Here is a 71680-nt window from a genome sequence, read left to right as displayed (position 1 = left end):
GTTCCGTCACGTTAGCTTTGCAGGCGAGAGCTCTTGAAACTAGGCCCTTCTTGGCTCGGGAAGTGAGGACCTGTTTGCAGGCCTCTTGTACTGGCGTCTGCATAGCCCCACACTTGCTGTGCGAGGGAGGCCGAAAAACCCAATCTCTGAGGCTGCCTTTCTTCCCTCCAAGGAAGACAGCCTGCTCGGCCGCCTTCAACCTCAAAGTCACCTTGGGCTGGGAAGTGCTGCCTGGGAAGTCAGTTTCCAGGGTCCATGGCAGCTGGCTGCACGTTGACAGCTAGGCCTCCCACACTGCCCGGGAACATCAAGGCTCCCTCCACACAGCCCTTCCGTCACGTTAGCTCTGCAGGCGAGAGCTCTTGAAACTAGGCCCTTCTTGGCTCGGTAAGTGAGGACCTGTTTGCAGGCCTCTTGTACTGGCGTCTGCAGAGCCCCACACTTGCTGGGCAAGGGAGGCCTAAAAACCCAATCTCTGGGGCTGCCTTTGCCCGGGAACATTAAGGCTCCCTCCACACAGCTTTTATGTCATGTTTACTCTGCAGGAGAGAGCTCCCATGACTAGGCCTTTCCTGGCTCGGGAGGTGAGGACCTGTCTGCAGGCCTCTGGTACTGCCGTCTGCAGAGCCCCACACTTGCTGTGCGAGGGAGGCCTAAAAACGCAATCTCTGGGGCTGCCTTTCCTCCCTCCAAGGAAGTCAGCCTGCTCGGCTGCCTTCAAGCTGAAAGTCACATTGGGCTGGGAAGCGCTACCTGGGAAGTCAGTTTTCAGGGGCCATGGCCGCTGGCTGCACGTTGACAGCTAGGCCTCCCACACTGCCCGGGAACAGCAAGGCATCCACCACCCAGCCCTTCCGTCACGTTTGCTTTGCAGGAGAGAGCTCGCGAGACTAGGCCTTTCTTGACTCGGGAAGTGAGTCCCTGCTCGCAGCACTATGGGTCGGGAGTCTCAAGAGCCCCACGTTGCCTGCGCGCGGGAGGCACGAAAACGAAATCTCTGGGGCTGCCTTTCCTCCCTCCAAGGAAGACAGCCTGCTCGGCCAACTTCAACCTGAAAGTCACATTGGGCTGGGAAGCGCTACCTGGGAAGTGAGTTTTCAGGGGCCATGGCCGCTGGCTGCACGTTGACAGCTAGGCCTCCCACACTGCCCGGGAACAGCAAGGCATCCTCCACCCAGCCCTTCCGTCACGTTTGCTTTGCAGGAGAGAGCTCGCGAGACTAGGCCTTTCTTGACTCGGGAAGTGAGTCCCTGCTCGCAGCACTATGGGTCGGGAGTCTCAAGAGCCCCACGTTGCCTGCGCGCGGGAGGCACGAAAACGAAATCTCTGGGGCTGCCTTTCCTCCCTCCAAGAAAGACAGCTTGCTCGGCCGCCTTCTGGCTGAAAGTCTCATCGGGCTGGGAAGTACTAGTTGGGAAGTCCGTTTTCAGGGGCAATGGCCGCTGGGTGCACGTGTATGCCTAGGGCTCCCACACTGCCTAGAACATCAAGGTTCCCTCCACACAGCTGTTCCGTCACGTTAGCTCTGCAGGCGTGAGCTCTTGAAACTAGGCCCTTCTTGGCTCGGGAAATGAGGACCTGTTTGCAGGCCTCTTGTACTGGCGTCTGCATAGCCCCACACTTGCTGTGCGAGGGAGGCCGAAAAACCAAATCTCTGGGGCTGCCTTTCTTCCCTCCAAGGAAGACAGCCTGCTCGGCCGCCTTCAACCTCAAAGTCACATTGGGCTGGGAAGTGCTGCCTGGGAAGTCAGTTTCCAGGGTCCATGGCAGCTGGCTGCACGTTGACAGCTAGGCCTCCCACACTGCCCGGGAATATCAAGGCTCCCTCCACACAGCCCTTCCGTCACGTTAGCTCTGCAGGCGAGAGCTCTTGAAACTAGGCCCTTCTTGCCTCGGGATGTGAGGACCTGTTTGCAGGCCTCTTGTACTTGCGTCTGCATAGCCCCACACTTGCTGTGCGAGGGAGGCCGAAAAACCCAATCTCTGGGGCTGCCTTTGCCCGGGAATATTAAGGCTCCCTCCACACAGCTCTTCCGTCACGTTTACTCTGCAGGAGAGAGCTCTCATGACTAGGCCTTTCCTGGCTCGGGAGGTGATGACCTGTCTGCAGGCCTCTGGTACTGGCGTCTGCAGAGCCCCACACTTGCTGTGCGAGGGAGGCCTAAAAACACAATCTCTGGGGCTGCCTTTCCTCCCTCCAAGGAAGACAGCCTGCTCGACCGCCTTCAACCTCAAAGTCGCATCGGGCTGGGAAGTGCTAGTTGAGACGTCAGTTTTCATCGGCAAAGGACGTTGGGTGCCCGTGTATGCCTAGGCCTCCCACACTGCCCAGAACATCAAGGTTCCCTCTGCACAGCTCTTACGTCCTGTTAGCTCTACAGCAGAGAGCTCGCAAAGCTAGGCCTCTCTTGGCTCGGGAAGTGAGGACCTGTTTGCAGGCCTCTTGTACTGGCGTCTGCCTAGCCCCACACTTGCTGTGCGAGGGAGGCCGAAAAACCCAATCTCTGGGGCTACCTTTGCCTGGGAACATTAAGGCTCCCTCCACACAGCTCTTCCGTCAGGTTTGCTCTGCAGGAGAGAGCTCACGAGAATAGGCCTTTCTTGACTCGGGAAGTGAGGCCCTGCTCGCAGCACTATCGTGGGGCGTCTCAAGAGCCCCACGTTGCCTGCGCACGGGAGGCCTGAAAACCCATTCTCTGGGGCTGCCTTTCCTCCCTCCAAGAAAGACAGCCTGCTCGGCCGCCTTCTGGCTGAAATCTCATCGGGCTGGGAAGTGCTAGTTGGGAAGTCCGTTTTCAGGGGCAATGGCCGCTGGGTGTACGTGTATGCCTAGGGCTCACACACTGCCTAGAACATCAAGGTTCCCTACACACAGCTCTTCCATTACGTTAGCTCTGCAGGCGAGAGCTCTTGAAACTAGGCCCTTCATGGCTCGGGAAGTGAGGACCTTTTTGCAAGCCTCTTGTACTGGCGTCTTCATAGCCCCACACTTGCTGTGCGAGGGAGGCCGAAAAACCCAATCTCTGGAGCTGCCTTTCTTCCCTCCAAGGAAGACAGCCTGCTCGGCCGCCTTCAACCTCAAAGTCACATTGGGCTGGGAAGTGCTGCCTGGGAAGTCAGTTTCCAGGGTCCATGGCAGCTGGCTGCATGTTGACAGCTAGGCCTCCCACACTGCCCGGGAACATCAAGGCTCCCTCCACACAGCCCTTCCGTCACGTTAGCTCTGCAGGCGAGAGCTCTTGAAACTAGGCCCTTCTTGGCTCGGGAAGTGAGGACCTGTTTGCAGGCCTCTTGAACTGGCGTCTGCAGAGCCCCACACTTGCTGTGCGAGGGAGGCCGAAAAACCCAATCTCTGGGGCTGCCTTTGCATGGGAACATTAAGGCTCCCTCCACAGAGCTCTTCCGTCAGGTTTGCTCTGCAGGATAGAGCTCAGGAGAATAGGCCTTTCTTGACTCGGGAAGTGAGGCCCTGCTCGCAGCACTATGGTCGGGCGTCTCAAGAGCCCCACGTTGCCTGCGCACGGGAGGCCTGAAAACCCATTCTCTGGGGCTGCCTTTCCTCCCTACAAGAAAGACAGCCTGCTCGGCCGCCTTCTGGCTGAAAGTCTCATCGGGCTGGGAAGTGCTAGTTGGGAAGTCCGTTTTCAGGGGCAATGGCCGCTGGGTGCACGTGTATGCCTAGGGCTCCCACACTCCCTAGAACATCAAGGTTCCCTCCACACAGCTCTTCCATTACGTTAGCTCTGCAGGCGAGAGATCTTGAAACTTGGCCCTTCATGGCTCGGGAAGTGAGGACCTTTTTGCAGGCCTCTTGTACTGGCGTCTGCATAGCCCCACACTTGCTGTGCGAGGGAGGCCGAAAAACCCAATCTCTGGGGCTGCCTTTGCCCGGGAACATTAAGGCTCCCTCCACACAGCTCTTCCGTCACGTTTACTCTGCAGGAGAGAGCTCTCATGACTAGGCCTTTCCTGGCTCGGGAGGTGAGGACCTGTCTGCAGGCCTCTGGTACTGGCGTCTGCAGAGCCCCACACTTGCTGTGCGAGGGAGGCCGAAAAACGCAATCTCTGGGGCTGCCTTTCCTCCCTCCAAGGAAGACAGCCTGCTCGGCTGCCTTCAAGCTGAAAGTCACATTGGGCTGGGAAGCGCTACCTGGGAAGTCAGTTTTCAGGGGCCATGGCCGCTGGCTGCACGTTGACAGCTAGGCCTCCCACACTGCCCGGGAACAGCAAGGCATCCTCAACCCAGCCCTTCCGTCACTTTTGCGCTGCAGGAGAGAGCTCGCGAGACTAGGCCTTTCTTGACTCGGGAAGTGAGTCCCTGCTCGCAGCACTATGGGTCGGGAGTCTCAAGAGCTCCCCGTTGCCTGCGCGCGGGAGGCGCGAAAACGCAATCTCTGGGGCTGCCTTTCCTCCCTCCAAGGAAGACAGCCTGCTCGGCTGCCTTCTGGCTGAAAGTCTCATCGGGCTGGGAAGTGCTAGTTGGGAAGTCCGTTTTCAGGGGCAATGGCCGCTGGGTGCACGTGTATGCCTAGGGCTCCCACACTGCCTAGAACATCAAGGTTCCCTCCACACAGCTGTTCCGTCACGTTAGCTCTGCAGGCGTGAGCTCTTGAAACTAGGCCCTTCTTGGCTCGGGAAGTGAGGACCTGTTTGCAGGCCTCTTGTACTGGCGTCTGCATAGCCCCACACTTGCTGTGCGAGGGAGGCTGAAAAACCCAATCTCTGGGGCTGCCTTTCTTCCCTCCAAGGAAGACAGCCTGCTCGGCCGCCTTCAACCTCAAAGTCACATTGGGCTGGGAAGTGCTGCCTGGGAAGTCAGTTTCCAGAGTCCATGGCAGCTGGCTGCTCGTTGACAGCTAGGCCTCCCACACTGCCCGGGAACATCAAGGCTCCCTCCACACAGCCCTTCCGTCACGTTAGCACTGCAGGCGAGAGCTCTTGAAACTAGGCCCTTCTTGGCTCGGGAAGTGAGGACCTGTTTGCAGGCCTCTTGTACTGGCGTCTGCAGAGCCCCACACTTGCTGGGCAAGGGAGGCCTAAAAACCCAATCTCTGGGGCTGCCTTTGCCCGGGAACATTAAGGCTCCCTCCACACAGCTTTTCTGTCACGTTTACTCTGCAGGAGAGAGCTCTCATGACTATGCCTTTCCTGGCTCGGGAGGTGAGGACCTGTCTGCAGGCCTCTGGTACTGCCGTCTGCAGAGCCCCACACTTGCTGTGCGAGGGAGGCCTAAAAAACGCAATCTCTGGGGCTGCCTTTCCTCCCTCCAAGGAAGTCAGCCTGCTCGGCTGCCTTCAAGCTGAAAGTCACATTGGGCTGGGAAGCGCTACCTGGGAAGTCAGTTTTCAGGGGCCATGGCCGCTGGCTGCACGTTGACAGCTAGGCCTCCCACACTGCCCGGGAACAGCAAGGCTCCCTCCACCCAGCCCTTCCATCACGTTTGCTCTGCAGCAGAGAGCTCGCCAGACTAGGCCTTTGTTGTCTCGGGAAATGAGGCCTTGCTCGCAGCACTATGCGTCGGGCGTCTCAAGAGCCACTCGTTGCCTGCACGCGGGAGGCATGAAAACCCATTCTCTGGGGCTTCCTTTCCTCCCTCCAAGGAAGAGAGCCTGCGGGGCCCCCTTCTGGCTGAAAGTCACATCGGGCTGGGAAGTGATAGTTGGGAAGTACGTTTTCAGGGGCAATGGCGGCTGGGTGCATGTGTATGCCTAGGGCTCCCACACTGCCTAGAACATCAAGGTTCCCTCCACACAGCTGTTCCGTCACGTTAGCTCTGCAGGCGAGAGCTCGCGAAACTAGGCCTTTCTTGTCTCGGGAAGTGAGGACCTGTTTGCAGGCCTCTTGTACTGGCGTCTGCAGAGCCCCACACTTGCTGGGCAAGGGAGGCCTGAAAACCCAACCTCTGGGGCTGCCTTTCCTCCCTCCAAGGAAGACAGCCTGCTCGGCCAACTTCAACCTGAAAGTCACATTGGGCTGGGAAATGCTACCTGGGAAGTCAGTTTTCAGGGGCCACAGCCGCTGGCTTCACGTTTACAGCTGGGCTTCCCACATTGCCCAGAAACAGCAAGGCTCCCTCCACACAGCTCTTCCGTCACCTTTGCTCTGCAGGAGAGAGCTCTCAAGACCAGGCGTTTCTTGGCTCGGGAGGTGAGGACCTGTCTGCAGGCCTCTTGTACTGGCGTCTGCAGAGCCACACACTTGCTGTGCGAGGGAGGCCTAAAAACGCAATCTCTGGGGCTGCCTTTCCTCCCTCCAAGGAAGACAGCCTGCTCGGCTGCCTTCAAGCTGAAAGTCACATTGGGCTGGGAAGCGCTACCTGGGAAGTCAGTTTTCAGGGGCCATGGCCGCTGGCTGCACGTTGACAGCTAGGCCTCCCACACTGCCCGGGAACAGCAAGGCATCCTCCACCCAGCCCTTCCGTCACGTTTGCTCTGCAGGAGAGAGCTCGCGAGACTAGGCCTTTCTTGACTCGGGAAGTGAGTCCCTGCTCGAAGCACTATGGGTCGGGAGTCTCAAGAGCCCCACGTTGCCTGCGCGCGGGAGGCGCGAAAGCGCTATCTCTGGGGCTGCCTTTCCTCCCTCCAAGGAAGACAGCCTGCTCGGCTGCCTTCTGGCTGAAAGTCTCATCGGGCTGGGAAGTGCTAGTTGGGAAGTCCGTTTTCAGGGGCAATGGCCGCTGGGTGCACGTGTATGCCTAGGGCTCCCACACTGCCTAGAACATCAAGGTTCCCTCCACACAGCTCTTCCGTCACGTTAGCTTTGCAGGCGAGAGCTCTTGAAACTAGGCCCTTCTTGGCTCGGGAAGTGAGGACCTGTTTGCAGGCCTCTTGTACTGGCGTCTGCATAGCCCCACACTTGCTGTGCGAGGGAGGCCGAAAAACCCAATCACTGGGGCTGCCTTTGCCCGGGAACATTAAGGCTCCCTCCACACAGCTCTTCCGTCACGTTTACTCTGCAGGAGAGACGTCTCATGACTAGGCCTTTCCTGGCTCGGGAGGTGAGGACCTGTCTGTAGGCCTCTGGTACTGGCGTCTGCAGAGCCCCACACTTGCTGTGCGAGGGAGGCCGAAAAACGCAATCTCTGGGGCTGCCTTTCCTCCCTCCAAGGAAGACAGCCTGCTCGGCTGCCTTCAAGCTGAAAGTCACATTGGGCTGGGAAGCGCTACCTGGGAAGTCAGTTTTCAGGGGCCATGGCCGCTGGCTGCACGTTGACAGCTAGGCCTCCCACACTGCCCGGGAATAGCAAGGCTCCCTCCACCCAGCCCTTCCGTCACGTTTGCTCTGCAGCAGAGAGCTCGCCAGACTAGGCCTTTGTTGTCTCGGGAAATGAGACCTTGCTCGTAGCACTATGCGTCGGGCGTTGCAAGAGCCACACGTTGCCTGCACGCGGGAGGCATGAAAACCAATTCTCTGGGGCTGCCTTTCCTCCCTCCAAGGAAGAGAGCCTGCCCGTCCCCCTTCTGCCTGAAAGTCACATCGGGCTGGGAAGTGCTAGTTGGGAAGTCAGTTTTCAGGGGCCATGGCCACTGGCTGCATGTTTACAGCTAGGCCTCCCACACTGCCCGGGAACATCAAGGCTCCCTCCACACAGCTCTTCCTTCACGTTAGCTTTGCAGGAGAGAGTTCGTAAAACTAGGCCTTTCTTGGCTCGGGAAGTGAGGACCTGTTTGCAGGCCTCTTGTACTGGCGTCTGCCTAGCCCCAGACTTGCTCTGCGAGGGAGGCCGAAAAACCCAATCTCTGGGGCTGCCTTTCCTTCCTCCAAGGAAGAGAGCCTGCCCGGCCACCTTCTGGGTGAAAATCACATCGGGCTGGGAAGTGGTAGTTGGGAAGTCAGTTTTCAGGGGCAATGGCCGCTGGGTGCACGTGCATGCCTAGGGCTCCCACACTGCCCAGAACAACAAGGCTCCCTCCACACAGCGCTTCCGTCACGTTTGCTCTGCAGGAGAGAACTCGGGTGACTAGGCCTTTTTTGACTCGGGAAGTGCGGACCTGTTTGCAGGCCTCTGGAACTGGCGTCTACAGAGCCTCACACTTGCTGTCCGAGGGAGGCCTAAAAACCCACTCTCTGGGGCTGCCTTTCCTGCCGCCATGGAAGATAGCCTCCTCAGCCACCTTCGGGCTAAGAGTCACCCTGGGCTGGGAAGGGCTGGCTGGGAGGTCATGTTTCTAGGACCGTGGACCCTGGGGCCCCGTGCCCTGGGAGGGCTCCCACACTGTCCGGGAACGACAAGGCTCCCTCTCCCCAGCGGTTCTATCACGTTTGCTCTGCAGGAGAGAGCTCACGAGACTAGGCCTGTCTGCACCGTGCTAGGCTCATGGGGGAGAAAGATCCCAGTCTCCCACTGGCATTCCGGGCCTAGGGGCCCCAACCCGCATTTTTTTCCCCGGAAGGCCTGAGGTGAGGCGGCCCAGCAACTGCCTGAGGAGGCATCCCGTGTCTGTCTCCTTCCTTCTGACGGAGCTAGCTTCGCTCCCCTTCGCGACGTTGGGCCAGGCCGGTGTAAGCCCCCCAATCCTCTTCGGAGGCCCCTGGGAGGTGCTGGCTGCCCTCTGCCAGGGGATCCCAGCACGAACCCCGATCCCCTCCACCGCACTCGCCTGGCCTCCTGCCCCATGGGCATGACGGTGCTGCTCTAGCAAGGTCTTTGCAAGGCTCCCAGAGTGCAGGCAGACACCCGGGCATGACTCGGGAATTTAGTCCCTGGGAGCAGGCCCGGAGGTCTGGCGTCTGAGGAGCCCCACACTTGCTTCTTGAGGGAGGACTGAAAACCCACTCTCTGGGGCTGCCTTTCCTGCTGCCACGGAAGATAGCCTCCCCAGCCACCTTCGGGCTGAGAGTCACCCCGGGCTGGGAAGCGCTGGCTGGGAGGTCATTTTTCTAGGACTGTGGACCCTGGGGCCCCGTGCCCAGGGAGGGCTCCCACACTGCCCGGGAACGTTAAGGCACCCTCCACACGGTTGTTCCGTCACGTTTGCTCTGCAGGAGAGAGCTGGCAAAACTAGACTGGTCTGCACCGTGCTCGGCTCACGGGGGAAGAACACCCTGGGCGCTCACCGGGATCCCGTGCCTAGGGGAACAACCAGCATTTTTCTCGCGGGAAGACCTCATGCGTTGCGGCCCAGCAACTGCCTGTGGAGGCATCCCACATCTGTTTACTTCCTTCTGACGGAGCTAGATTTGCTCTTCTTAGCGGCGTTGGGCAGGGCATTTGTAGGCCCCCCAATCCTCCTCGGGGGTCCCTGGGATGTCCGGCTGCCCTCGGCCAGGCTACCCCAGCATGGCACCCGGCCCCCTCCGCCGCACTCACCTGGCCTCCTGTCCATGGGCAGAACCACGCTGCCCTAGGAATGTCTTTGCAAGATAGAATAGGAAAATAACGATCAACTCTATAGTGTTAATATTATGTATTAATATATTATTAGTTTTATTGTTTGCAGTCATCCAATTCTAACTTTCTTAAGTTAACATTCAGGAAAATCACATCCTTTTGAATGCCAATTGACTGTATAGGTGCACGGCAATGTTATTACATAAAATTGTTTACAGTTTCCATTACGTTTCTCCTGTCTCATTTAGATACCGGCCTTTGGTGCTGTCACTAGCATTGCAAGTAAAAAATAATTAATTAGAGCTCCTATGGTAATTTTACTATTAGCAATAAGCACAGCATAAAGTGAACACAGAAGAGGTTCAGTCAGTTCAGTTCAGTCGCTCAGTCATGTCCGACTCTTTGCGACCCCATGAATTGCAGCACGCCAGGCCTCTCTGTCCATCACCAACTCCTGGAGTCTACCCAAACCCATGTCCATCGAGTTGGTGATGCCATCCAACCATCTTATCCTCTGTCGTCCCCTTCTCCTCCCACCCCCAATCCTACCCAGCATTAGGGTCTTTTCCAATGAGTCAACCCTTCGCATGAGGTGGCCAAAGTATTGGAGTTTCAGCTTCAACATCAGACCTTTCAATGAACACCCAGGATTGATCTCTTTTAGGATGGATTGATTGGATCTCCTTGCAGTCCAAGGGACACTCAAGAGTCTTTTCTCCAACACCACAGTTCAAAAGCATCAATTCTTCGGCACTCAGCTTTCTTCACCGTCCAACTCTCACATCCATACATGACCACTGGAAAAACCATAGCCTTGACTAGACAGACTTTTGTTGGCAAAGTAATGTCTCTGCTTTTAAATATGGTATCTAGGTTGGCCATAACCTTCCTTCCAAGGAGTAAGCGTCTTTTAATTTCATGGCTGCAGTCACCATCAGCAGTGATTCTGGAGCCCCAAAAAATAAAGTCTGACACTGTTTCCACTGTTTCCCCATCTATTTCCCATGAAGTGATGGGACCAGATGCCATGATCTTAGTTTTCTGAACGTTGAGCTTTAAGCCAACTTTTTCACTCTCCTCTTTCACCTTCATCAAGAGGCTCTTTAGTTCTTCTTCACTTTCTGCCATAAGGGTGGTGTCATCCGCATATCTGAGGTTATTGATATTTCTCCCGGCAATCTTGATTCCAGCTTGTGTTTCTTCCAGCCCAGCCTTTCTCACGATGTACTCTGCATATAAGTTAAATAAGCAGGGTGACAATATACAGCCTTGACGTACTCCTTTTCCTATTTGGAACCAGTCTGTTGTTCCATGTCCAGTTCTAACTGTTGCTTCTTGACCTGCATACAGGTTTCTCAAGAGACAGGTCAGATGGTCTGATATTCCCATCTCTTTCAGAATTTTCCACAGTTTATTGTGATCCACACAGTCCAAGGCTTTGGCATAGTCAATAAAGCACAAATAGATGTTTTTCTGGAACTCTCTTGCTTTTTCGATGATCCAGCGGATGGTGGCAATTTGATCTCTGGTTCCTCTGCCTTTTCTAAAACCAGCTTGAACATCTGGAAGTTCACAGTTCATGTATTGCTGAAGCCTGGCTTGGAGAATTTTGAGCATTACTTTACTAGCGTGGGAGATGAGTGCAATTGTGCGGTAGTTTGAGCATTCTTTGGCATTGCCTTTCTTTGGGATTGGAACGAAAACTGACCTTTTCCAGTCCTGTGGCCACTGCTGAGTTTTCCAAATTTGCTGGCATATCGAGTGCAGCACTTTCACAGCATTACCTTTGAGGAATTGAAATAGCTCAACTGGAATTCCATCACCTCCACTAGCTTTGTTCGTAGTGATGCTTTCTAAGGCCCACTTGACTTCACATTCCAGGATGTCTGGCTCTAGGTTAGAGTAGACCAAATATGAAAGTTAGTTTAAAAGAAAATATACAATGTTGAATGATTACAGTGGGATTAAATTTATAGTTATGAAGTTCCTTTAGTATAGACAAGTATTATTCTATCCTTTCAGTTTCCTTTGCAGGGGTTTTAATGTACAGATTCCAGTACTATGGCTAGAGTGAATAATACTATCATTATTCATGAGAGCTACTCTACTAAGTCTTAATGCACATGTCACTTCAGGTATTTTAATACCTATTATGTTAGTAGTGTCTGTAGTTTGTGAAGATATGATTTTGAGTATTTTTAATATGCTTATTTACCATCTGTATCTTTTCTTTGGCCAGGTGTTCAGATTTATAAATTTTTAATGAGGTTGTTTGTTCCAGATTTTTTGGTATAGTTGGAGTACAATCGTTTATCAGATATGTATTTTGTAAATATATTTTTCTATGGCTTGTGTTTAAGTTTTGTAAATAAGGTTTTTCACAGCTTAATTTTCTAATTTTTTAAAGTTCATGTTATATATGTTTTATATCCTTTTTTGGATAGACTTTAGTGGGGTTTTTTTGTTGTTGTTAAATATCATAAGCAAAACTGAGGTACTGTAGATACAGTTTTAAGCAAGGCTGAGGTACCATAGATACAGTTTTGCCTTTTGTCTGTTGAGAAGTTTGAGTGAGGTTGGTGTACATAGTAAAATTATGTCTACATTCATTTGATTGGATATGGCTTCCGATTATTTGTATAATTCCTTTTGGCGATGTCATGGGAAGTCAGTTTCCCCAAGGGAAACTGGGTGGGATCAATGAAACATGAACTGTCTTTGATCCCTGGGAATCACTTTCTACTTTTTCTGGCTTTGGATTTGACTTGTTTGGCTATCTCATACTAGTGTAATCACAGAACATTTGTCCTTTTTTGGTCTGGTTTATTTCACTTAATATAATGACCATAAGGTTCGTCCACATTGTAGCATTGTCAGAATTACCGACTTTGAAGGGCTGAATCATATTCCATTGTGTGTATACTACAGTTTGTTTATGGTATTGGCTGCCATGGACACTTAGATTGCTTCTGTTTGTTGGCCAGTGTGAATCATGCTGTTCATTCAAGCGATAGTATCAAACAGCTATGGCATCAATTATAGATGTGAATAGATATAGAATGTGAATCTGTTTCACTGTGACAAGTTATTATTTAAGGTATTCTATTAATGCCAGTAACAAAGCTGTCCAGAAATAATACAATGTTTATTAAGAAAACAAGATTTACTAATTTGTTTTATTATTCTATTTCTTTTAAACCGATTTAATGACAACAGGCTTAACTTTTCATTAACTTGTGTGACTATCAGCAGTTTGACCAAGTTGAAGAACATGACTCATTTGTAGTCTTCCTCATCAGTTCATTCCATCTACTAGCTTTAAAATCATTTAGTACAGAGCTCAAACACTGTCTAGGTGTTAATCCAGTGTTTTGTTTGATTATCATGCAGGATCATTTTAAAAGTAAAAGTATGCCTGTAGAGTTAGAGCTCTGATCCCAACAGTCCATGTAGAAGCTTCCACTGAGAAATGTATAGTTTTTGCACCAATGCTACTGAAATTTGTGATTGTGGAATAGTGCAAATCACAATAAGTGTAAACAGCTTCCCATGCTACTTATTTGAAACGACCACTACTAATGACATTCTCATTCATTTGAGGACTAAATATAGCCAACTTAGGCAGTGTGCCAAATAGACTTTGAAGTATTCTTCACATAGTCCTTCACTGGTCCATGGCACTTGTCAGGTTGAAGAAACCCTTGCTACATCAAGGTTGTGAACACGTATACTCATGTTTTGTTTGAGATTTTAAAGTCATTCTTCAGTTTTCTATGAGGAATGGTTCTTCCTGGTATATGTCCTGTGGATCCCCAAATCCACTGATGTTCATGTGTCTTGGGGCTTCCCAGGTGGTGCTAGTGGTAAAGAACCCACCTGCCAATGCAGGAGAGATAAGAGATATGGGTTCGATCCCTGGGGCAGGAAGATCTCCTGAAAGAGAGCATGGCAACCCACTCCAGTATCCTTGCCTGGATAGGGCAAGGAGCCTGGTGGGCCCTAGCCCATACGATACCAAAGAGTTGGACACAATGTAAGTGACTTAGCACAGCACATGATTCATTGTCATAGCTAATATAATGGAGATGACATGTAAAGAAGTGCCAGCAGGTGAAAGTCAATATTCACCACTTTTAAACTTTGGAATTTATTGCGATATTTTACATGCATATTTGTATGACTTCCTAGTTAGAGAATCTATGCATATGAAGGGCTGATTGTGTTATATTTATGTTGAGGGAAGATTTATTTTTATGTGGTTTGAGATATGGGTCCCATTTCATTCATATGCATGTGTATACTCATCACCTATCATCATTTTTTGAGAAGACCATTGTTTTTAAAGGTGCCGCAATTCTTGGCCTCCTTAGGAGAAGAATTCAATCCAGGGTCAGTGACGAGGCTTGATCACTCAGAGCTTTTGTGTCAGAAAGTTTTATTAAAGTATAAAAGAGAGAAAGCTTCTGACATAGACATCAGAAGGGGGCAGAAAGAGTGCCCCCTTGCTCGTCTTTAGCCGGATGTTATATAGCTACTAGCAGTCTACTAATTAGAGAAAGGAATGGCAGCAGGCCCCTCACCCACAAGATACATGAAGATAGCCATGGCACCAGGTGAGTCATTCTGGGCCATAAAACATTGACATGAGCAAATATATAGCTTCACTCACATAGATTAGGAGAACAATGTATGAGTAAAGCATATTGGTTTGTCAAGTCAGTTCTGAGCCTTTAGGCAGAACCTACTTGAAGACAGAGTCTAGGGTAAATGCACAGTACATTCACATAGCTTAAGGCAAACATTTCCAAAAGAAAAATGTATTGGTTAGCTCAAGGTTTGAGAAAAGTTAAGTTCAGGTGGAACCAAGTGTCATTATAGGAACACAAAATTTTAAGAGAAAACCTCTTTTTAAATTTGTATAGAGAAGGGGAAAAAAGATAACACTAGCTTGTTTCCTCCTGCCTCTTAAGAGAGAGATAAAAAATGTCTGACACTTGCAGCCTATTTCCTCCCTTTGGAGACCCCTGGTCTTCCTGCCTGTTACCCTCTCAGTTTCATTAATTGAATGTTATCTGCCTTGTGAAACATGGAGTCTAGAAGTATGTGTTTATTTGGGAGTATTTCATCCAATTTCATTTAAATGCATATGTTAATGGTAGTATTACAAAGTTTGATATGCTGTTGCTTTGTATACTGACATATGACATAGGGAAATTTGAGTCTCCAAGTTCGATTTTGCTTTTTAAGATTGTTTTGCTTTTTAGGGGTACAAAGAAAAATAATATGACTGTTAAAATCAGCATTTGTATTTTTTGCCAAATATGAATTCTGATCACATCGAATCTGGAGATGTGTCTATGCATTAAAGTCCTAATAACTATGTGAATTGATTTCACTACCATGGGATTGTTTTCATATCTATTGAGGATTTACTTCATTTATTTCAGTCATACTTGTTTAATTTTCTGTCTTACAGTCTTGTTCATAGATCAAAGCTATTAAAAATTGAAAATGACATTTGAAATGGTCATCAGTCTTAAAATTCTTTGTGAGGTTATTCATTGGCAGTTTATAAAACTGAATGGATTGTGTGTAGCCATACTTCCTTGTTGTCATTCTGTGAATTTGAAGAATCTTTGAAGTTGTTTATGCCTTAAACATTAATACAGATGATGTCCAATATCTATCTGAATAGACTTGCTTTCAATTTGTAGTTTCCTATGCGTATGTCTCTCTGTATGGATTTGGGTAAAACTTGTATTGGAACACTGAAAAATCTGTTAGAGCAACCATGCTGACTTTTTTTCTGAGGGTCATAATCAAGATTTTCATTGTCAATGATGAGCATGACATTTGTACTGTCATTTTGCGCAATGCCTCGGATCCTATGGAAAAACGTGCTGTTAATCCTACTTTTGTGAGGGTTGAAATGATCGTAGAAACTGGAATTTGTTGAAATATTTATGGTTTAAATATATCTTGTGTATATAATTACCCAGATTACTGTTGGGTATTAGATTGCAATGTTACAATATGTATGATATACATGTGTTCCACTGTTATTCGTTGGAAATGTGGTGGAGAGATATTTTGGTGGTGCAAGTGATTTAAATGATATGTTCACATTGTTTATATTCCTGTTATGCGGGTAATGGGTCTAGGATCCATGTTTAAAATATTACTTCCTTGTCTTTTGTTATGCATGTGAAGTGCCAAAACTGAAGATGATGCAGGTACGTACTGCAAAAGGTGAGTCTAGGGTTGAGGGTGTGAGTAAGGTGTGGGATAGGGTGTGGGTTAGGTTTAGGGTGTCGGATAGGGTGTCGGATCAGGGTTAGGGTTAGAATTTTGGGTTAGGGTTAGGGTTAGGGTTTAGGGTTAGTGTTAGGTGTTAGGGTTAGGGTTAGGGTTTAGTGTTTAGTGTTTAGGGTTAGGGTTAGGGTAGGGTTAGGGGTTAGGGTTGGGGTTGGGGTTAGAGTGTTGGGTTAGGGTTACGGTGTCGGGTTAGGGTTAGGGTGTTAGGGTTAGGGTGTTGGGTTAGGGTTAGGGTGTTGGGGTTAGATGGTTAGGTTTAGAGGGTTAGGGTTAGGGTGTCAGGTTAGGGTTAGGGTGTTGGGTTTGGGTTAGGTTGTAGGGTGTAGGGTTAGGGTTAGGGTTAGGGTGTCAGGTTAGGGATAGGGGTTAGGGTTAGTGTTAAGGTTTAGGGTTAGGGTTAGGTTTAGGGTTAGGGTTAGGGTTAGGGCTAGGGCTAGGGTTAGGGCCAGGGGTTAGGGTTAGGGGCTAGGGCTAGGGCTATGGCTAAGGACTAGGGTTAGGGTTTAGGGTTGGGGTTGGGGTTGGGGTTAGGGTTATGGTTGGGGTTAGGGTTTAGGATTGGGGTTGGGATTAGGGTTTAGGGTTAGGGTTAGGATTAGATGGGTTAGGGTTACGGTTAGGGTTAGGGTTAGATAGGGTTAGGGTAGGGGCCCATGGGAGGTGCCAGGTTCCCTCGGCCATTTGACTCCCGCATGGAACCAGGCCCCCTCTGATGCACTTTGCAGCCTCCTTCCCTGTGTGCAGGACAGTGCTGACCTAGGAATGTGTTAGGGTTAGGGTTAGGGTTAGAGTTAGGGTTAGGTTAGTTTTAGGGTTAGTGTTAGGGTTAAAGTAAGGTTTGGGTTAGCGTTAGGGTTAGGGTTTAGGGTAAGGGTTAGGGTTAGGGTTAGGGTTCGGCTTAGAGTTAGGGTTTAGGGTGAGGGTTAGGGTTAGGTTTAGGGGTTAAGGTTACGGTTAGGGTTAGGGTTAGGGTTAGGGTTAGGGTTAATGTTAGGGCTAGGGTTAGGGTTAGGGCTAGTTCTAGATCTAGGGTTAGGGTTGGGTATAGGGTTAGGGTTAGGGTTTGGGTTAGGTTTAGTGTTTAGGGTTAGGGTTCGGCTTAGAGTTAGGGTTTAGGGTGAGGGTTAGGGTTAGGTTTAGGGGTTAAGGTTACGGTTAGGTTTAGGGTTACGGTTGGATTTTGGGTTAAGGTTAGGGCTAGGGTTAGGGTTAGGGCTAGTGCTAGAGCTAGGGTTAGGGTTAGGATTTTAGGATTAGGGTTCGGGGTAGGGGTAGGGGTAGGTTTAGGGTTAGGGTTAATTAAGAGTTAGGCTTAGGGTTAGGGTTAGAGGTTAGGGTTAGGGTTAGTGTTTAGGGCTTAGATTTAGGGTTAGGGCTAGAGTGAGGGCTAGAGATAGGGTTAGTTTAGGGTTAGGATTTATGGTTAGGGTTAGGTTTAGGGCTAGGGTTAGGGTTAGGTTTGGTTTTAGTGTTAGGGTTAGGGTTAGGGTTAGGGCTAGGGCTACAGCTAGGGTGAGGCCTAGGGCTAGGTTTAAATTAGGGTTAGGGTTAGGGTTTTAGAGTTATGGTCAGGGTTAGGGTTTTAAGGTTAGGGTTTGGATGAGGGTTGGGTTTAGGTGTAGGGATAGGGTTAGGGTTAGTATTAGTGTTAGGGTTAGAGTTAGGGATTAGAGTTAGGTTTAGGGTTATTGGTTAGGGTTAGGGTTAGGGTTTAGGGTTTGGGATGAGAGTTAGGGTTAGGTTTAGGTTTAGGGCTAGAGCTGGGGCTAGGGATAGGGTTAGCTTAGGGTTAGGTTTATGGTTAGGGTTAAGGATAAGGTTTGGGTTATGTCTAGGGTTTAGGATTAGGGTTAGGGTTAGTGTTTAGGGCTTAGAGTTAGGTTTAGGGTTAGGGCTAGAGCTAGGGCTAGAGATAGGGTTAGGTTAGGGTTAGGGCTTAGGATTAGGCTTAGGGCTAGGGTTAGGGTTAGGTTTGGTTTTAGTGTTAGGGTTATGGTTAGGGTTAGGGCTAGGGCTACAGCTAGGGCAAACGCTAGGGATAGATTTAGGTTAGGGTTAGGGATTAGGGTTAGGGTTTTAGAGTTATAGCTAGGATTAGGGTTTTAAGGTTAGGGTTCGGGTGAGAGTTAGGGTTAGGTGTAGGGTTAGGGTTAGAGTTAGGGGTTAGGGTTAGGTTTAGGGTTATTGGTTAGGGTTAGGGTCAGTGTCAAGGGTTAGGGTTAGAAGTTAGGGGTTAGGGTTAGGCTTAGGAGTCAGGGTTAGGGTTTGGCGGTTAGGATTTAGGGGTTATGGTTAGGGTTAGGCTTAGGCCCTGGTAGCAGGATCAGACATCGGCGTTTGAGGAGCCACACACTGGCTGCGTGCTAGAAGCCTGAAAACCCACTCTCGGGACTTCATTTCCTGCCTCCAAGGACGATAACGTCCCCAGCCGCCTGCGGGCTGAGAGTCACCCCTGGCTGGGAAACGCTGGCTGGGAGGTCATTTGGCAGTGGAAATGGCCCCTGGGGCCCCTTGCCCAGGGAGGGCTCCCACAGTGACGGAGCGATGAGCCAACCTCCACATGGATCTTTTGTCACGTTTGTTCTACAGGATAGAGCTCGCGAGACTAGGCCTGTCTGCACCATGCTCGGCTCCTGTGGTCAGAACACCGTGGGCGCCCACCTGGACCCCGGGCCTAGGGGCCCCACCTGGCACTTTCCACTCGGGGAGCCCTAACATGGGGCGGCCCAGCAAGTGCTTGCAAAGGCCTCCCATAGCTGTTTGCATCCTTCTGCTAGAGCTAGCTATGTTCCCCACTCTGGCATTGGGTACGCAAGGGGCCAGCCAGCCACCCCTCACCGGGGGCCCATGGGAGGTGCCAGGTGCCCTCGCCCAGGTGACCCCAGCATGGCACCTGACCCCGTCTGACGCCCTCCCGCAGCCCCCTTTCCCATGGGCAGGACCGGGCTGACCTAGGAATGTGTTTGAAAGGTTCGAGGATTGCAGGCAGACACCAGGCCCTGACTCAGGAATTCAGGCCCTGGGCGCAGGCCCGGATGTCTGGCGTCTGAGGAGCCACACACTCTGCACGCTAGAGGCCTGAAAACCCATTCTCTGGGGCTGCCTTTCCTGCCTCCAAGGACGATAGCGTCCCCAGCCGCCTGCGGGCTGAGAGTCACCCCCGGCTGGGAAGCGATGGCTGGAAGGTCATTGGGCAGTGGAAATGGCCCCTGGGGCCCCTTGCCCAGGGAGGGCTCCCACACTCCCAGGGATCAACGAGCCAACCTCCACACGGCTCTTCCGGCACGTTTGCTCTGCAAGAGACAACTCCTGAGGCTAGGCCTGTCTGCACCGTGCTCGGCTCCTATGGGCAAAACACCCTGTGCACCCACCTGGAGCCTGGGCCTAGGGTCCCAAACTGGCATTTTTCGCCCGGGGAGCCCTAACATGCAGCAGCCCAGTAACTGCTTGCAAAGCCCTCCCGTGGCTATTTGCTTTCTTCTGCCAGAGCTAGCTTTACTCCCAGCTCCAGCATTTGGCAGGCAAGGGGTGAGCCGTCAGCCCCGCCCCTTCATCCTGCCGAGGCCCCCCTTGCCCCCACGCCTCCTGCCAAGCACAGGATCTTCCTGAGAGAGCGGACGGGCGACAGGCAGGCACACGGACAGACACACAGACACTCGCACGCACTGACGCTGAGTGAGACAGCCGGCCGGTGCAAGCTCATCAGCCAGAGCCAAAGCCATAGCACCTGTGAGAGGCCGGGGCCAGAGGATGGGACAGGAGGCCGGGGGTCAGAAGAGACAGAGACAGAAAGAGAGGGACAGAAAGAGACAGAGACAGAAAGACAGTGAGCCGGAGATACAGATACACAGACAGGCGCGAGTGCACACACAAACATGCACAGGCACACACAGGGAGGGAGAGACAGAGAGAGGGAGACGCAGAGTGACTGACAGAGAGACGGAAACTGGGAGACACACAGGGGAGAGAGGATGGCATCCGATTGAGACAGACACCCTGGCACAGACCGGGACACACGTCAGAGAGAGGCCGTGCGGAAGAAGCAGCTTCCCCAAGGGAGGGGGCGTCAGCCGTGGGCCGGGCGGGCCCCGGCTGAACGCGGTGCCCTAGGGCTGGCAGTCACCCGTGGGGATCCCAAGATTTCCTCGCAGCGAGGTCTCAAAAGACCTCTTCGGCTTGGCTACCTAAGGCGAGACCCAGACCCAGCCCCAGCCCCCGGGCCAGAGGATGAGTGTGTGAGTGTGTGTGTGTGTGTGTGTGAGTGTGTCCGTGCGCGAGGGTGGGGTCGGGTCGACTGGGGGTCGGGTGGATACCCAGAATGGAGCAGGGAAGGTGTGGAGGCCGGGGGTTGGGAAGCCTGTGTGGTCCTCTTGCTGTCTCTCTCTCCCTCTTTCTCCGTCTCCTTTACCTGTGGTTTCCGGTGTGTGTGTGTGTGTGTGTGTGTGTGTGTGTGTGTGTGTGTGTGTGTGTGTGTGTGTGTGTGTGTGTGTGTGTGTGTGTGTGTGTACACGTGCGGTGTGTGTGTGTGTACGCGTGCGCAAGATCCTGCGGTCACCTGCAAGGATAGGGGTTGGGGGTGGGGCTGGGGCTGGGGCCGCGCCAGGGATTGCCTGAGGCCTGCCAAGGGAGCCCCAGACGGAGACCCCCGACAGTCGTCTAGTTTCTTGGAAGCCGAATGCGGAGGGGCTGGCAGGCCGCACGGAGGCAACCCAGGTCTGCAGCAGGAGTCGGGCCCCGGCCATCCACCCCGGGAGGAGCTGGGGCGGCGGGGACTCAAGATTTGGGACGACGCTGCCTGCGAGGGCCGCCGGGTGGAAGGCAGGCGGCGGCTCTGAGCGCGGTGGGGTGCGAGGGGCCAGGGGCAGGTGGGGCTTGCGGCGCCAGCCTCGCAGGTGGGGGCCGTGGGCTAAAGGAGAGGGGAGGCAAAAAGCCTACAGCACCCGGTATTCCCAGGCGGTCTCCCATCCAAGTACTAACCAGGTCCGACCCTGCTTAGCTTCCGAGATCAGAGGAGATTGGGCGCCGTTCAGGGTGGTACGGCCATAGAGGAAGGCAGCTGCCGCCAGGAGCTCTAAGAGCCCTGTGCTGCGCCTCCCATTCACTCTGACCTGCCGGTCGGGCCAGCCGGCCGCCGCTCTCCACAGAGCGCGCGCTGCACTTGAGCCGCACAACCCGCGACCGGACTCCGGCCAGCCAGGGCCGGCAGCCCGGCGGTCGGCTGATGCTGCCCCACCCCCGCACACCGCCACCCCTGGCCAGCTCCCGCCTGGCCCTGCCCGGGGTCCCAGAGGGCTTCCGGGACCCCGAGCAGCCGGGCGTGCGTGCGGGGGGTGGGGGTGGGGTGAGGGGCGCGGTGGTCTCAGCGCCCTCCCACCCTGGGCCTCTCCAGGGCTGCCCCCGCTCGGCGGCCCCACTCCCCCACCCCCATCCCCCGTCGCTTTCGCTGCTCAGGGCCACCTGGCTACGGAGGTGTCTGGCTTCCGGGCCCGCCGCTGCCCGCGGCCCTCGGTCCTCTGAGCCTCCTGGGGGCCTAAGCGCAGCCCATCCGGGGCCCTGAGCACCCATCCTGCACGGCATCTTCCAGGTGCCCAAACCCACCGGAGCCCGTCAGCCCCGCCCCTCGCCCTACCGAGGCCCCCCCTTGCCCAGTCTGTGGGGCTGCCTTTCCTGCCTCCAAGGCAGATAGCCTCCCCAGCCGCCTGCGGTCTCAGGATCACCCCTAGCTGGGAAGCGCTGGCTGGGAGTCATTTTGCAGCACAGGAAGGGCTCCCACACTCCCAGGGAACTTCAAAGCACCCTCCACACGGCTTTTCTGTCAGGTTTGCTCTGCAGGAGAGAAATCCCAAGCCTAGGCCTGTCTGCACCGTGCTCGGCTCCTACGGGCAAAACACCCTGGGCACCCACCTGGAGCCCAGGCCTAGAGGCCCAAACTGGCATTTTTCGCCCCGGGAGCCCTCTCGCGGGGCGGCTCAGCAACTGCTTGCAAAGGCTTGCCGTGGCTGTTTGCTTCCTTCTGCCAGAGCTAGCTTTACTCTCGGCTCCGGCATTGGGCACGCCAGGGGTGAGCCGTCAGCCCCGCCCCTTCACCCTACCGAGGCCTCCCTTGCCCACTCTGTGGGGCTGCCTTTCCTGCTTCCAAGGAAGATGGCGTCCCCAGCCGCCTGTGGCTGAGTCGCCCCTGGCTGGGAAGCGCTGGCTGGGAGGTCATTTTGCAGTGGCAGTGGCCCCTGAGGCCCCACGCCCAGGGAGGTCTCCCACACACCCAGGGAATGTCGAGGCAACCTCCACATGGCTGTTGCATTCCATTTGCTCTACAGGAGAGAGCTCCCGAGCCAAGGCTTGTCTGCACTGTGCTCAGATCCTGCGGGCAGAACACCCTGGGCGCCCACCTGGAGCCCGGACCTAGGGGCCCAAACTGGCATTTTTCGCCCGGGGAGCCCTAATGCAGGGCGGCCCAGTAACTGCTTGCAAAGGCCTCCCGTGGCTGTTTGCTTCCTTCTGCCAGAGCTAGCTTTACTCCTCACTCAGGCATTTGGCAAGCAACGGGAAAGCTGGCCACCTCTTGCCAGGGGCCCATGGGAGGTGCCAAGTGCCCTCAGCCAGGTGAACCCAGCATGGCACCTGGCCCCTTCAGACGCACGCGCGCAGCCTCCATGGGCAGGACCGGGCTGACCTACGAATGTGTTTGCAAGGGTCCCAGAGTGGGGGCAGACACAGAGACCTGACTCAGGAATTGAGGCTTTGGGATCAGGCCTGGAGGTCTCAGTCTGAGGACCCCCACACTTGCTGTCAGAGAGAGGCCTGAGAACCCACTCTCTGGGGCTGCCTTTCCTGCTTCCAATGAAGACAGCATTCCCACCCGCCTGTGGGCTGAGAGTCATCTCCGGCTGGGAAGCGCTGGCTGGGAGATCATTTTTCAGTGGCAATGGACCCTGGGGCCCTGCGCCCTAGGGAGGACTCTCATACTCCCAGGGAACATCAAGGCAACCTCCACTCGGCTGTTACGACACATTTGCTCTGCAGGAGAGAGCTCATGAGACAAGCCCTGTCTGCACCGTGCTCGGATCCTGCGGGGAGTACCCCCTGGGCGTCCACCTGGATCCCGGGCCTAGGGGCCCAAACTGGCATTTTTCTCCCGGGGAGGCCCAACGCGGGGCGGCAAAGCAACTGCTTGCAAAGGCATCCGGTTGCTCTTTGCTTTCTTCTGCCAGAGCTAGCTTTGCTCCCTGCTTCGGCATTTGGCAAACCAGGGGCAGTCCCTCCACCTCTCGCCAGGGGCCCATGGGGGTGCCAGATGCCCTTGGCCAGGTGACCCCAGCATGGCACCCGGCCCCTTCAGATGCACTCGCGCAGCCTCCTTTCCCATGGGCAGGACCGGGCTGACCTAGGAATGTGTTTGCAAGGCTCCAGAGTCGGGGCAGACACAGGGACCTGACTCGGGAATTGAGGCTTTGGGAGCAGTCCCTGAGCACTAGCGTCTCAGGGGACCCACACTTGTTCTTCGAGAGATCCCTGAAAAGCCACTCTCTGGGGCTGCCTTTCCTGCCTCCAAGGAAGAGACAGTCCCCAGCCACCTGCGGGCTGAGAGTCACCCCCTGCTGGGAAGTGCTGGCTGGGAGGTCATTTTGCAGTGGCAATGGCCCCTGGGGCCCCACGGCCAGGGAGGGCTTTTACACTCCCAGTGAACGTCAAGGCAACCTCCACACGGATGGTCCATCACGTTTGCTCTGCAGGAGAGAGTTCATGAGACTAGGCCTGTCCGCCTCGTGCTCGGCGCCTGCGGGGAGAACACCGGGGTGCCCACCTGGATCCCGGCCTAGGGGCCCAAACCAGCATTTTTCTCCCGGGAAGGCCTAAGGTGCGGCGGCCCAGTAACTGCTTGCAAAGGCATCCCATTTCTGTTTGCTTCCTTCTGCCAGAGCTAGCTTTGCTCCCCGCTTCGGCATTTGGCAAGCCAGGGGCAGGTCCGCCACACCTCCCCGGGGGCCCATAGGAGGTGCCAGGTGCCCTCGGCCAGGTGACCCCAGCAGGGCACCCGGCCCCCTGAGACGCACCCCTGCAGCCTCCTTCCCCATGGGCAGGACCGCGCTGACCCTGGAATACGTTTGGAAGGGTCGCAGTGTGTGGGCAGTCACACAGTACTGACTTGGGAATTGAGGCCCTGGGAGCAGGCTTGGAGGTCTGGCGTCTGAGGTGCCACACTTTCTTTCCGATAAAGGCCTGCAAACCCACTCTCTGGGGCTGCTTTTCCTGCCTCCAAGGAAGATAGTGTCCCTAGCTGCCTGGGGGCTGAGAGTCACCCCTGGCTGGGAAGCGCTGGCTTGGGAGTCATTTTTCAGTGACAAGGGCCCCTGGGGCCCCAAGCCCAGGGAGGGCTCCCATACTCCCAGGGTATGTCAAGGCATGGTCAAGAAAATAATGAATTCTATCTTAAGATAATTCATGGAAGCTGATAACCAAAATGGTCGGCAAAGATCAATAAACGTTACCTGCCTCTTTTGACTTCAGAGATCATAGAATCATAGTTTTAAATGCCTGAAGAGAAAGTCTTTTCCTCAAAGTGGAGATGTCCACAACGGGAAGACTTTCTCCAAGTCTGCAAATACCTTCAACAACAATCGCATGTGATGCCTCTTCTTAAACTGATGACATCTAACAACCTTAAGATGGACTGATTTAACTATGGACATAATGTGACTTTTCATTTTGATTTTAACTTGGTTTAATGACTATTTTGCCTTACGTCTGTAACTGTATAATGGGGTTTTCTAATCATCTAAAAGCTTTTAAGTTACAAATGGTTGTCTGAACTCCTACGAGTGTCACAGCCTCCTCCAACTATTACTTGGGGCCCCTGGATCAGAGTCCCTCAATATGAGGGTTAGGAGAATATGTTGCTTCAACAATTTAGGGACCATGCCCCTAAACAGCAGGAAGTAGTTATGGAACGAAAACGATGCCCCTTTCCCTTGGCAACATAATTCTCCTAAAAGAAAAGGGGGAATGAGAGAGTCACTTCCTAGGCAGATTGATAAGAAGTCTAGGGGTCCCCAAGGAGAGAGGGGTCTGGAATTCTCAAGGAGGAAGAAAGGACAAACTGTTTTTTTCTTTTCTGTCTACATTCCTTAGGATTATATAACAATAATGTATCCTGCCTGAGGACAGTCTCTGGATTAAGTTCAGTTCAGTTCAGTCGCTCAGTCATGTCCGACTCTTTGCGAACCCATGAATCGCAGCACGCCAGGCCTCTCTGTCCATCACCAACTCCCGGAGTCTACACAAACTCATGTCCATCGAGTCGGTGATGCCATCCAGCCATCTCATCCTCTGTCATCCCCTTCTCCTCCTGCCCCCACAGTGGCACCCCACTCCAGTATTCTTGCCTGGAGAATCCCAGGGATGGCGGAGCCTGGTGGGCTGCTGTCTATGGGGTCGCACAGAGTTGGACATGACTGAAGCGACTTAGCAGCACTATATGCCTGAAACTGTTCTGAGTGCTTTGGATAAAATGACATTCAAGAAAGATAAGGTATCTCTTTTCATGGAGGTTATACTCTAGTGGAAGAGATAGATTTTTTAAAAAGCAAACATATTTCTAAATGTGAAAATTAAAGCTCTAAGTGCTATAAAGTAAATAAACAGAGGGATATGAGAAAAAGTTGGGAGAGGGCTGTTTAACTTTATATAAGAAGTAGGGTGCTAGAGAAGGTTTTTAGAGTCTCTTGGATGGCAAGGAGATCAAACCAGTCAATCCTAAAGGGAATCAACCCTGAATATTCATTGGAAGGACTGATGCTGAAGCTGAAGCTCCAACACTTTGGCCACCTGATGCAAAGACCCGACTCATTGCAAAAAGACCCTGGTGCTGGGAAAGACTGAAGGCCAAAGAATAAAGGAGGAGACAGAGGATAAGATGGTTGGATGGCATCACTGACTCATTGGACATTAAGTTTGAGTAAACTCCAGGAGATAGTGAAGGACAGGGAAGCCTGGTGTGCTGCAGTCCATGGGGTCGCAAAGAGTCGGACACGACTAAACTGACTTAACACACACACATGTACTAGGTTCCAGGGATGCCTGGTTCCAAGATCATCATCCGTTTATCCCCATCATCTTCTCTGACCCTCCCCACCCCAACTCCCTTCAGCTGTCTCACCTCCAAGCTGGCTCTCCTTCCTGGGCTCCTCTGAAGCTGCCCTACCACTGAAAAAAAACATGCTGCCACATTTACTCCCAAGTGGCTGCTTTCTGAAGCAAGGGGGACTGTCCTAAGCCTCTGTGATCAGAGTATTTGTCTGCTGTGCTTCTTCTGTGCTATTAACAACTACAAACATTTCTTAAGTCCCAATGAGCCTTTTGTTTGTTTTGCTGCTGAAATTCGATTGGGTAAAATAACATGTGTTTGCCTTACATTTTGTTCACTGTATTCCTATTCCAGGCTTCTGCCTCTCCCCAAAGGCATCTCAGTGCAGCATTGTGGAGGCAGTTCCAGAAGGCTGAGGGCTGTGTCTCCATCATGTCTGTGTTCCCCATGCAGATGTCTGGTGTGATTCAGTGAGAGTCTAAGACTGATGGCCACACTACCTGAGCCATGCAGGAGGGGGTGAAATTTCTCGCCAAACCTATTCTGTGGGAATTAAAGGCTACCAGTTCCTGGACTAAGGCTTCCCTGATGGCTCAGACAGTAAAGAATCTGCCTGCAATGAGGAAGACCTGCGTTTGATCCCTGGGTCGGGAAGATCCCCTGGAGAAGGGAATGGCTACCCACTCCAGTATTCTTGCCTGGAGAATCCTATGGACAGAGGAGCCTGGTGGGCTAGAGTCCATGAGGTCTCAAAGAGCCAGATAACTAATATTTTCACTTTTTCTTTTCAGTCCCTGAGCTAGACCAGATTCTCCCTAGGCTCACATCACACCCCATGTCACTGATAAACTGATTTTACATTCACCTCTCTTGATCAAAATCCTTCCTCCCGAGTCAATTTTCAATCCTGTGGGAGTTGATGCTGCAGCCTGGTGCAGTTCAAGTCCTCTCCAACTGTGGTGGTCAGCATGGACCGCTTCAGATGCTTGTGTGAAATCTGAAGTGCTGACCTGTAGCATCCAAGGATAATGAAAGCTCAGTGCTGGGAGGGACATTCTCAGTCATCCGATCCAGCCTGTCCCCCTCAGCAATCCTGCCCGATGCCCTGCAGCCTCTAAGTGAATACATTTACAACAAGGAGCTCACTCCCTCAGAAGGCAACAGGGGTATGTCAGAATCTAGCAAACTAGGGTTGGGAGAAATTGTGAGACTGGGATTGATACAGCTTCCCTGGTGGCTCAGCAGTAAAGAATCTGCCTACGATGTAAAAGATGCAGGTTCGACCCCTGGGTCAGGAAGGTCCTCTGGAGGAGGAAATGGCAACCCACTACTCCAGTATTCTTGCCTGGAGAATGCCATTGGCAGAGGAGCCTGGTCGGCTACAGTCCATGGGGTCACACGGAGTCAGACACAACTGAAGCAACTGAGCCTGCAAAATGCACATCTAACAGATGACTGACGAGAACCTACAGTGCAGCTCAGGAGACTCCGCTCAGCGCTCTGTGGGGACCTGAGTGGGAAGGAAACCCATGGGAGAGGAGACATATGTTACAACAAAAGATAAAAGGAATCCAGCAAACTATGCTCCCCAAGGGTGGAATGAGGCACCTTTCCACTTTCTGTCATCCTCCCCTACAGACTTCCCCTGTCTTCCCCTCCCCTCTAGCAAACACACATATACTAAGTTGAATTCTAAAGTGTAAACCCAGCAGAGTCTAGGCAGGGACTAACATTTGAGTCACAGAGCTATATAATTGGAAGAAACTTTTGCTGTTGTTGTTGTGCAGCCACTAAGTTATGTCCAACTCCCTCCGACCCCATGGACTGTAGCCCAGCTGCCAAGTGAAAGTTCACCCTCATCCCATCCCCCCAGCTCCCTCCATGGGGACAGTCTTAGGAAAACCAGACTTTTCTTTTTTTTTTTCTCCAAATATTTCTATTCATTTCATGTACATGTGATGTTTTTAAGAGAAACATCTGGTCAGCTTATAACAACGGCATCAGATCAACTTGATAACAGCTCCAAGTAAAACTTAATTCATAACGTTAATTCAGGGTCAGTATTTTCAAACAAGTTATGAAAGTTTAAAATTCACAAGACATTTGAATTTATATATCTTATTTTTTTTTAACTCAGTCCGAATTTACTGTCGGCATTGTCCCCATATCTATATACTATCTTATACTCTGGATCCATTATTTTTTTTTTTTGACAGAACCTTTTTTTTTTTCCACCCCAAAGCACTGGAACAAAGGGACAGTAAAATTCCTGGACTATTAGAGTTATTACAAACCTCTCTGATTCCTAATGTATGCAGGCCCACTCCACCAGCAGCTCACTTCTATCAGACAGATAAAGCATAGCTTACCGGATTGCTTTTTTATGAAACATTTCTTTCCAGAGTTTGCGTGTGTTTGTGCTCAGTCAATCATATCCAACTCTTTGCAGCCCCACAGACTATAGTCTGCCAGGCTCCTCTGCCCATGGAATTTTCCAAGCAAGAATACTGGAGTGGGTTGCCATTTCCTCCTCCAGGGGTTCTTCCCAACTCAGGGATCAAACCCACATCTCCAGCTTCTCCTTCGTTGGCAGGCAGATTCTTTACCACTGAGCTACCTGGGAAGCCATGATGTGGTATATGTACACAATACACTACTACTCAGGCATAAAAGGAGTGGAATTTTGCCATTTGCAATAATATGGATGGACCTGGAGGGTATTATGCTTGCTGAAATGTCAGCCAGAGAAAGATAAATTCTGTATATTTTCACTTACTTGTGGAATATAAAAAATAAAACAAACAAATATAACAAAATTAAAAAGAGAAAATACATGTTAGTCATCCATTCAAAAACGAAGTTAAATTATATTCTTCATAACCTGTCATTCATTTCTTAAAATTATTTATCTGAAAAAAATTATACTGAATCCAGCTTAGAGAAATTTACTAAAAAGATTAATTTTAAATGATGATTTTGTGATTTGCTTATCTTACTCCTATTGTGGTAAAATTATCTCGTTTCCTTTATATGATGGCAAAGTTTTAGTTTCTTCATCAAAATACAGAAAATCTATCTTGTACCTACATTTGCCAAAGATATAAAATACCTAACGGTAATTATTTCACCAAAATGAAAATAAATAGACAAAATCCTAAAACTCAAAAAACTGAGCAGGAGTTGTTGAAAAGGCTTTAAAAGGTAAGAGCAGACCTTTTTCTGGGGTTACTGGACAACATGTTATAATGCTTTTTGATGAAAACAAAAATCACATATTGCAGCCATATAGGAAGCTGTAACACTGGTCTTTAGCCATGGCTTAGTCAGGTCTTATAGTCTTGGAACCAAATTAAATTGATGCAATGCCTTGAAGTTTGAGGGAAAAAAGATATTTGTTACATCTCTTTATATATATAACACATTTACAGAGCAATAAACATGATGTAATTTCAAAAATTATAGTTGTCACCTTGTGAAAGTCATTCTCTATGAGCACTGTTTTAAGCACTGTGTTTATCGAAAAACTCTTTGAGGTAGATGTTATTACTTCACTTTTAACAGATGATGATATTTTAAAACTAGAAAAATCAACTCGTTTTTGTAGGTGGCATAGGTAGTGACTAGCAGAATGGAACTCTGCACGTTTCTATCATTAGTAACCTAACAGTCTTCTACTCTGGCTGCATTTTAGAATTTCACTTAAGAAACGTTAAAAGTTAAAAAGAAATAATGGATGAATGAAGGGATAGTAAGAGAGAAAGAGGAGAGGGAGAGAGGAAGAAGGAGGGAAGGGGGAAAAGAAAGAAGAGAGGGAGAGAAAGAGTTAGAAAGATGGGCCCCACTGTTTTCTGAGATTCTGATTTAAGTGATTTAGAAAAGATTCTAGACATTGATATTAATTTTACAGATAGTTAGGACATCCTAATGGATAGCCACTGTTGAGGACCACTGTCCTAAACACAGCACGTGGGGGAATGCATGCGTGCTCAGTTGCTTCAATTGTGTACCCCACCAGGCTCCTTCCTAAATGTTGGGAAGATTGGTGGCAGGTGGCGCCTCACAGGACAGGGTGACTGAGGAGGTCAGGCCACTTGGGCAGCAACAATTGAAGGGAGGACGGGGAGGTGGGGTGGGGGAAGGGAGGCTGGACCAGGATATGTGCAAGCTTCCCATGACACAGATCTAGAACTAAGGAGAGAAGCTGCCAAAATGCATCATCCCACCAGCCACTGTCCACAGCTGCTGAGTCACCCAGGCTGGGAGTCGGGAGGAATCCAGATGGCCCCTTCAGGGACCCGAGGATGCAGCTTACCCACCTCCCCCTCCAGCCAAAGGCTCTGACTTTGGCAGGAGAGAGTAAGTATGAGATGGTGATTCAAGGACAAGATTTGCGTGTCCTTGACTCCATCCATATAATCAGAGCTATGGTTTTTCCAGTAGTCGTGTATAGATGTGAGGGTTGGACCATAAAGAAGGCTGAGAGCCGAATAATTGATGCTTTCAGATTATGGTGTTGGATAAGACCCTTGAGAGTCCCTTGAACAGCAAGGAGATCAAGCCAGTCAAGCCTAAAGGAAATCAATCCTGAATATCCCTTGGAAGGACTGATGCTGAAGCTGAAGCTCCGATAACTTTGGCCACCTGATGCAAAGGGCCAGCTCATTGTAAAAGATCCCGATGTTGGGAAAGATGGAGGGCAGGAGGAGAAGGGGCGGACAGAGGACAAGATGGCTAGATGGCATCAACTCAATGGACATCAGTTTGAGCAAACTCTGGGAGATGGCCAAGGACAGGGAAGCCTGGAGTGCTACAGTCCATGCAGTTGCAAAGAGTCGGACATAATTGAGCTACTGAACAAAAACAACAAGCCTCCATCAACACCCTGGGTAGGATAGAGAATGTCTCTCAAGACTTGGCAAAAGGTTTGGCTGACATGATGGAAGGAAAGACAAGTGGAGGAGAAGTGGGTGTTTCTATACAGAAGAATGGGAACCCAATATGCCTCAAAAGTCAAGTGGTCACCGTTGACATTATACAGTGGGATTCCCACTGGCGTTCAACAAGTCAGTTTAAACCCTTCTCCCAAACTTGGTCTGAACACTATAGGTGGTTGTCCATCTCTCTCCAGAGCATGAACACAGCCAAACACCACACCACTGACCTCTACAGAACTGTGGTTAATAAAGGTCACTAAGGTTCTTTCCTGGGCTTCCATGGTGGCTCAGACAGTACAGAATCTGCCTGCAATGCAGGAGACCCAGGTTTGACCCTTGGGTCGGGAAGATCCCCTGGAGGAGGGAATGCCTACCCACTCCAATATTCTTGCCTGGAGAATCCCATGGACAGAAAAGTCTGGCAGACTACAGTCCATGGGGTTGCAAAGAGTCGGACACGACTGAGTGACTAACACTGACTTTTCACTTTCACCTTTCAGGGCTCTTTCCCACCTGTCACTGTGAAGTCATGTCTGTTCTGGAGAGCTGGACTGCACTATCCCTGATCATCCAGGCTCTCTGTGGATCTGACCCATCACCCCAGCCTGCCAAGGCGCTTTTTGGATCCTGACTCCATTTGCCAAGGTTTGCATCGCTCTCTCCCCGCTTCGTGTCAGCCCGAATTTGAGCAGGCGCTCTGGGACAGGACTGAGAATGAGGCTCTTCTCCAGGCTGACAGGGACTTTACCAGCTTTGAGTCTCCTCATTTCAGAATCCCCAACTTGGTCACTAGAGATTCAACAAACACCTTGTCAGATTTTGTAGTGACACAGACAACACATGGAAGTAAGATGCTAGTTCCAAGAACTTTGACTCCAGCTGGGCTTTATAGATCAGAACAGAAGCCAAAGGATACAAAGGCATAACCCTGAGTCACTATTTTTTAGATTTTTTTTTATGTTAACCATTTTTAAAGTCTTCATTGAATTTGTTACAATATTGTTTCTGTTTTATCAGGGTTTTTTGTTTTTGTTTTCTGTCATGAGGCATGTGGGAGCTTAGCTCCCCAACCACACATTGAACTCGTACCCCCTCTGCATTAGAAGATGAAGACTTAGCCACTGGACTGCCAGGGAAGTCCCCTAAGCCACTACGGCACTACAATTCCCTGTGACACCAGGGTTTAATAGAGGCCAATTAAAGTCACCATCAGGAATATGAATGCATAAGAAGTCAGTCTCAATTAATGGCAGCTAAGGTCTACAGGGAGAGTTCAGCACCAGGATGGAAGGTGCAGACCACTCCTACAGGTGAAAGGTCCCTTTATATTTTTTCCTTTTTTTGGCTGCACTGTGTGGCATGTTGGATCTTAGTAACCTGACCATGGATCGAACTTCTACCCTCTGAATCCGGAGCACAGAGTCTTAACCACCGGACCGCCAGGTAAGGCAGTTCAGTTCAGTCATGTCCCATTCTTTGCAACTCCATGGACTGCAGCACGCCAGGCTTCCCTGTCCATCACCAACTCCTGGAGCTTGTCATGTCCATGTCCATCGAGTAAGTGATGCCATCCAACCATCTCATCCTCTGCCGTCCCCTTCTCCTCCTGCCTTCAATCCTTCCCAGCATCAGGGTCTTTTCCAATGAGTCCTCTTAAATGATAATATTTGGTGAGTCTTAAAGTGTATGTTTTAGACAGAATCCCCAGACTCTAGGTCAGCCTGCAAGGAATACATTCCCTGGAGGGTCTCTGGGTGTTACTCCTCCCATGCTGGATTACACACAGGATTTTACATTTTCTACCTTCCACGGTCCATGAGGGAATAATCAAGTTAACCAACATTATGTAAATTCAGGATACCAAGTGTGTTTTTGTTCCAAGAAGCACGATGTGCATTTTGTTTCCTAAACCTGAAATGAAGGCTCAAAAAGAAACTTTCTGGATCATTTTGGTTTTTCAAGTAGGATGTCATCATCACAAGATGTTTTAGTTCATAATTAAATATAAAATATATTTACTTTGCCAAGGTTGACAGGATCAGCTGAAAGAAACTTAGTTTTCACAATTATCTGAGTCTTTAAAAAAATGATGCTAGGAATTAAAGGTTCCTCTTCTCTATTTACCATCAACAGATGAATACATTGGGCTTCCCCGATGACTCAGTGGGTAAAGAACCCACCTGCAATGCAGAAGGCACAGCAGATGCAGGTTCAATCCCTGGTTCAGGAAGATCCCTGGGAGGAGGAAAATGGCAATCCACTCCAGTATTCTTGACTGGGAAATCCCATGGACAGAGGAGCCTGGCGGGCTACAGTCCATAGGGTCATAAAAAGTCGGACATGACTGAGCGAATACATTCTATCTTACTGAGTTGAAAGGCCTATCACTTGAATAAATGCCTGAGCATGAGTACATCTCAGCTAAAATATTGGATTAGTTCAAAAGCTCGTTGGAGTGTTTCCATACTATGTTACAGAAACACCAACACCAAGTCGATGCAAATTTCACCTTCACTCTGAGCCACATTTTCCAAAGAAACATGAGTGGCAGACCCTTCTGGGTCCCTCCTAGTGCTGAGAGGAGGGTGATGCCTTGTGGGTGTGCATATTCGGAATGAGCTGTTCCGTGGAGAAGGTCTTTCCTTGAGTTTAAATTTATCCTATTAAGACTCTCTTTAGCAAACTGGAATGGGGATCTTATCAATATCATTCATAGCAGCACTCTTCCACCTGCCACTAAACACATGGTGTCGTGGTATTTAGTTGCTGAGTTGTGTCCCTCTCTTTTGCGACCCGATGGACTGCAGCTCACCAGGGTCCTCTGTCCATGGGATTTTCCAGGCAAGAATACTGAAGTGGGTTGCCATCCCCTTCTCCAGGGAATCTTCCGGACTGCTTCATTGGCAGGCAGATTCTTTACCACTGAGCCACCAAGGAAGCCCCACTAAACACATAGTCTCTCTCAAATTTCTCTTTCTCTCTCCTTCCATCTCCTTCCCCTACACACACACACACACACACACACACACACACACACACACGCACGCACACACACACACACCTTTAATCAGCCTTGGCAAGCAGGGCCAAAAGTAACCTGTGAAAAGATCTTGCTGGAACAGACTTCACCTTGTATTAATAGTTCCTTGAAAGGAGAAAACCTGAACATGAAATCACAATACTTCTTTATATATGTGAACCCTCTTCAGTCCTCAGCATCAGGCTTGGTGCATACGAGAAAGTCCATAATTAATTGTCTTTCCTAGAAAAACCAACATAGGTTGCCCTTCCATCCCCACGGAGAGCCCAGCATGACTGATGTTTGAATATTCTTTCTTTCTTTTTTTTTTTTTTATAAATTTATTTATTTTAGTTGGGGGCTAATTACTTTACAATATTGTAATAGTTTTTGCCATACATTGACATGAATCAGCCATGGGTTTACATGTGTTCCCCTTCCTGGACCCCCCACCCTCCTCCCTCCCTATCCCATCCCTCTGGGCCATCCCATTGCCCCGGCCCTGAGCCCTTGTCTCATGCATCGAACATGGAATGGTGTTCTGTTTCACACATGATAATATACATGTTTCAATGCTATTCTCCCAGAACGTCCCACCCTCACCTTCTCCCTCAGAGTCCATAAAATTGTTCTATGCATCTGTGTCTCTTATTCTGTCTCGCATATAGGGTTATCGTTACCATCTTTCAAATTCCATATATATGCATTAGTATACTGTATTGGTGTTTTTCTTTCTGGCTTACTTCACTCTGTATAATGGGCTCCAGTTTCATCCATCTCAGTAGAACCGATTCAAATGTATTTTTTTAATGGCTGAGTAATATTCCATTGTGTATATGTACCACAGCTTCCTTATCCATTCGTCTGCTGATGGACATCTAGGTTGCTTCCATGTCCTGGCTATTGTGAACAGTGCTGCGATGAACATTGGGGTACACGCGTCTCTTTCAATTCTGGTTTCCTCGGTGTATATGCCCAGCAGTGGGATTGCTGGGTCATATGGCAGTTCTATTCCCAGTTTTTTAAGGAATCTCCACACTGTTCTCCATATTCTTTCTGCCACAGAAAGACGAGAATGCTCTGGCTGAAGACCACGCTGGCACTTCACAAGGGGTTATTTAAAAACTAGAGTATTACTCTGAATGGGGAGAGGAAAGAAAACCTTCCTGTGCCAATATACACAATATAGATCCTCTTTCCCTGGAGCCCACCCCTCCCACAAAACGGTACTTAAGAGCCCATTTTTCAAGGACTTGAAGTAAGCTCACCCATTGGAAAGAGCCTCAATCAGCAAAATGTCACATGGAAATAATTCTAAAACACCTCAGGGGAAATAAACTGAAAATTGTATTCTCTGAACAGTGCTCCACAGGTAAAGAAAAAAGCTAGATGGATGATCATCACAAATCTTCATCAGTTGTAAACTTCCTACCCAACTCTTTCCTTCTTGCAATCCTTCCTCTCCTCCTGGTGCAGTCATACTGGTGACGGTCAGTATAGAGAAGGAAGTGATCATTTATTTGAAGATAATGAGCAAAACTGTGGTTGCTGAGAAGTGCTGTGTGTGAGAATGATCCAGAAGGGAAAAGTGCCATGGAGAAGGGAGGGGTTTCCTGGGAGAATCTCTAACTCCCTCCCCGGCATCATGTCTACCCTATCAGGGGTACAAGGCTGAGGGAAGACCAGTCTCAGGGGGTCCAGTCTGGGAAGTAGAATCTACCCTTTGATCTCAAAGTGAAATATGTATTTTTCCCACAGCCTCTTCCCCATTGACACTCATGATTACCTCCCTGGCAGAGAAAAGGCCTCTGCTTTTTAAATAGAGTAGAAATCACTATTTTACTTTATCCCAAATGGCAGGAGGAGGGACTCCCCAAAAGATTGCAGTCCAGATACTTCTTGATGGTATGTCCAGGGTCAACATACTGTTTGTCGAGCACCTACTAGGCACTGAGGCTGGTTTTTTTTTTTTAAATAAATTTATTTATTTTAGTTGGGGGCTAATTACTTTACAATATTGTAGCAGTTTTTGCCATACATTGACATGAATCAGCCATGGGTTTACATGTGTTCCCCATCCTGAACCCCCCTCCCACCTCCCTCCCCATCCCATCCCTCTGGGTCATTCCATTGCCCCAGCCCTGAGCATTTGTCTCATGCATTGAACCTGGAATGGTGTTCTGTTTCACATATGATGATATACATGTTTCAATGCTATTCTCCCAGAACATCCCACCCTTACCTTCTCCCTCAGAGTCCATAAGACTGTTCTATGCATCTGTGTCTCTTATTCTGTCTCGCATATAAGGTTATCGTTACCATCTTTCAAATTCCATATATATGCATTAGTATACTGTATTGGTGTTTTTCTTTCTGGCTTACTTCACTCTGTATAATGGGCTCCAGTTTCATCCATCTCAATAGAACCGATTCAAATGTATTTTTTTAATGGCTGAGTAATATTCCATTGTGTATATGTACCACAGCTTCCTTATGAGGCTGTTTAAAACACAGAGAATTCATCAGTCAACAAAACAGAAATCACTTTTCTCAAGGAGTTCCTATTCTAATTAGGGGAAACAGAAAATGAACACAATATATAAGTTGTATAATGTCATATGGCTTCCCAGGTGGCATAGCGGTAAGGAATCCACCTGCCAATGCAGAAGATACAAGAGACGTGGGTTTGATCCTTCGGTTGGGAACAGCCCCTGGAGAAGAAAAGGGCAAGCTACTCCAGTATTCTTGCCTGGGAAATCCCATGCACAGAAAAGCCTGGTGAGCTACAGTCCATGGGGTCACCAAGAATTGAACATGACTGACCACACACGCATGGCATGGCATGGCATGGCATGGCATAATATCATACGGGAAAAAGAAGTTGGAAGTGCTGGGGGGTATAAATTGCAATGGCTTTTTGTTATATTTAAGGGTTTTTTTTTAATGTGGATCATTTGAAAGTTCGTATTGGATTGATGTGTTATTAATACAGTATTGCTTCTGTTTTCTATGTTCTGGCTTTCTGGTGGCAGGGCATGTGGGATCTTAGCCCCCCAGTCAGGGATCGAACCCGCACTCCCCTGCATTTAAAGGTGCAAGTCTCAAACACTGGACCCACTGGACCCACTGGACCACCAGGGAAGTCCCTGCAGTTTTAAATAGAGTGGTCAGGGTAAGGGGGGCAAGATAGGGGAGGGTTTCTTAGGGAAACACTTCTTATTTTCTGCTTTTCTAAACACACAAGTTGGAGCCTGCCCTTTTCCTTGCAGGCTTCACAGCGTTGACTCTCTCTAGGAACCTGGCTGGGATCTACCAGGCTCTGGAGTCATTTGCTTTTACCTACAGCAGCGCTGTGACGCTTTGCTCCTTGGCCCCAAGTGCCTGTCTGCCTCCACAGCTCTCCAACTCCAGCCAGGCCAGGCCCCAGCCCTCCTCTCTGGCTGTTCCAATGTCTCCTGCTCCAAGCAAACCCCAGCCCACCCCGCCCAGGCCCCAAGAGCACAAGTGCAGGCCTGCATAGGCAGAAAACACCATTACTGGACAACAGATTGATTACATGGGAACAGCGTCTTTGTCGCCAATGTCAGAGTCCATCATTAAGCATAATGAAAATCAGTGTATATCCAAACACATGAGCTTGTATAAGCTCATCAGTGAGAGAGGAAAAGGAAGGAGGGAAGGGAGGGAGGGGGAGAGAGAGGGAGAGAAAGGGAGGAACAGAAGGAAGGAAGGAAAAGAGGGAGGGAGTGGGAAAGAGAGAGAAAGCAAGAGACAGGGAAGGAGGGAAAGAGGAAGAGAGGGTGGGAGAAAGAGAGTATAATGGAAGGAAGGAGGGAGGAAGGGAGAGAGAGGAAGAGAAAGACAAGGAGGGAGGGAGGGGGGAGGAAGGAAGAGAGGGATGGAGAAAGAGAGAAAGAAAGAAGGAAGAAAAGGAAAAAAGGAGGACAGGGAAAGAAAAGGAGAAAAGAGGAAAATGTTACCAGTGTTTCTCCATTTGGCAATGAGACATCATCCAACCTGACACAGTCCAGAAACACATCGGGGACACAGTCATGTTTATTCAAGGTCTTTCTCACCCTCATGGCTTTCGTTCTTCCAGGAAACAGCTCGTCTATGTGGCTGAAATCCTACAGGCTTTCAAAACGCAGGCTTCCAAGAGAAGAAAAAGACAGAAATGTGCTGTTTGCATATACTCCCAGAAACATTTATATTCATCCTAAGCCAGTTTGTTTTTCTAAGCTCAGCAGGGCAGGAAGTCTTCAGTGCTAACACATCAGCAGAGCTGCCAGATTTGCCTTTTGGATGCTCCTGCCTTCCAGAATTCTTAAACAAGCAAGGCGATAGGAAGATGGTGATTTACAGTCAGGATGACTTTGCTCCCTGTGTAGAAAATGGCATCACTCAAATTCCCATAAACTATCCAAAAATACTGGGGGTTTAGCATCAAATGGTAAAGAACTTCTTGAAAACCCAAATTGATGCTTTTATAAAATTAAGATGCTAACATTAATCCCTACAATTCAATGGTTAACAAAGCTATACTGGAAGCGTAAATCAGAAGAAATTGTAACAAACAGATTATCTTCTGTTTTTTTTTTTTAAAGGAGAAAGGCAAACTACAGTGCTTGTTCCAAGCAGGACATTGGGTATGACATAGGTTTGGGGACTTAAGTTGGCATATTTTTAAGGTATAATTTTAATCTTTTAATGATGCATGGAATGACAGCAAATTTCTTTTGCAGGCGTAAAAACACAACCCCATCGTTCCACATTTGTTTGACATGAAAATGTCACTGAGGTTTAAATCCTGAATAGGATTTAGGATTAGTTTTACAAACAGTACCAGACACATGGAAAGTCACACTCATAAGCCAAACTTGGAGATGCTGGACACCTGTTAAAAGTGGTGATGGATATTCACATTTAGAAAGGGGTCCAGATTTGTGGTGGGGAATCCAGGGGTCCAGCCCACCTCCCCATAAGCTCCATGGGCCCTGCCATGTTCTTTCATGTCTCTAGTTCTTGTTGTTTTGTTCTCGTTGTTTGTTGTTTAGTCACTAAGTCAAGTCCAACTCTTTTCAACCCCATGGACTGTAGTCCACCAGGCTCCTCTGTGCATGCCATTTCCCAGGCATGAATACTGGAGTGGGTTGCCATTTCCTTCTCCAGGGGGTCTTCCCAACCCAGGGATCAAACCCCACATCTCCTGCACTGCAGGTGAATTCTTTACTGCTGAGCCACCAGGGAAGACTGGTAGTATAATTGCAATTAGTCAATTAATCACTTAATTTGTAAGAAGCTGTACCGCTGAATGCCACGATGATTCATGTTGTCACAAAGTTCCCAAAACGATGGATATGTGTATATGTATGGCTGATTCACTTTGCCATACAGCAGAAATTAATGCAACATTGTAAATCAACTCTACTCCAATTTAAAAATTAATTGTAAAAAAGAAGTATGAAATCCATTGATGACTGGAAATTTCTCAGTGTAACTTTCCATCTTAATCTAACTTGCACAATATCTGTTACAATCCTTCTCTATATCAAATGACTTCTTAAACTTCTTCTAACAAACATGAATTTTCTTTGACAAAAAAAAAAAAGTTCCCAAAACAAGTTTTTGATGTCAGCAGTAATACAAGAATGTACTGAGTATCACCTCAATGGGAGTGTGGAGCTAGTCATCAGAGACTGAACAGGAGACAGTCCATATTCTCAGGGAGCTCACTGCCTAGGGTTGGGAGTAGACTGAGAAGAGATCAGCAAGTAGATCATTCAAAGTTAGGTGATGAGAGTCATCCAAGAGAGGGAGGGACAGGATGCTGCAGGGTCATATGAGAGGGACATGCCCGAGGCAGTGGAGGGAATGGACGTAATGAACAGCAGAGCAAGCTGGATGAAGAGTGTGTGCGCCTGGAGTGAGAGAGGAGAGGAGAGAAGTCAGAGAGGCAGACTTAGGCTGGATCGCGATGTGGGTCTGGTGAGGCCGGGCAAAAAGTCAGTGTTTATTCCTAGGAAGCATCCAAGGGATATTATGTAGAAAAGTGAAACTATTCTTATGGAGAATGAATTGGAGGGGAGTGAGACACAAGGCAGGCTCCTGTAATACTCCAGGAGGGAGAAGACAAGAATGATAGGATACAGAGAAGAATATGAACCATAACAAATTACTGTATCTCGCAACTTGGGGGGACACATGGGCACCTGTGGCTGATTCATGTCAATGTACGGCAAAAACCACCACAGTACTGTAATTATCCTCCAATTAAAATAAATTAATTAATTAAAAAAAAGAAAACAATTATGCCAGTATATCTGAAATACTGGTATATTCGAAATTTTAAAGCTTTAGAAAAAAATTCTAAATTAGCAAACTGACTGAAATAAAACCAAACAAACAGAAAGAGACTCCCCTGGTGGTCCAGTGGTTAAGACTCTGCACTTCCACCACAGGGGATGTGGGTTCGATTCCTGTTTAGGGAACTATGATCATATATGCAGTGCAGCTAAAAATAAATAAATAAAACAGAAAAACCTCAATGGTCCTTTAACTATTACAAAAACAGGATCAGTATTTAATATTCTTCCCATGAAGAAAACAAAAGATCCAAATGGTTTTAAGGTGAGCTCTACAAAACATTCAAAGTATAAAGAATTCCAATCTTAAAAAAAACAAACAACTCTTTCAAAGAACAGAAAACAAGGAACACCCAATAACTCATTTTTATGAGATTATACACTTGATAACAAAACCAAACAAGAAAAAAACTAAATCTACGATCATATAAAAAGAGACCATCAACAGCATGATGCATCAATAAATTTTGGTCTATATCCTGGGACACAACGGGACAGTGAAAATGAATGATCTCAGTTCCACATATCAAGAGAAATGGCATTTTAAACCGTAACAATGAGCAGAATAGACACAGTATGATTTCATTCATATAAAACTCAGAAAAGGCTAACCTCCCGTAGTATTGGTGATAGGCACTCAAGTGGCTAAAATAAAATTCACCTTTTCTTGCAGTGATGTCTGAGCAGAGAAGAGGATGCAGAAAGGAAGGCACACACAAGAGGCTGCAGGGGGATTGACAGCACCCATTCCATAAGCACCATGGTGGGTGCACAGGTGTTCGTTACGCTATCATGGCTGCCATCTCATGTATGGCTGTGCAAGCTGGGTATTACACTCAGTATATGGCCATCTCCCTTTGAGCACCGTGTTATATAAGCAGACGACACCACCCTTATGGCAGAAAGCGAAGAGGAACTAAAAAGCCTCTTGATGAAAGTGAAAGAGGAGAGTGAGTTGGCTTAAAGCTCAACATTCAGAAAACTAAGATCATGGCATCTGGTCCCATCACTTCATGGGAAATAGACGGGGAAACCGTGGAAACAGTGTCAGACTTTATTTTGGGGGGCTCCAAAATCACTGCAGATGGTGACTGCAGCCATGAAATTAAAAGATGCTTACTCCTTGGAAGGAAAGTTATGACCAACCTAGACAGCATATTGAAAAGCAGAGACAGTACTTTGCCAACAAAGGTCCATGTAGTCAAGGCTATGGTTTTTCGAGTAGTCATGTATGGATGTGAGAGTTGGACGGTGAAGAAAGCTGAGTGCCGAAGAATTGATGCTTTTGAACTGTGGTGTTGGAGAAGACTCTTGAGAGCCCCTTGGACAGCAAGAAGATCCAGCCAGTCCATCCTAAAGGAGATTAGTCCTGGGTATTCATTGGAAGGACTGTTGAGGCTGAAACTCCAAGACTTTGGCCACCTCATGCGAAGAGTTGACTCACTGGAAAAGACCCTAATGCTGGGAAGGATTGGGGGCAGGAGGAGAAGGGGACGACAGAGGATGAGATGGCTGGATGGCATCGCCGACTCGATGGACATGGGTTTGGGTAGACTCCGGGAGCTGGTGATGGACAGGGAGCCCCAGCGTGCTGCAATTTCGTGGGTTCGCAAAGAGTCGGACACGACTGAGCGACTGAACTGAACTATACAAGGAACACTGTCCATGTATGCAAAATAATCATCAAAATAAAATGTCATGAAAATTAAAACATATATGCAAAATAATTATAATCAAATAATTTATGATAAACTAATAGTAATATGATAAGAAAATAAGCTTTAAGTTAAACCGGTAGGTATACGAATGTTTGTATTTAACACGAGATGAACATAGCCTTTTATTTGTTTTTATTTTATAAACATACTGTTTTATATCTGTGGGAAAGTGGTAGATTCATCAGTAAGTTCTTTGGGACAATAGGTAAATTAGGAGGAAAAGGGGCAAACTCAGATTCCTTCTTCAATCAATGCATCAAAATCAATTTCATATGGATAAAAAATGTAAATGTTAATATGTATGTGTGTGTGTGTGTGTGTGTGTGTGTGTGTGTGCCTGAATGTGTGTGTATATACACACTCAATATATTCCAGAAAGTGGTGGAATTTTGCAAGATCAAGAACTGTGAAAAAAGAAGTCTGATATCTGCCTGATTGTCAACCCATTGTAAGTTACTTTATCTTTCATCTGAAAGTTTTGAACATATTATAATATAATTACAAGATAATTATAAATGTTACAGTTATAATATTTCTAATTTAAAGTATTTGTAGTGACAGAGAACAACTAGACTTAATCACGGTGATCACTTTGAAATGTTTAGAAATATTGAAATATTATGTTGTACACTAGGAACTCATGTGGTGCCATAGGTCAACTGTACTTGGAAAACTAAGAAACAAACAAACTCAAAGAAAAAGAGGTCAGATTTATGGTCACCAGAGGCAGAGGGTGGGATGTGGGAGCATTGGATGGAGACAGTTAAAACTTCCAGCTATAAGATAAATTACTAGGGGTGTAATATACAAGATGTTAAATACAAGTAACACTGCTGTACATTATACATGAAAGTTGAGAGTAAATCCTAAACGTTCTCATCACAAGGAAAAAATTTTTTTCTATTTCTTTAATGTTGTATCTATAGGAGATGATGGATGTTCACTAAACCTATTGTGATCATCATTTTATGATATATTGGGTTGACCAAAAAGTTCATTTGAGGTCTTCCATTACATCTTACAGGAAAACCCGAATAAGCTTTTTGGCCAACCCAACAGGTAAGTCAAATCTTTATGCCGTACACCTTAAATGTATACAGCATGGTATGTTAATTATGGGACTTCCCAGATGACTCAAGTGGTAAAGAATCCGCGTGCCAATGCAGGAGACGCTGGAGATGAGGGTTGGATCCCTGGGTTGGAAAGATCCCTTGGAGAAGGAAATGGCAACCTACCCCAGTATTCTTGCCTGGGAAATCCCATGGACAGAGGAGCCTGGTGGCCTACGGTCCATAGGGTCACAGAGAGTTGGACGTGACTGAGCTTGAGTGCATACACACATATACACACACACACACACACACGTTAATTATGTATCAATAAAATGGGAAGCAAACAAAATTTAATCATCCAAAAAGAAACAAAAAATTTTAAGAATTCTAGGGGATTCTCTGGTGGCATAATGGTTAGGACTCTGCACTTTCATGGCTGAGGACCCGGGTTCGATCCTTGGCAGGGGAACTAAGATCCCAGAAGCCACGAAGCATGGCCAAAAAAAAGAAAATGAAAAAAGTCTAACACTTGGCTTCCTAAAACATTTCTACTAACTGTGTTCTTTTCCTGTGTGTGAGCCATACTTTCCTGTTTCTTTGTGTGTCAAATTTTTATTGAAAACTGGACATTTTAAATAATATAAGGTGGCAATTTTTAATCATCACCCTTAGAAGTCATAAATTTTACCAGAATATGTGTATGTTTTTCTTTGTGTCTTTTTACATCAGTCCTGACGGTCCAGGGAGTCCTTTCAGACTCAAGTCTTTTCTTCTTTCCCTTCTCTTTATTCAAGGAAACATTCTACCAATAGTAGTTTCACTGTAGCCTCTTTTCCATCCATGGCCTTTTCTCCTTCTGCTGCCTCCATGGTTTGAATACCAGGCCTCCAAAATCTGTTCTCCAAGTCCCTCAGCTTTTCCCTCGTGATTTACACTCTGTGGTTTTCCACTGTCGTAGATGGTATTTCCTCCACTTGGACATTTTTCAACTCATCCCCTGGATTTTTTACTTTGAAAATCTCATTTGTTTTTCGTTGGGGAAAACCATTTGGGGCTGTAGTGGAATCTCCTTACATACTCTTAGTTTGTGGTTTTCCAGTTTCTTTCTGTTTCCTCCAGAGCAGTTCTATTTCTACACAAGAGGAAAACTCCATGTAAGAGTTCTGTAACAGAGATGGCTGTTCTCAGTGGGCTGCTTGTTATTCCTCTTTCTGGCTGCTGAGTCCCCTTCGATGCTGCAGCTTTTAAACTCTTTTGTGTGCTCAAATATGGTAGAACAAAGTGGCTACCATGCCACCATGCCAGGGAGGAGGCACAGTCAATGTCCCTGAGGGACCGCAGAGACCCAGCTGGCCAGGTAGCAGTCTCCTATCAAGACATCCACAGAAAAGCTCTCTTGGGACTTGCCTTCCAGTCCAGTGGTTAGGACCTCACCCTCCAACGCAGGAGGTGCAGGCTCAATCCCTGGTCTGGGAGCTAAGTGTCATACGCCTTACAGTCAAAACACCAAACATAAAACAGAAGCAATATGGCAGCAAATTCAATAAAGAGTTTTTCAATGGTCCACATTAAAAAAAAAAAAACCTTCAAAAGAAGAAAAGAGAGAGAGAGAGACAACTTCTCTGCCTCAAAGCCCTACTCTCTTCCCAGAGGGGAAAAGCTCAGAGCCACCATTAAGCCTGCGTTAGGACCAGCCTGCCTGACAGCCCCAGAAACTACCCATGGCCAGAGGGGCAGCTGGCATCAGACGACTGCAAGATTACATGATCCTGAATTACTCTGATATAGCAACCATACGGAATGAAATATATTTATATGCATATCAGATCTTGATGTGGGGAAAATCTTCAGAAGTACAACATCAAAGGCAGAAACCATACAAATATTTATACAGCTAATATTAAATTTGAAAACTGAAAAATCAAACATGAAAATACTTGAAACACACGTAACAAACGATTATTAATGCCAACATGTAACAATAGCCCTTAAAAACAACTAAGACGGTGAGGAACAGGTTAATTTTAAAAATGGGCAAAAGATATGAATAGGAAACTCACAAAAGAAGAAAGGCCAACAACCAAAAAAGGTATGATATCAGTAGCAATAAGAAAGAAAGTTAAAACACTTACCAGGCTGGCAAAGATTTTAAAGAATATACTACTCATGGCCAGCAAGGATCAGGTTTGAAACACATTTGAGCAAGTTGGACTTTCAAATGTTTAAATGCAAATGAAGAACAAACCGAAATCTTAACTTTCTAAGTGTACACAAAAATTGCTACACTCCAAATAACATCTCAGAACACATTCATGTTTAAAAGCTTAGACAGCTAAAACCATAATATGGTTATGAAGTACTCTTGGTCTTAGCACATTCATTCACTCATTCATTCTGTATTTTTGAGCACCTGCTTCATGCCAGGTCATAGCACTAAGGATGACAGTGGTAAAGGAGACAGATGTAGTTCTATCCTCAAGGAATTTAAATTCTAAAGAAACTATTATGAGAGCATTTCAGACAAATTTTGCTAATTTTAAAACACACTAATGATATGGTCACTTAACCTCCCAATCTAAAAACTAATATTGAGGGACATGTTGAAACATTACTCAAAACACATTTAAATCATAAGTAGCTTATCAGTACTGTAAAGGGAAGAAAGACAGAGCCTCATTTACTCCAGCCTTTGTAAAGATTCAACTCCAGGGACTTCCCTGGTGGTCCAGTAGCTAAGACGCTGCGCTTCCAATGCAGGGGGCCTGGGTTCAATCCCTGGTCAGGGAACTAGAGCCCACATGCCGCAACAAAAGATCCCGAGTGCCACAACTAAGACCTGGCACGGCCAAGAAAATAAACAAAAATAAAGATTCAAAAAATAACAGAACTTCCCTGGTGCATGCTAAACCACTCCGGTCATGTCTGACTCTTTGCTATGGATTATATCCCACCAAGCTCCTCTGTCCAAGGGATTCTCCAGGCAAGAATACTGGAGTGGGTTGCCATGCCGTCCTCCAGGGGATCTTCCCGACCCGAGGCTTGAGCTCGTGTCTCCTGCATTGCCAGGCAGTTTCTTTACCACTAGCGCCACCTGGGAAGCCCTCTCTGGTGTTCCAGTGGTAAAGAATCTACCTGCCAGTAGAGGGGACACAGGTTCGATTCCTGGTTCAGGGAGATTCCACAAGCCACTGGGCGGCGGAGCGGAGGTCTCGAGCCCATGAGCTGCCAAGCAGAGAAGCCACCACAATCAGATGCCCACTCACCACAGCAAAGAGCAGCCCCAGCTCACCACAATAGAGCAGCCTGTGTGCAGCAGCAAGGACCTAGTGCAGCCAAAGATAATAAATAAATGAATAAATAAATAATTTTTAAAAATAAATTTTAAAAGGATAATAATTCACTGTGACTACATCTAATATTTACATTTAGTTGAGGGCTGACCATTACCACGAATCTGTTGGTCCCCTCCCACAACAGGTCAATGCCCATGGTAAAGAACTGACCGATGTCCTTGGTTGTGTTTAGGAATAACTGAAATGCGAACGGATCACAAACCCTCCTTAGGAGGAACGCAGCCTATATCCTTGTTTGCAAAGCAGTTCTGTTCTGATGAAAAGTCTCTTTAAGCGTTCAAAATGAAAGATGGTGTAGCGGCTCAAAGGCTTGCCTGCATCTACTCGGGGATTTGTCACAGGTTGTAAAAGAGAGGCATTTGCTACTTGGCGTAGTGCAGAAACCCAGGCTGAGGAGATGAGGCCAGACCAGGAGGAAGGCAGAGGGAGGATGAGCTAGCTGCCAGAAAGAAGCTAGAAAGGGCCCATCATGGGTTTCTCCTCATCCACGGGGAAGTTGCTCCCATGGGGAGATGGTTTCATATTCCTAGAACTTTGCCGCCCTCAGTTAGGAGACAAGAGAAGGCAGAAACAGCCACAGTATTGAATGGCTTATTATGTGTCAGGCATGTATTACATGCTTGACAGTTTATCTAAATTAATCTCACATCAACCCTGCAAGGCAGTTCATATCACCACCACTTCTTTAAATAAGGGGCTATATTGAAGTTCTTTTGATTGGTTTTTTTTTTTTTTTTTTTTTTTGGCTGCACTGGGTCTTAGTTGTAGCATGCAGGATCTAGTTCCCTGACCAAGGATTAAACCCAAGTCCATGGAGACATAACCACTGGATCACGAGCAAAGTCTCAAAATTGAGGTTCTTGAGGTAGAGAGAGCTGTCGAGTATCACAGTTAGTGAGTGGTGAAGCCTGTTGGAAACTCATTCATTTCTTCTTCACAGAGCCATATAGGATGTAAAATAACCTCCTTGGGTAAAAAAATATATGAGGTTAAACATCTAAAAGAAAATATAAGAAGATATCTGTGGGGTATCAAGGTAAGAAGGGATTTCTTTAAAAAGACATACAAGGCCAACTATAAATGATAAGATGAATAAACAGCTATTCATTCATTCAACAAATACTTTTGAACACCTACCAGAGACTGCCTGAGGCACTTGGGATCCACCATTGAAAAAAAAGACCAAAATCTCTACTAACAGAGGATTAGGATCCAGCATATATAAACGATGTCTACTAGTAAATGAGAAGAAGACAAAAAGAAACTCATGGGCAAAAGGTATGACAAGCAGTTAACAGAAGTAGAAAACCACATGCCAGTAAACATGAAAAAAAAATGGGTCTTTACCTAGCCATCAGGAAAATACAAATTATAAACATCAAAGAGATACATTTAACAAATATGAAACTGGCAACAATGAAAAAGCTGGAAAATACTGAGTATCATTGGAGACGATAGGAGACGATATGCTACAAGAAGGACTCCTAGATTTTTGGTTGGACTATAAATTGGTACCATGACCTCAGATAATTATTTGTGCAGGAATAGCTAGTAATTTGAAGATGGTGTATTATTTCTCTCAGCAATTTCTTCCCTAGGCACAGACCCTAAAGAAGTTAACATATAAAAGAACATGTAATAAAACTGTCCATAAAAACAAAATGAGAAACACTTTAATTAGATGTGCGACAGGAGGGTAAAAAATTATGTGTTCTGATGTCTTCGTACAATGGACTCAGCAGCAAAAATGAATGAAAGCTACACTTAACAACATGGATGAATCTCACTAACATAACGTTGAGCAAAAAAAATATGGAGTTGCAGACTATTCACAGTATAATTTCATTTACACAAAGTTTTAAAAGTAGAAAACCACAGGACAGGAACTTCCCTGGTGATCCAGTGGCTAAAATTCTGCACTCCCAATGCAGAGGGCCGAAGTTTGACCCCTGCTCAGGGAACTAGGTCCTACATGCTGCAACTAAGAGTTCACGTGTCACAACTAAAGATCTCACACGCTGCAACTGAAAGATTCAACATGCCACGACAAAGATGGAAGATCGAGCCTCAGCTGAGACCTCGCACAGCCAAATAAATAAATATTTAAAAAATAAATATAAATAAAACAACACTACATGTTTTGTTTAGGAATATGCAGTAAAAGTATAAAGAAAAATAAGGGAATGTTGAACTCTAAATTCAGAGTAGTTATTACATCCGGGGATAAAAGAGGAAAATGTACCTCCTTCTTTGTACTGATAGTGTTTCATTGCTTAAGCTGGGAGGATGTACATGAATAGGTACTGTGTTACTATTTGTGTGTGTGTGTTCAGTAGGGTCTGACTCTTTGTGACCCGTGGACTGGAACCCGCCAGGTCCCTCTGTCCATGGCATTCTCCAGGCAAGAATACTGGAGTAGGGTGCCATTTCCTACTCCAGCAGATCTTCCCGACCCAGGGATCGAACCCAGGTCTCTCACATCTCCTGCATTGGCAGGTGGATTCTTTACTATTAGCACCACCTGGGAAGCCCTATATTACTATTTAATCTGATCTAACTCTTAATGATTACATAATAATAAATTTAGCAAGCTAAGTATAAATCTATAAAAACAGACCTTGCTTATGAGAAATAAGCAAGGACTCCTCAAATATAAATTAATGCTGTTCTCTGAAAGTTGTATACAGCTAATCTTTGCTTTGGGTATCAAATCTACCAGGAAACCCTGACTTAGAGAATCAGCACAAAACGTGCAGCCAGGGACATAAAGTACCCAAAACAGTGAAGGAGACGTCTTAACAGCTTTTCCTAAAAGCACGATGAGAAAACAAAGACACAAAGTCAGATTAATGGTGTCAGGTTGTCAAAGGCTACCTTGGAGATAACTCAAGGCAAAGGCTGTAAAGTACAAGAGGCCCAGGTTTTTAAAACACGGGCCAAGTGTGGGAAAGGCCCAGAATGGTCTTGGGATGGGTCACTCCTGAACTTTGAGACTGAGGGTATGGGAAAAGCAGAGGGTTCATTGCTAGAAGGATTTGGGGCATGCCTGGATCAGAGAGCCAGCAAGGCTACAACAGGAACCACCCTGTGTTTCTCATGCTATCTCATGCTATTTACTGGGTTGGCCAAAAAGTTCGTTTGGGTTTGTCCATCACGTCCTATGGAAAAAGCCAAATGACCATTTCGTCAACCCGATACTGGTCTCCCCAACTCAGTATGAACTTCTTCCAAGGCAGAGAGGAGGTCGTCAAACGAGTTCTCACATGTCCAGGGATCTGTGCTACACTGGGAGGGGCCCAAAGGTAAAGCACACAAAGACCTCAAGGAGGGAGAGAGCAGGGTCAAAGGTGAAGTCCAACGGAGGAGAAAGACATGGAGAGAAGGAGCACAAAGTCAGACACAATGAGGGGGGAGATGAATGGCGGTGAGAGGACTGGGAAAGACTTGGCCAACATCTTGCATCTTGACAGAGATAGGACTAGGAACAGAGGGGCAAGTGGAGAAAGGCTTGAGAGGAGGGGAGAATAAGCAGAGGAAAGCAAGAGGCAACAACAGTTGTATATGACTACGGCATGGATACACAACCAAACACACCACCATTGCAAGGAAACAGGAAGCCACATACAAGGGCAGAGTAAGAACTCAGTGATGCCTATCTCAGTCATCAACAGAAATTCTGACCAAGTGACGTTAGCCCTCTGCAGCCACAGGTCCCACATCTGCAGACAGAAAACATTCAGGAAGGGATTTCCCTGGTAGTTCAGTGGTTAACACTCCGCCTTCCAATGCAGCGGGTGCGGGTTCAATTCCTAGTCAGAGAACTAGTATCCCGCACACTGCAGGTTGCAGCCAAAAATTTCAAAAAGCAAATAAGCAAACACAACATTACAAATCAACTGTCTTCAAATTTAAAATGTTTTTAAAAAAGAAAAGAAAATATTTAGGAAAAAAATTTCCCAGAAGTTCTGAAACAAAACTTGAATTTGGCACAGGCACACACCATCAACTACTTCCACAGCATTTACATTGTATTGATCGCTATTTGCAGAGCATTTACATTGTATTAAGCAGTATAAGTAATCTAGAGATGATTTAAAGTCTACAGAGGATGTGCTGAAGTTACATGCACATACTTGAGCATCCTCGGATTTTGGTATCTGCAGGAGGTTCTGGAACCAATTTCCCTACAGACAGCAAGCGATGATGCACCTACTTCCTTTCACTCTCCCCAGTAATGCTAGTTACATTTTGACTCCAAGGAATGACCTGTTGTATTGAGCCAATACCTTAACCTGAATTTGTGGCCAAAATTCAAATATTTCCAAGTGAATTCTCGTAAACTTCTATACCTCTGATAAAGACTGTGCAAGCTTAGGAAGCCTGCCTGGGATGTCTTCCTCAATCAGTATTATAATAAAGGCAGTTTGGTCCAGCTGACATTGGGTTGGGTAATGACTCAGTGAGAAATGTGCTTGGGAAGCAAATCAGAAGAGATTCACATTTCTTTACAAGGTATAAACAACACATTTTTGTAACCAGAGAAATAAACAGAGCTCACTTCTCAGAAAGCAAACATTTGTAGGAAAGTCACTAGATGACATCTGCTCTCTGACGGAAAATTTATGGAAAACAGCATGATCCAGGCCAAGCCAAGGGAAAGACCCATTAGTATTATTTAGACTACATCACTAGTACACTTCCTTGTACAATAAACAATCACCTACCCTTTCACCTATGAATCTCTCCACCCTTTAACACCGATGTTCTCCAACTAGACACTAAATGCTTCCTTCTTCCAATAGTTAGTGATCTATTCAGTGCTCAGTGCCAACAGCAAGGATGAACATTACTGGTAGGCTCCTTTGGCCAACTGAACATATATTAGGAAAGAAGGGTGAAAAAGGATGGGAGAGAAGAAAGAATGAGAAAAGAAGTAAAATTCGTAAAGGAAGAAGTGCCTAAGACTATGACAGGTAGAGTCGAGTCCCTCTACTCAGCTGCTAGCCACTTGCATTGATGCTATACACTGAGAAAGACATCAAGTGAATTAGAGAAGAGAGTTTACCTTAGCTCTGACTCTCACTGGTTCTGAACCTTGGTTAGGTCTGTTTTGGGATCCATGACCTCTGAGGCGCTCTTTATCCTGTCCTTGAGTTTTCAAACACCACTGGTCTACCACATACCATGCCACAGTAGATACAGAGAAGCCTGCTACAAGGAGTCCAGCCACAAAGCGACACAGTCAAGATGTCAGCACTCATGTACCTATGGTAACCAAGTCCCCCTACCCAGAAACTGTCCCAGATGACCATAGGAAAACAGAACACAGGAATATCAATAGTTGCGAATAACTATTGTGAAATAATGTCAACCATATGATAAAAATTTTAAGGATTTTTAAATACAGTATTTATTTCTTGATTTGTCTGCATCAGGTCTCAGTTGTGGCATGTGCGATCTTGGTTGCATCATGCAGATCTTTGGTTGTGGCACACACACTCTCCAGTTGTGGTGTGTCGGTCGGCTCAGCAGTTGTGGCATGCAATCTTAGTTGCTCTATGGCATGTGAGATCTTAGTTCCCCGACCAGTGATCAAACCCACATCCTCTGCATTGCAAGGTGGATTTTTAACCCCTGGATCACCAGGGAAGTCCCTTAACGGTTTTTTTGTTTTTTTGGTGTTAGGTCAAGTACAGGCAGGATCCAATAAAGAAAAAGTCACCAAGGGCAGACTTTTAAATCTTCATTCTTAAGAAAGTGGTACAGCTGGAGACCATGACAAAGCACAGGGAAACCTCTAAGAACTTCACTTGAAGTTGCTCTCTTACCAAGGACCAACAGCAGTCAAAGGTGGTTGGGCGAGGAGCCACATTAAAATGAGTAGGCAGACAGAGCTATGACCCCAGCTTCCACAATTAGTCCTCTAGGACGCTAGATGAATCAAGTTGCAATTTAAAAAAAAAACTGATCAAAAATGATATTTTTAAGACTCTTTTGATGTTGACCATTTTTAAAGTCTTTATTGAATTTGTTACAATATTGTTTCTGTTTTGTTTTGCTGCTGCAAGGCATGTGGCATCTTAGCTCCTCGACCAACACCCCCTGCATTGGAAGGTGAAGTCTTCTCCATTGGAACCACTGGACCACCAGGCAAGTCCCAAGAATTATATTTGAAATATTTAATGATTGTTAAAGCACAGGTACCAACCAATCAAACAGATGGCAGCCATAATTACTGATTGGCCAGGTAGGTAGGTATGGCTGGGAGGTACTATCCCAGATCCACTCCTGACCATCTTAAAGACAGATTTCTAGGGTATACAAACAAACCATCAAGGAGCCTGTGGTAGCCATTACTGCTGTTCACTACATATTTCCAGTTCTCCTCTTGGGTCCATGGTACGAGCGCATGACCCCAACCCTTTGAAGTTAGCCACGGCCACGTCACTTGCTTTGGCTAACAAAGCAACAAACACTTAACAAAATGTGAGTGGTATGTGTCACTTCTACCCAGAACATTTAGAGAACCAGCACTCAACTTGTCACGTTTCCTATTCTTCACAGAAATGGCAATCAGCAATGCTTTAGATGGCAACAGCACTGAGAAGAAACGTCATCGATATACAAATGAGTGAGAAAAAGCCCTCTGCGTATTATGCTGCTGAGATTTTTTTGAAGGTTACTGCAGCATGATCTAGCCTATCCTGACTGATGCCAGGAAAACTCTGCCCACTAGTTTTGGGAATAATCAAAAGGTGATGGGGCCATTGCAAACACCCATTCAAGGACATGGGAACAGATTAAAACCAACGTGGAAACTCTAAGCACCTGCGGCATTAAACAACAGTAACAGAACATGCAAGAGGTAATATTTTGGAAACAAAGTTTTACTCTAGGAATCTAAACTTTAGGTAGCATTTGCTGTGAATACTTAAGAAAACAAAAGTGATCTTGGACTTTGAGAAACAAGATATAAAAGATGAGTTGATAAGACAGCAGCTTTAAATAAAAGGGAAGCCAGCATTAAAAAAAAAAAAAAAAAAGGAAACAATCTTGATTCATTAAAAGGAGTAAAGAAGGGAAATTACAAAAAATAAACTGGATGTAGTTTTTTAGCATACTAAGATAAGGGATCAATAAAAATGAAAAAGAGCAAGGGAAACTATTTAATCTAAACAACAGAGAGAAAATACTTGGAAGAGAAAATTAACAGAGCATCAAGGACCTATCGTATAATAACAAAAGATATAAAATTTAAGTTATCAGAGTATAAAAAGGAAAAAAAGAAATAGTATAGGGTTAAAAAACATATTTGAAGAAATAATGGCTGAAATTCTCCCAATTCAGGGAAAACCATAAAACGAAAGATTCAAGAACCTGAATCCTTAAAAAGAATAACATCAAGGAAACACACACACAAAATACCATAATCAAACATCTGAAATCTAAGGACAAATAAACACTGCCTATAGGGGAACAGCAATTCAAATGGATAGTGGATTTCTCATCTGAAACCAAAGAGGCCAGAAAGAAGTAGTAGATATTTCAAGTGCTGAAATTAAAAAAAAAAAAAAAAAAGAAACAAAAACCATTTGGTCCAGAACTCTATGCCCAGCACAAATACCCTTCAGGAATAAAGGGGAAATCCAGACATTCTCAGAGGAAGGAAGACTAAGATTTGTCACCAGAAGACCTACCTTTAAAGAAATGATAAAAGAAGTACTCTAAAAAGAAGGCAGGGCTTCTTTGGTGGTGCAGTGGATAAGAGGCCGCCTGCCAATGGAGGGAACACCGGTTCGATCCCTGGTCCAGGAACATCCTGTATTGGTGACGTATCTCCTCTTTTCCTCTAGCGCCACCTGGGGAGCCCCTGGCGCAGGGCAATCCCAGGAACTAAGATTTTGCTCCCAGAATCTGCTTCAGCTGGAACAGAGCCAGGGCTGTGACCTCCCAGCGCAGGGCACACAGGGAGGTCTGGCCTCTGCACCAGCCTCCGGACAGGGGAGGGACCCTGCTCCATTCCGTTATTAGCTATTCCTTCTGTCCTGCCTTCTTCCAAAGGGGGTGGAGGCAGAAAATCAAGGTCACCCACATTCCCCGCAAGCCTCAGTCCCCCTGAGCGTGCTCACTACGGGCAGACGCGTGAGCAGACGCATCTCAGCAGCAGGAAGTTCCCCGACCTCTGTGGCCTCCCTCAGTCCCCTGACCTTGTCTCCAGCTGGATCCTGAGTTCTTGGTAACGCTCCTTCAGCTGCTCCAACATGATCTCTGTTTCTATACTCACTGGGGCGGAATCACCCACGAACGTGACGGTGCCTGAAAATAAGAGGACATGTCCATTGATGTTCTGCCCAGGACACCACAGGATCCGATCCAAACTCCAAGCCGACCCTGGGGGAAGCACAGCCTTCCGTGGGTCCTTTCTGCAAGAAGAGGGCGGCGCTGGTGCTGAGAGGCCACGGGGGCAAACCTCTTGATTCTGCTGTTTACAATTGATACAGCAGAGCCCTTTATCAGCTCATAACTGCTGAGTGCATATCTGTTGCAGGAACAAATGAAGGACTTGGGAACCTGAGTGCAGGACCTTCCATTTCCCTGATATTTACTGCAGACCTCTTGCACATCAGTTCCCCGTTCATTAGTATCTATCCTTAAACACAGTCACTGCAAAGTGTTCCTACTGTTCTGTGTACTCCACACACCCTAACAACACGCTACTTGCCGGGAGCCAGCTCACGAGATCCCACCCATGACAGGGTCATGAGGAGAAGGAGTGATCGAGCAAGGCTTCTCAGGCCTGAGGGATTCTCGGAAGGCTGCCTCAGCGCTCACCTTAAAGATGATATCTGTCTGTCTGATGTTTGCTACAATAAACCCCTTCCTAGTTTCTGTGACTTAGACAAAAGGCCTTTTCCTGATTCTCTTCTAAAATAGATCAATCTGAAACCTCAATCGACAAGGCCCCTGAAAAACGGTTAGCACCCTGATAAAATTATCTAGGATATACAGTATACTAATCCAAATTCCTCTTGCTAGCATATTAGTTTGTTTGATAAATATACCTGTGCTTTTGGAGCTAATGTGCATGACTGCTCCTTAACAATAAACAGCATTGAGAGCCTAAACACACAAAAGCCCCAATAGGTACAGAACTCGTCGTAGGAAAAAAGGATTAGAAAATGTAAGAAATATTACTTTATAAAACTGTCACCTCGTCTATATTTACTATGTTTTTACTCTTAACGTATTTAGCCTATATAATGAAAACGTAATAGTTAGAGACTTACATAAATAGAAGTTTAGCCTTAATACAAATAATAAGACAATTGTTAATTCAGCTGGTGATTTTGCTAAGAACTGACCTTTGTGCTACATTGTTTCAGCTTGCTGTACCATGACTTTATGGGACCACATTCTTTTCTGTTAGGCTCAAGGCACAAGATAGATTACACAAAAACAGGTTTTACCTTGAAACTCTGAGTTTATAAATTCTCTCTTTGTCATAATCTGCTGTGCCTGTATTCTTTAAAAAATGTAACTCTGGTACTTTCTGTGCCTGATACAAAAGTGTTCTGGCTGATCAACCCTTATCAATAAAGGAGTCACAAGATGTTAGCAGGCCTCCAGGCCAGAAGATGATGTAAACAACTTTAAACTTTTTATAACTAAGAAACACAAACAGTGTCCTGGTTCCGATCAGGGTCAAAAACTGCTGACCCATTGATCTGATTTGGCATGACTCTACACTTTACATTTGTTTCTCTGTACAAACTAAAAATATAAAAGCTGCCTTGAAAGCAATAAAGTCAGAAGACACTTGGAAACACCGAGACTCGCTGTGTCTTCTCATTCGCATCGCCGACGCCGTCCACCCTGAGGGAACCCTGGACCAGCTGGAGCAGGACTCCAGCAGCTACTGATTTCTATGCCCAACTAACTGATGAAAACACTACCTAACCAGGCCAGGGACGAAATCTCAAGTTGCAGACAGACTTCTCTCCAGGAGGAGCTCTCAAGAACTCCTTTCTCCTCCAGCAGTCAGTAGTCTTGTGTCTTATTCTTCATCCAATCGCTGGTCCTCGGAAGTCAGTCATTGAGCTCAAATTCTCCTCTGTGCCAACTCCCACGCTTGGCTCTAAACAGTCTGCAACTCCAGAACCCTCTAGCCTACCAAGCTGTAGTGTTCCGCAGCATGAGTTCCCAGCCAACTTCACGCAAGCTTTCGGAAGTCACTGCTACTCCTGCTAAATCTGCAAACTGCCTGTTCTCCCTTTAAACCCACTAAGGCCTCACCTGATGAAAACAAGCAGCGGAAACAACACACTTCACCCGTTAGGTCTGTTACTTGCTCCTGTGTCATCTCTTTTGGATCCACCCTAATTCCTTTCAAGTCATACCAGTCAAACAAGAAGTATTTATCGAACATCTACCATGTGCCAAGCACTATTTGGTCCCTACAGACATAATAATCATTAACACAAATCCTTCTACTTCTGCATAACTAGGGTATGATCAGACTCACAGAGAATGTAAACACACAAATCATATCTAAAAACTAATGTGAAGATGATCTGACATCAATATCACATTTCTTAAACTGTTTTAAACTGTCAACTTACCAACTTACACATCAGGTAGGTTTGCTCGGGTAAAGCTTTCATCTCCTCCAGAACTTGCCTCAGTCCAACCTCCTGGAACATATAAAATTACGCTCATTAGTTCCCCCACCAAGTTTGTAGCAATACTCTATGCTTATGTACCTTATGAAACACCAATAGTCCTTCCACACCTACTGAGATGGCTACAATGACAAGTGTTGGAGAGGATGGGGAGAAACTGGCACCCTCGGCCAGCGCAGGCGGGAATGTGAGACGGTGCGGCCCTAGAGAGCACAGCCTTGAGGGGCCACAACAGGTCACATTTCTAATTTCCATATTATCCGGAAATCCCTCTTCTAGGTATACACTCAAGAGAATTGAAAACCTATCTTCAGACAAAGTACGTCTCTTCAGTGGACTATTCCTCAGTCAAAAAAAGGTGCCAATAGACACGACAACGTGAACTTTGAAAACACTGCTTAGGGGAATAAGCCAGACGCAAAAGGACAAATACTGTATGATGCCACTTGTCTGAAATGTCTAGAAAAGGCAAACGCATGGAAACAAAGTAGATTAGCGCCTACGAGGCTGAGGGGGTAGAAGAGTGGGCAGTTACTGCTTAAAAGCTATAGAGCTTATTTGGGGTTATGAAAAAGCTTTGGAAATAGGGGTGATGGTTGCACAACAATGCGAATATAATTAATGCCACTGAAGTGGACACAGAAGAATGGTTAGAAATGGCAACATTTAAGTTTTGCATCGTTTACCACAATTAAAAAAATAAAAAGGAATGAATTACTAACAAAATACACAATCAACACAGTCATTAAAGATAATCTTAAAGACATTGTACTGAGAAGTCAGACAGAAAGGAGTACACACTGTATGCTTCTAACTGGCCCTGTAGAGAAAACTTTGCAATTGCTGGCATGCTGACTCCAGAAACACAATAAAAAAGACAAACATAATCTGGAGGGGAAAGAAAATCCTTGGCTGCCTAAGGCTGCAGATGGGAGGTAGCCAGGGCCACAAAAGAGAAAGGGGAATCCTTGGCATAGCAGAAATCTTGGTTGGGTTGCTGGTTACAAGGATTGTATACAGTTGTCAAAACTCTATTAAAATGTGTATCGTGTTGTACATAAATTACACCTCAACAAAACTAATGACAAAAAAGCAACAGTCTACAGAAGGAATAACACATGACAAAAGCATGTAAATTACTTATTATTTATTGGAAAAGGATCTTAAAAGGTTACTATCAAAAAAAAAAAAAAACAACCAACCTATACACTGATAGGATAGAAAACAGAAAGGTCACAGGAGTTTTTCTGCTATCTACGTTGGCAAATTTCTAAAAAAATTTCCCTTGGAAGGATAAAAACATTTGAAGTATAAAATTCATAAATGCTACACAATGTCTGTCAACAAGCACCCCCTACACGTGAAACACTGTAAATAAACTATATTTCAACTAAAATTTTTACCAAAAAAAAAAAAAACCCAATAATGCTATACCAATGACAACCAAAAAAAAAAAAACCCTCAAAACAAAACGATAAGCAACCCATCTACTGTGAGAGCCAAAACAAATGCATTAGCAAACAAAATGCTTTAGCACTCCAGGTATAACTACAAAATTACACTATTTACTGCTGCTTGGATGTAAGAAATGATTTCTAATGAAAAATGAAAGCATGACTTCTACCTACTCTTTCATCAACTGGTTAAAAAGATACCATGGGAAAGTCTGATTGACTAGAATCCACTTAAATATTCCTTTTATCACAAACATTATTTTAAGGGACAGCTGAAACTCTTGCACGATTAGGAGATCAGCAGGTATACAAAAGACAAGTATGAAATAAACTTGTAAAGATACAACCGAGTTTTCAGATTTCAATTTTTATTTATTTTTTTCAGACTTTAATTTTAAAAATTCACACTGGGAATTGTGCCATTTTGTGCTCCCACCTCCAGCTGTAAGCCCCTGGGAACTCGAGATAGTTTTCCTAAAGACTCAAACGATTATCAGTTCTGCAGATACAAAGCGCATCATTCCAATTTGCCAAACTCAGCACCTAACCATGCGGGATTCTGGAATGAAAAAGGCAGAGTCCCTGCTCTAAACCAGCTACCACATGCCAGGGAGGAATGATTCTCGAAAACATGTGTGGGTCCAGGGTGAGAGGGGTCAATCAGATCAAGACCAATTCTTAGTCTAACCCAGCTCAGCTGTCCCAGTGGCCAGCCCCCAAAGCAGCCACGACTGTAAGAAAAGGTGCAGCGACGCCCTCTAAGACCCAGAAAAGCCAGTGATTTTACACTTCGAAGTTCACCCCTGATTCCCCCCCTCCACCCTGCGGCTTCCCAAAGTGGGAAACCAACACTTCAATTCTGAGCGAAACAGACAGCTGGACTCACAGCCTGAAAAGCCAGCACCTGTGGGCAGTGTCTGCGCCTTTGGGCTCCTTTCTTCCCCTGTGACCTGGTCTTCCCACCCTAGTGGGGACATATTGGAAAGCCTCCACCCCTCTCAAATATCTGGCTTCAAACTCAGCATTCAAAAACTGAGATCATGGTATCCGGTCCCATTGCTTCATGGCAAATAGATGGGGAAAAAAGGAAAACAGTGGCAGACTTTCTTTCCTTGGGCTCCTAAATAATTGCGGATGGCGACTGCAGCCATGAAATTTAAAGACCCTGGCTCCTTGGAAGAAAAGCTATGACAAGCCTAGAGAGCGTTTTAAAAAGCCGAGATACCACTCTGCAGACAAAAGTCCCCATAGTCAGTCAAAGCTATGGTTTTTCCAGTAGTCATGTGGGGACATGAGAGTTGGACCGTAAAGAAGGCTGAGCACCGAAGAATTGATGCTTTTGAACTGTAGTGTTAGAGAAGACTCTTGAGAGTCCTTTGGACAGCAAGGAAATCAACCCTGAGTATTCCTTGGAAGCACCGATGCTGATGCTGAAGCTCCAATACTTTGGCCACCTGATGTAAAGACCTGACTCACTGGAAAAGACCCCGATGCTGGGAAAGATTGAGGATATGACGAAGGAGAAGGGGACTACAGAGGGTGAGATAGTTGGATGACATCACTGACCCAACGGACATGAATTTGAGCAACCTCAGGGAGACAGGGAAGGACGGGGAAGCCTGGCGTCGTGCCTCAGTACATGCGGGCCTGAAGACTGGGGCATGACGTAGGGACCGAACAACAACCACCCCTCTGAGTTCTAGTCTCCAGTGAACCTCCCACTGTGGTCTCCTACCTTTTTAGATAAGGTAACTGCCTGAAGTTCCAAGAAGAACAGAGTGGAACTGAAGAAAACTGTTCAAGCTGAGGCTCCGCTTCCAAGAGCTGCAAGTTCAGACAAGCCCTTTAACTTCATCCGTAATTCCAGTGGCTCAGCTTCCCCATCTGCTAAATGGCCAAAGTGTCCGACTAAGTGCTCCTGAATGTTCAAAACAAAACTCACCTTACCCAAAGGCTCTTCCTGCTGACCCCCAGATGTTTACTCTGCTACCTGAGAGAAGCCTCCAGAGACGCGGTCCCTCCCCTCCCCCGCTACTCCTCTCACCTCCACCCCTGTCCTTGTACCTACAAGTCCTGTCGTCTCAAGACACGGTGTTCAGTGACCCCCGACTGGGCTGTTGACCACATCCATCTCTCCTGCTGTCTATTATAACCCACTCAGAACTAGTCTTTCTTCTATCCGATCCATTCCCCAAAGTGCTGCGTGCTGGTTTAGTCCCTAAATCGTGTCCGACTCTTGCAATCCCATGGACTGTACACTGCCAGGCTCCTCTGTCCATGGGATTCTCCAGGCAGGAATACTGGAGTGGGTTGCCATTTCCTTCTCCAGAGGATCTTCCCAACCCAAGAATCGAACCCGGGTCTCCTGCATTGCAGGCAGATTCTTTACCGACTGAGCTATGAGGAAAGCCCCTTAATTAGTGAAGTGAAAGTCGCTCAATCTGACGGTTTGCAAAGTCTTACTCTTTGCGACAGTCCATATCAGAATAGTGAAGTGGGTAACCTTTCTCTTCTCCAGGGGATCGGGATCTTCCCAATTCAGGGATTGAACCCAGGTCTCTCCCATTGCAGGCAGATTCTTTACCGGATGAGCCACAAGCGCTGCGACAGCTATCTAAACACAGAGTAATCCCACGCGCCTCTGAAATGCCTTGGGACTGAAGAGCGAGCCTCCCGCCCCGGAGCCCCCTTGCTGCCCGCCCTTTCCCGGCGGGGAGGGGCGGGTGTTCGCCTGGCCGGCTCCCGGGTGGGGCTACACTCACCGCAGCCCTCAGGGCGCGGCCCTAACGGGTCTACCGGGCTACCCCGTCCCCACTTCCCCGGTGTAACTCATACCTGATCTCCAGCAGCCCGTCTCCCGGTCTCTCGGCGCGTCACCGGAGCGAGACGCCCTCCGCGCAGCCCGCGCGCACAGCGGCTTCGAGGACGTGGGGCGGCGGGGGGCGCTCAGGAAGTGGCGGCGACCCCCGCGCGCGCGGGAAGCCACCGAAACCGACCTGCCCACAGCCACGGAGTGGAACCACGGGCACACACGCCATCCCGCTTGCGGTTGTGCAGCTCCAGAGCAGCGGCCCCGGGAGGCGCCCGCCCGCCCCCGCGCCCGCCCCCGCGCCCGCCCGCCCCCGCGCCCGCCCCCGCGCCCGCCCCCGCGCCCGCCCCCGCGCCCGCCCGCCCCCGCGCCCGCCCCCGCGCCCGCCCCCGCGCCCGCCCCCGCCCCCGCCCGCGCCCGCGCCCGCGCCCGCGCCCGCGCCCGCGCCCGCGCCCCCGCGCCCGCGCCCGCCCCCGCCCCCGCTCTCGCCCCTGCCCTCACGGCGCCCCGCCCCCCAGGCGCCGGCCTGTGCTCGCCGCTCACACGACCCCTGCGCGCTGCCGACCCCCGCAGAGGCCCGCCCTAAGCTCTTCGCCCGGCGCGTGAGCGGTGTTCTGCGAGAAGGCCGTGGAGCCGGCCCGGGAGCTGCTCCGCACGGCCGAGGGAAGGCTGCCTGAGGCCTATCTAAACTCTGTGTTTAGATAGCTGTCACAGCGCTTGTGGCTTATCTGGTAAAGAATCTGCCTGCAATGGGAGAGACCTGAGTTCAATCCCTGGGTTGGGAAGATCCCCTGGAGAAGGGCATGGCAACCCACTCCAGTATTCTTGCCTGGAGAATCACACGGACAGAGGAGCCTGGCAGGTTACAGTTCATGGGGTCGCAAAACAATCAGACACGATTGCAGTGACTTAGCAGGATGGCCCGATGGCAGAATGAGTCTTCCAGGTGGATCTGATGCTCTAACATTTCTTAGCTCTTCTTTTTTTTTTAAGATTTTTTTTTTTTTTGATGTGGACCATTTTAAAGTCTGTATTGATTTTTTTACAACATTCCTTTTGTTGTTTATGTTCTGGATTTTTGACTGTGAGGCATGTGGGATCTTAGCTGGGGATCAAACCCACACCCCCTGCATTGAAGGTGAAGTCTGAACCACTGGAATGCCAGTGAAGCCCCTTCTTAGCTCTTCTTAGCCATGCACCGTATTTTGGGGGAGCAGGGCTGTGCCCTGTTTCTTCCCATTACAGACTTCATAGTTTCTTGCACATGGAAAGGGCCTGATAGCCATGGGCAAATGAGGTGGAGGTGGGGGAAGTGAGGACTGCCATATGCAAAGTCAGCAGACCTCAGTCCACATCTTGGGTTTGTTATTAACGATGAGCATGAGAGCCAGTGTCCGTGGGGAAATGTGACATCACTGTGGCAGAGGGAAAGGAGTGACGATTTTTATTTCCAATGAGTCTCCTGGTTTAGAGGATCCTTAGTCACCTTTCAATCCACTCCTGCCCTGAAACCCAATATTTCGTCTTCTTTCCACGTCTTGAGGCTGTGTCCCACTGTGACCCAGTGGCCCTGTGTTTCCACATTTGTCTGAACTACTCTCTGTGTCCATGTGCTTTTCCAGGAGCCAACTTCTTGCCTTGCTGCATTTTCCAGGGAACCTCCCGTGTTTCCTGGCTCCCAGTTGCCACCTTCACAATCGCACACACTAAAGTAAACACAGAAGATGGTATCAACTCCCATCAGCACCCTTCTTGGCCATCTGTTAAAAGTATCCCCCTCACCGGGACACTGTTTACAATCTGTGGCTTCACCTTGAATTTTGATACTCCCTGGGAGCTTTCCTGGGCTTCCCAGGTGGCTCAGTGGTAAAGAATCCACCTGCCAATGCAGAAGACACATCCTGCATGTGAAAGAGACCTGGGTTAGATCCCTGGGTGGAGAAGATCCACTGGAGAAGGAAATGGCAGCCCACTCCAGTATTCTTCCCTGAGAACCCCATGGACAGAGAGCCTGGCGGGCTGCAATTCATGGGGTCACAAAAGGGTTGGACATGACTGAGCGACTCAGCACCGTACATAGTACAGTACAAAGGGAGCTTTCCCACTTCTTATTATCTTTCTGTTTTATGAATCTTCAACCTGGCACAGCCTTGATTCCACAGAAAGTGCTAGTTTCTTGTTGATTTTGAAGGAAAGCACCCTGTTAAGATAGCACAGGCTCATACACAAGAAGAGTTTCAGGGTTCTCAAACATGGTGGTGGTGTCAATTCCATTTTAAAACCGTGGTTTGGGCTGTTGACTTAAAGCTGAGTGAGCTGGGTCATTTTTAGCACTGATGCTTTCTGAGGTTCATATGTGTGTGTGTGTGTGTGTGTGTGTGTGTGTGTGTGTGTGTATCTGTCTCACTTTTCTTAGAGGAATATTCCAGGCAGATTCTGCAACGTAAATATATATATGTATTTATAAATTTTTAAATTTAAACATATATATAAACATATATAAATATAATATAGAAGCATATATGTAATATATTATAAAACATATATATAGTGTAAAACTCAGATATGGACATAATTTTAAAAGTTCAAAAATATAAATGCATAATTGGAATGTCTCCATAATTTCAATTATGATGTTGGCTGTTGTTTTTAGATTTTACTGTTTATCCATTATGACAGTCAACTATTTGTAAATAATTTTTCCCCTTTTAATCAGTTTTTGCTATTTACCAGATGTCCTTTGGCATCCATAAGATGATTATGCAATTCTTCTTCCTTGGTCTAATGAAGTAATACATTTTGTTAATAGGTTCTCTAATATTAAACCTCTATTACATCCCTGGGATAGACTCTCGTTGGTCATAAAGGATAAAAAAATTTATTTAAATATCGACTCCATTTTACTGTAGTTTTCAGCTCAGGGTTTTGTGTCTTAATTTTAAAGAGGTTTTTTTTTTTTTTTGGTAACTATACTTCTTCACAGAGAAACATCTTTTCAACTTTTCAAATATTTTTTTAAAAAACTATGTTCATGATTTTAAAATGCAGATAGTACAGAAGGATACACAATGAAAAGTAGGAGTTCTCCCATCTCAAATATGCCCTAACTTTCCCCTTTATGAAAACAGCTCTTTTAATGAATCTTCCTAGATATTTTTATGCACACAAAAGTATATGTATAAATTCATTTAATACAAATGAGCTTATTCATGTTACATGTTGTTATTTTTATTTGAAGATCTTTCTGTATTGCCAAAAATATGCTAAGAAGTACATCATATTTCATCGTTATTTTAATGTCTCATTGATGACCATTTAGATTGTCCGTATTTCAATATTATAAATGGGACTACAGCACACAACTTCGTATTTACTTCCCTGTGTATCTATGTATCTCACAGGCAACATTGTTAAATTGGAATTGCTAATTCTTTTTTACATCCTTTTTAGAAATGTATTATTTTCCATTATGATTTATCATAGGATATAGAATAGAGTTCCCTGTGTTGTACAGTAGGACCTTCCTGTTTATCCATACTATATATAATAGTTTGCATCTGCTAATCCCAGACTCTCAATCCGTCCCTCTCTCAACCCATCCACTCCTTGGCCACCATCTGTCTGTTCTGTGTGTCTGTGATTCTGTTTCTGTTTCATAGGTTCATTTGTGTCATATTTTAGATTCCACATATAAGTGATATCATATGATGTTAGTCCTTCTCTTTCTGACTTACTTCACTTAGTATGATCATCTCTAGTTTCCTCCTCATTGCTGCAAATGGCATGATTTCATTCTTTTTTATGAGCAGCTGGAATTGCTAATTCTTAATGTCATGATGGATATTCCCAAGTTACTCTTCAAAGCAGTGGCACCAACGTGCAGTGAGAAGTAACCAGTCCCTCTTTTTTTTTTTTTAACAGCTATTCTTTTCATTTGTTTTATTTATTTATTTTTGGCTGTGCTGGGACTTCCTTGCTGCATATGGCCTTTCTCTAGATGTGGGGAGCAGGGGCTAATCTCTAGTTGGTGGCACGTGGGCTTAGGCTCAGTAGCTGTGGTGCATGGGCTTAATTGCTCTGGAACATGTGGGATCCTCCCAGACCAGGGATTGAACCCTTGTCCCCTGCAGTGGCAGGCAGACTCCCAACTCCTGGACCACCAGAGGAGTCCCAGAAGTGATTGGTTCTTGATGTGGCTGGCAAGTCTATGCATCACGTAGGGGTCTGATTTAGAGCTGGGACCTTCAGCTCCAGCCTCCACTGAGCAGGCACTTGGAAGGACCATCCTTAAGGGTCTTCTTGGCTCCTACACCTGTGAGTTCTCACTACCTTTGCTCTCCAGGAGACACTAAAGAGACTTTATTTCTGCCCATCTTCTGGGTAGAAATCTGTTCTCCCTCTGAGAGCTTTTAATTTCAACATTCCCTTCCGCTACCTCTAACCAATTTGAAGCTATTTAACTTTTAGAAGGAAAAGCATTTCCAGAAACTATTAAGGGACACCTAGTAACAAAATTTGCATCCGGTTCCCATGCAGTTGTGCTTTTGTTTTATTTAAATTTTATTTTCTCCTTTTTTGACCTTGTCACTTAGGATCTTAGTTCCCTGACCAGGGGTTGAACCCATGCCTCATGCAGAGGAAGTGCGAGTCTATACCACTAGACCACCAGGGAAGCCCCTCCTAGTGCTTTTAATGAGCTCTAAGGAAAGGCCTACAAGCTGTCCTCCGTCAGATCTTCCTTTCCCACTCCCGGGACGACAGTGCCCCCTCCTTGCCTTCACTCTGCTCATTTCTGCCTGTCTTCCTATCTCTGTGAACAATTAGGACGTTTCTGTTCTTGCTCATTTCACGCCACGTGAAACTGACGTACTTTCTGTTCCCTCTTTCATCCCAGCTCTTCCCTACCTCCTATTGGTCCTGCTGTGAATCTCAACTCTTTCTAATCTCCTGAGCCCTAACCCCATGGGGGCCTCAGGGCCTGCATTGCCATCATGGAAATAATCGCAGCATGTTCATTTCATAGCCTTTGTGGAACCATCACCTGAAAAATGTATGTCAAGTGGTGAATGGTGCCAGGTCCGTAGTTAGAGCTCAGGTCCATAGTTAGGAAGCTCTGAGAGGGCCTTCCTCTCCTGAAATTACTGTTACGATGTACAAATGGCTTTTTATCATCTTTTTAGGGTCTCACAAAATGCATGGGGTTCAGGAAACTGAGACAGTAGGAGAGGCCATGTCTATCCACATAGTCATGTACCTTTCCTTTAACTATTAAATCTTTTCTCTCCTGTCAACTTTGGTCTTCAGATGAACTTTAACAAACACACTTGGGTCTAACTGAGATGCAATGTATGCATTTGTGTGTTGTTGTTGTTGTTGTTGCTTTTTAATTTTTCAGTACTGGAACTGATTCCTTAAAGGGGACCAAGTCACCTGTAAAGTCCAATCTCACACTGACACTCCTGAAAAGTTTGAACTGCTCCATGAAATAACCTCAGTGTATCTGACACAGAGATGCCCTTCCATTTCCCTCTAGCTGCTGCTCACTGGGAGCTCGGTACACACTTGTACCTTCTCCAGTCCAACACCAAGGCCTCCTCCGTATTTGCCCTCTCTGAATTCTCCCCTGTGAATGTCTCCAAAGTTACTTTATTGCCTCTCAGCACTTAATTCAAACCTTTGGGCAGAGTAGGATGTAACTCTCTCTCTTTTGACCTCAAACTGAAACCAGCTTGGCCTCTCTTATGAAGAATACTTGCATGTGATTTACATAGAATGGCCTATCTAGTGTCAAGAATTTTTCATGACAGTGTAATTCAAACCTCTTTTCCCCCTTTCTGCTTTGATTTTTCCCTCTTATTATTTTGATGGTGCCCATACCAGCAGGTTTGGCTTCTCTTAGAAGTTCCTGGAAAAATGGATTTCTTTTTTTGTTTTTTGGGGGGTTTTTTTGGCTGTGCCTGGAAACTTGTGGGGTCTCAGTTCCCTGATGAGGGACTGAACTCAAGCCCCGGCAGTGAAAGTGCCAAGTCCTAACCTTTGGACCATCAGGGAATTCCCCCAGAATGGATCTCAAGAGATGTCTTGAACCACATGAGTGTGTCCTTAAGATCTAACTCGTGTGCATTGAATCTTTGCCTGTGCCAGGTGGTATACCAGGAGTCCTTACCCAGAATTTCCCTTCTTCCTTACATCAGCACCACAAAATGGACATTTTAATGCCTTTTCTCTCCTTGATAGATGAGGAGACTATGGGAGAAATATGTTTGGAGTGACAAGAGAGGGGTGGTTATGCTGACTTCATCCGAAATGCAAACCTCTCCACAGCCAAGCAGACATGATTGTGGGGCTCGTGAGTTATCAAGGATGTCACCCGTGTCCCAGCCAGACTCAGGGGCATGTCAGCCTCCCTTCCTCATACTGTCAGCCTCGGGAAGGGCCCTTTCTCTCTTCCCCTAAACCCTGCTGTTCTCTTTTGTGCATAGAAGCTACACAAAAGGTCTTTTGTAATCGAGACACTTCTTTCCTTCTTATGGAAGGACCTCAAACCAGTTTGAGAGCTCGATGATGTGGAAATAAAAAAGGCAGTGCCAGCTGGAAGTAGGGTTGGACTGAGGTTCCAGAATCAGGAGAGCATGAAGAGGGCACCAAATAAAAAGTCATGTTGTGAAAAGACCACCTGGTAAGTTAGCGTAGTGGGAATTTTCAAAGGGTTGAACATGTGGTTCAGAGTTTCTGGTGAAAGCCACAGTTCAGGTGAGTGGAAAGCCCCAAGGATGTGGATACTAGGTTGACCATTATGCAGTTTTTAAATTTTGTTTATCTCATCTGATTTTTTTAAAAAACAAATTATTGAACTATAGTTGATACATTATTGTCGTTGATGTTTAGTTGCTAAATCGTGTCCAACTCTATTGTGACACCGTGGACTGTAGCTCACTAGACTCTTCTGTCCATGGGATTCTCCAGGCGAGAATACTGAAGTGAGTTGCTGTTTCCTTCTCCAGGGGATCTTCTCGACCCAGGGATCAAATCTGCATCTCTTGCATTGGCAGGCTGATTCTTTACCACTGAGCTACCTGGGAAGCCCATAGCTGGTTTATAGTGTTGTGTTAATTTCTACTGTAGAGTGAAGTGACTCAGTTATTGCCAAGAGGTGGGGGTAGGGGAGGGATGAACTGAGACTTTAGTATCAGCAAATTCAAACTAGTATATATAGGATGAATAAACAGCAAGGTCTTATTCTGTAGCACAAGGAACTATAGTCAAGAGCCTGTGATAAAACATAAAGGAATAGAATATGAAAAAGAATATATATGTATAATTGACCATTGTGAATTTTCTCAGAACACCTGGAGAGTTGGGGCTCCGGTGTGAGTCGTGGAATCTTGCCCCTGTGAGCAGCCTTTTAAGCCTTCAGTTCTGCTGCTTGTGAAAAGTTGGCTGTATGCGGGAAAGTCAGCTATGGCTTCTTCTCTGTCAGTTGCTTCACTGACTCTTGGTATGGACAAGACTGACCACCAGATCCATCTCTCCTTGTAGCGGACCCCCAGAGAGGCAGAGATGGTAAGAGCGTGGCCACAGAGCCGCCAAAGTTGGAATCCCATGATGTCACTTTCCTACCATGTGACCCTAAAACATTTGCTCATGAGTTTTGAGCTCATTTCCCCTTTTGCCCAAATGAGGGTAACATCTATCCAAATCCTGTGAGGATGAAAGCTAGCACTCTAGATGGCCATCATCTTGACAAATGTCAACTGTAGGTTAATATGGAAGATGAAATGCCAGGGGAAACTGGGCAAACACAGGGAGGTGACTTGTTTAAAGGACACAGGAGGAGGTCCAGATACTTAGGAAGCAGGGAGAGAGGTCAGCACTTCTCACGTCCAGATAGAGCTGTTTCTCATTTACTCCTTTTAAGAAATATATTTCTTTATTGTTCTGAGCTGGTCTTAATTGCAGCACACAGGATCTTCAGTCTTTTTTGCGACATGCATATCTTTAGTTGCAGCATGCATGATTGAACCCTGGCCCCCTTCATTGGGAGCACAGAGTCTTAGCCGCTGGACCACCGGGGAAGTCCCTCACTTACTCCTGAATGGCCTCAGCAGAGGGGATGCAGTTGAGGAGTATGAAGAGAGTGAGGAGGGAACGTGTCCACTGCCCACCCCCATGCCCACCTCCAGCCTGCCTAGGTGTCTAAAGCTGCAGCAGTCCTACACTCAGGCTCATCAGGACGGAGCCAGGCATCACGTCCTCTGACCCACCTTGTGGTTCAGAGCCCTGCACAGAAGAGAGACCAGCAAAGTGCCCTCAGGCCGGATCATGGCCCTCATTGATGTGACTCGGATTTCCAGGCCTGTGCCAGATGCTTTCCTGAACCAGAGGTGGCAAAGAGTAAGGCAGTGACCCACCTCCCTGGGATGTCATTGCGCAGACCCGGGGCTCCCTGTAGGGCCCTTCATGAGGGATGTGGGGGTCTGTCCCCAAGGAGCACATGCTCAGAGTCCATGCCATCACCATCTCCTTGTTGTCACTGGGTCTCTCCTCTCACCACATGGCTGGTCACCTCCCAGTGCCCTCACTCATCAGGCATTTGATGGGCATCCACTGCGAGGTCAGCATCATGCCAGGCACTGGGATCCAGAGCTGAATGAGACAGACAGAGTGCCTGCCCTCGTGAAAGTAAAAACGCAGCGTGACTCCATGTGACAACTGTCATAATGGGGGCTGTCATAACTGGGGGACTTGCAAGAGCTCTGAGAGCACATAAAAGGCCCCCAAACCCAGACTTAGAGGATTTGGAGAACATTTCAAAGGAAAGGAAAGACAAATTTGGAACCTGGAGATTTTTCTTCTTTGTTTATTTGATGTTTCACCTTCACTCATTCAGCAGGTAATTATCAGACGGCCCTTTCTGGTAGAAATATCATGGGAGCTGCATGCATCATTTGCAATTTTCTAGGGCTTCCCAGATGACACAGTGGTAAAGAATCCACCTGCCCACAGGAGATGCAGGAGACACCAGTTTGATCCCTGAGTCAGGAAGATCCCCTGGAGTAGGAATTGGCAACCCACATCAGTATTCTTGCCTGGAAAATCCCATGGACAGAGGAGCCTGACAGTCTACAGTCCACGGAGTCACAAAGAGTCAGACATGACTAAGCAACTGAACACACCCACACAATAAATTCCAATGGGAAACTGACTACCATTAAGCAAAATTAAAATCACAAGTGAAATTCATTTTAGTAGAGTTTTAGTTAATTTAATATACTTAGCTAAGATACTTGAATGTGCAATAAATGTAAAAATATTGACAGTTTATGCTTCTTTGTGCTAATTCTTTGAAAAGGAAGTATGTATTTTATACTCACAGCACATTTCAATGTAGACTCAGTGCATTTCAGTGCTCAATAGTACAGCAAGTGGCTTGGGTGTTGCGTGGCGCTGGAGTGGTAGGTCCCAGGACCTGGATGAGGTGCTCATGGTACAGTGGCGTGGCCCTGTCCTAGCTGAGCACAGTCTGGTTGTGGGCAGCTGTTAGCTGGGCAGGGACGAAAAGAACATCATCCTTGTTAGAGAATCAACACACGAGAAAGTCCAGAGGTGAGAGACAAGGTGACCTTTGGAATTCAATAATACAGTCTCAGGGAGAAAGGAGAGGCCAAAGTAAACAGTGAAAGAGGCTGCAGAGGTAACTGGAAGCCAGTAAGGAAGGTCCTTGAGTCTGACTAACCCCTAACCCTAACCCTAACTAAAAATTTCAACTTGATCTCAAAGCCAGTAGGGAGTGCAGAAGAGTTTGCAAAGATGGGAGACTTCCTCAGATTTGAACTTAGGAAAGATGATGGGGAATGGACTGGAGTGGGTTGATCAGGGTCATGGAGGTCATTTGGGAGGTTGCCACAGAAATGTGGTCTGAGATATGAGGACACAGATGCACACTTGTAAGGCATCACGGAAGAGAGTTTAGCACAGTCTCTTTACAAAGTTGTGATCAAGGTAAAGGAAATCAACAGTGGCCAGCATAGCGCTCTGTCATCAGTGATGATGGAAAGTCATAGCCACTGTGTGTAGGTCTGAGGCTCCGAGAGGAGCAGTGGTTCTCAGAACTCGCTTTCCCAGTAAGCAGGAGTCAGGGGTCCAGGATGGGGAGCACGTGTGGACCCATGGCTGATTCATGTCAATGTATGGCAAAAACTACTGCAATATTGTAAAGTAAAAAAATAAAAAATAAAAAAAAATAAAAAAGGAGTCAGCTAACAAGCCTTATGGGCTTGGGTGTTGTGGGCTTGTGACAGTATAGCCTGGAAGGGAGGAAACTGAGGAAGCAGGGCTTGCGACCTCTCTCCTCCTCTGACCACCTGCCAGGGACTGATTAAAAGCTCCTAGAATGCAGAAGGCCGGGGAAATAGTTTATGAGGTTCACAGAGACAATCTTCTGGTGCTCAGAGCAGAGTGGAGGAAAGTGGAGAGCGTGTTTGTAGTGACAGATGAAAATTGACCAGCACAAAGTGCCTCCAGGACATCCGGGAGAGACATGCAGTGAGCTGTTGCCTTTGTGTGTCTG

General features: G+C 47.0%; 2 long non-coding RNA genes and 1 pseudogene across 2 annotated transcripts; all 3 read right to left on the bottom strand.

Moving 5' to 3' along the window:
- Positions 1–20574: 20574 nt before the first annotated feature.
- Positions 20575–20694, bottom strand: LOC145533555 (5S ribosomal RNA; annotated as a pseudogene).
- Positions 20695–27638: 6944 nt separating this feature from the next.
- Positions 27639–30178, bottom strand: LOC145532150 (uncharacterized). Its single transcript, XR_014073043.1, has 2 exons — positions 28425–30178; positions 27639–28260 (listed from the first exon to the last, which is right to left on the bottom strand). It is a non-coding gene; the product is annotated as an uncharacterized LOC145532150 (long non-coding RNA).
- Positions 30179–35643: 5465 nt separating this feature from the next.
- LOC145532781 (uncharacterized) lies at positions 35644–61354 on the bottom strand. Its single transcript, XR_014073530.1, has 5 exons — positions 61137–61354; positions 60037–60219; positions 56788–56859; positions 54376–54484; positions 35644–37832 (listed from the first exon to the last, which is right to left on the bottom strand). It is a non-coding gene; the product is annotated as an uncharacterized LOC145532781 (long non-coding RNA).
- Between the last annotated feature and the right edge of the window lie 10326 nt (positions 61355–71680).

The sequence above is a fragment of the Giraffa tippelskirchi genome, chromosome 13 (genome assembly GCF_054371585.1).
Source record: "Giraffa tippelskirchi isolate mGirTip1 chromosome 13, T2T-mGirTip1v1.2.pri, whole genome shotgun sequence".
NCBI lineage: Eukaryota > Metazoa > Chordata > Mammalia > Artiodactyla > Giraffidae > Giraffa > Giraffa tippelskirchi.
This window is presented reverse-complemented; position numbering and strand designations above follow the sequence as displayed.